We start from the raw sequence: 72,089 nt of genomic DNA, 5'->3' as shown, positions 1-72,089 counted from the left end.
GATTTGTGCACCAATTCTTGAAACAATTAAGGAGACCAATCAGCCGTTCAAGTGGACAAAAGCAACAGATAGAAATTTTAAATTGTTGAAGGGGAAAATCACAGAGGAACCAATCTTATCTTTTCCTTATTTTGAAAAGGTATTTCAAGTTGAAACAAATGCTAACAGAGTTGCAGTTGGCACAGTTCTGAGTTAGGAAAAAAGATTGATAGCATACTTCAGTGAAAAATTGAATCAAGCAAAGAAGAAGTATTCTTCTTACGATAAAGAGTTTTACGCTATTGTACAAGCCTTGAAAAAATGGAGACATTATTTTCTGCCAAAAGAATTTCTAATTGTATTCGGACAATCATGCATTGTAGTTCATAAATAACCAACCGAAATTGAACTAGAAACATGCCAAGTGGGTAGAATTTTTGCAGAGGTTTACTTTTGCGATAAAGCACACAAGTGGTAAGTTGAATAAAGTTGTTGATGCATTGAGCAGGGTAAGTTTTATTGTGCAAGAATTCAAAGTTGGTGTTGTAGGATTTGGAGAAATGATTGAAATGTAAAAGATGATGCAGATTTCAAAGATATCTATACAACAATTCAAAATCCAATAATGCATAACAAAAGTCAATGGTTAGATTATCTCATCCAAGGAGGCTTATTGTTTAAAGGAAACAAGTTGTGTATTCCCAAATTTTCTATGAGGGAAAACATAATAAAGGAGAAACATAGTGGAGGATTATCTGGTCACCTTGGACAAGATAAAACTTTTGCTCAAGTGAATGCTTTTTATTATTGACCAAAAATGCAAACTGATGTTAAGAGGTTTGTTGAGAAGTGCAGGATATGTCAACATGCTAACGGGAGAAGTCAGAATACAGGATTGTATCAACCATTGCCAATACCAGACCGACCGTGGGATGCAGTTAGCATGGATTTTATTTTGGGATTACCAAAAAATCAAACAGGGAATGATTCCATTTATGTTGTAGTAGATAGATTTTCTAAGATGGCACATTTCATTGCTTGTAAGAAGACTAGTGATGCAACACATATAGCTAATCTATTTTTTTCAAAAATTGTAAGATTACATGGATTGCCTATAAGTATTGTGTCTGATAGAGATACAAAGTTTGTAGGACATTTTTGGAGAACTCTTTGGAAGAAACTAGGAGCTAACCTCCGTTTCAGTTCAGCATACCACCCTCAAACAGATGGACAAACCGAAGTAGTAAACAGGAGCTTGGGGAACATGTTGATAAGTTTAGTGTATCAAAATCCTAAGCAATGGGATTTAGCACTAGCTTAGGCTGAATTTGCTTATAATGACACTCCAAACCAAAGTACTGGAATGAGTCCATTTCAGATTATTTTTGGAATGAATCTAAGAGGTGTGTATGAGCTCAAAAATTTAGGTAAATAGGAGACAAGAAGTGCAAAAGCTGAAGAGTTTGCAGAGTAGATGCAGAGACTTCAAGAAGATGTTAAGGGAAAATTGCAGGAAAGTAGTAGTAAATACAAGTAGAGAATGGATACGAAAAGAAGAGAGAAAGAATTCCAAGTGGGAGATTTAGTGATGGTATATTTAAGAAAAGAAAGATTTCCTGCTAAGATTTACAATAAACTGAAAATGAAAAAGATAGGACCATGTAGAATTGTAAGAAAGTTTTTAGCTAATGCATATGAAATTGAATTTCCAAAAGGGATTGGAATATCACCTATTTTCAATATTGCAGATTTGTATCCATACAAAGGGACAGAGACAGAGCTACAGGAGGAAACTATAGAAGATGAAGTTCAAACCTTGAACTGGGAAGAACAAATGCCAAGGACCGTTAAGAAAGAAGTTGAAGTTGTTTTAGAGAAAAGAGTATCCAAAAGAACCAAAGGACAGACTTATTTTCAATATCTAGTCAAATGGAAAGGACAACTAGTGGAGGATGCTAGCTGGTTAACAACAACCGAGTTGCAGAAGTATGGAGTAAGCCCTGAAAATTTGAATAATGATTCTTTTCTTCCTCGGGAGTCTGATGCAAGAGCATCTAGACTTAGCCAGCAATGTGAAAGTCTGTTAACATGTTGTGGCTAAACAAGTTGAATTTCATTGACCTAGGTGGTCAAAAGTCAGTTTTTACTGAGAGGGTTGGATCTCTCAACAAATGAGTTGTATTTCATTATTGTAATAAGTAGGAGTTATATTATTTTAGATCCAAATATAAGTTGTTAGCATAGGTGTGTGATAGAGCTAGAAAATAGTGATTTGACTGTTAGATTGTTTAAGAATAGGGATTGAGTCGTTAGACAGGATGGGATTGATAAAATGAAGAAAAAGTGTAATGTAAAGGGATTAGCAAGGAGGAGAGAGGATTGAGGAAGCGAGAGTCGAGTGTGTTATCACCCAAAAATTCTCAAAACTTCATTGTGTCAACTCTGCTTTTGGTCATGATTTCAAGGAGGTCTAAAAGTCATTTTAGTCTTGATAAAAGGGTAAGTGACAGGGTTTGAAGCCTTAAAATGTCATCTTTCATTTCCAAATAAAGTCCTTTAGGTTCACTTCATGGTCAAATAGGTCACATTTTCCATTTAGAAGTCATTCCCTTAAGTTTACGGTTAAATTTTTGCAATCATATAGGAATCTGTAGTTTCGTAGCGCAGCTAGTTCAAAAAAGATGATTTGTGCTACAAAACTACTATGTATGCTCTTTTTTTTTTGTTTTTAGTAGTCAACTTCCAAGGGGGTTACTGAGAAATCGAAAACTCATTTTTGAAAACTGAAAGAGGTTTTTCTTCCTAACATACTTAGCTACAAAAACCTCTCTAAGTTTCTTTAAATTCATTATGAGGTGGAAGAAATTGATAACCCAACTTGCGCTACAAAACTGCTGAAAGTCATTGAGAGAAAAACTTTGTTTTCGCGTTTTAGTAGTTCACTTCATGATCCGTTTCTGGCCAAATTCAAAAGTATTTTAGAATTATGAAAGAGGTTTCTCTTCATAAAATATCTAGATACAATAACCTCTCTCATTTTCCTCAAACGTGTTACCATTTGAGAGAAACAAGGATTTCTTTGAAGCCATATTTTCAAAAATCAGAATTTTCTAGTTTTACACATGTTGTTCAAAGACAGTTTCTTGACAGTTAGGTCACAAATCAGCAGGGTTGGTAACAATGTTGGAGGCATCATAAAGGTCGAAGACATGCATTAGCAATTGTCAAAGAATGTATTTAAGTCTTAGATAAGGTTGTTGAAACATGTTTTAGGAGTTTCACTCCTATTTGTATTAGGACTCCTAAAAGACAATTAGTTGTTGGCTTGTAATTAAGAGTTTGTTTTATGAGTAGATAGGTGTCAATTTTAGAAATTTGAATTCTCCTAAGGATGGATCATAGAATCCAAGGTTGTAAAGACTCTATATGAAGCATGAGGTCGAATTCCTCAAGGTTGGCATTTGTATTAGCAAAAGAAGCTGTGTTATGGGAGCAGACTATGTGTTTTTCAACTTAATACAGAGATCAATTTTACTACTCAAGATTCAGAGGGGGTTTATGTGTTATATGTTTCTATGGCCTTTTCCAATTAATTATTTGCAGCGGTATGAGCATGTGTTACTTAGAATTCATTGGAAAACGCTCTAACTTCCTTCACATGCTTGTAGACCGTGTTTATTCACTATGTTACTATTTCACTTATAAACCTAAACTCCAAGTGCCTTGACTTCCATGTCTAGCTAATTATGATGTTTTGTTGAAGACTACTTTGACTCCATGGCCCAACAGATGTTTGCTAATCTGTAATTCAACCAGTTATAGATTTTGTCCATTTTTATGTAAATGCTAGGAAGGGACTGATATATATAGAGGCAGTTTATCTTTTCTGAAGCTGAGATTTTTTAGTGTACTTCAGTGAGCTTTATCTTTTATCTTTTATATGTTTTACTTCCATAGTCTTAACACTTATTACTCAAAATTCATGGAGGAACATGCTTTGACTTCATTTAAGTGTTAAACTATGGTGAATCGAGTTCTTGGGTCCTATCTTTGGATGTTTTTCTTCAATGTTTTAATAATTATTACTAAAAATTCATGGTTATTCATTCTCTGACTTTCTTTAAGTATTAAACTTTGATGAATCACTTTTAATACTTTCCTTTTGAATACCTTGATGTATCATTACTCAGAATTCATGTCCACATGCTCTGATTTCTATGAACTTCAAGTTATTGAGACTTTCCTAAATGTGTTACTCTTTCATTGAAGTATATACAAGCCACAGTTTTATAATAAGAGCTGTTTGTTATCTTTATCTTTGTCACTGACTCCATAGCCCAATGGTAGCAAGTCTCCATCTTTCAACCTATAAACATATAAAATCACAAACCATAGAGTTAGCCATCTATCTATATCTTTAATCAATATCATTAACCCTTGAGAGAGCCCTCTCAGGCTGAGGAGGCTAAGCCTCAGCCAAAAGATTGGTTTGAAATAGTTACACTAAGATTGACTTGATGAGCATCCTATCAGGGTCTTATTTTGGTGATAACATTTTGGTGCGTCTGTCGGGAGTCTGAAGATTACTCATTCCCGAAATCAAGAAGCTGAACTTCTGAAGGTAGCAGGAGCTCAGGAATCTTTTTGAGGCTGCAAAACTACCTTGGCGACTCCATTGTTGAAGTATTCAAATTTCATAGATTTATGGTGATTCTACTGAACTTATGAAGAACTCAGATGCTGCCATTCTTGTTTCAAGGTATGCATGTATAAATTTTTCAGAAATTCATGGTTTCCCAAATCATTTTCCCAAGGATACATATTTTTTAAGGAATGGTACAAAATTCAATGGAGAAGATTTGAGTTTAACTTTGAAGCATATATCAGATTTCTGAGATTTTACCAAGCTTCTTAGAGTCAAACATGTGGATGTTTTCATTATGTTGTTCTATGATTCATTTTAAGGGAAATGTAAATAGTGGATTGAAAGTTTTCCTGTCAAATCTATTAAGTCATTTGCAGAATTTTGGCTTATGTTTTTGGAGAAATGGATAGACAGAACAGAGTTGGTGGCAAACTCTCCTTCAATTCAAGGTTTCAAACAATGGAATGATGATCATATTAATGAAGAAATAGATGAAAAATTTTCTTTGTCCTTATCTTCTTATCTAAAAACATTTGAGTGCAAGACAGAAGATAAGATGAAATTTTTGGATGAAGTTGCTAAGAACATTGAGAAAGACATTGAAGGTTTACAAGGTCAAATTCAATCATATAGTCTTCATGATCATGATCATTCTTTTCAAAAGCTTTCTATGGCAAAACACAGAGAGGGTGTTGCTTCCTTTCTCTTTTGCGATTGAGGAAGAATACATTGTTTTTGAAGATCAGTTTGAACAGCCAAAATGTTATGAGAATCATCAAACTAATCATGTCTTTTTTGACCCTATAGTTGATTACATGGAAAAGATTTACTGTTCAGATTTCCAGTTATATTTTCATCTTGAAGATCAGTTACATCTCATGCTGCCTCGGTTATTTCAGTATCATGTTTATTTTTGCTTCAAGCATAGTCAAGAGATTCAAGTGTCAGATCAGATCAATGACTGGCTTCATTGGAAGTTTCATGTTCCTTGAGCTACAAATGGAGATTGCAACTGATAGGGTAGGTAGGAGTATGTGAATAAGCTCAAAGTTGATTGAGCATCTTTTCAGTAGATACAGATTTGTTTCTTCTGCAGTGATCATCAAGCTTGAGCCCGAGGTGAAGGCCATTAAAGCTTGAGGAGAAGCTTGGCAAAATTTCAGAGTTTTATTCTAAAGGATGGATAGCAGCACTAGAGCTACCGGTTCTTAGTGTACCACTGGGGCACACTATCCCTAGTGGAGCCACTGTTATCACCCAAAAATTTTCAAAAATTCATTGTGTCAACTCTGCCTTTTGGTCGTGATTTCAAAGAGGTCTAAAGGTCATTTTAGTCTTGATAAAAGGGTAAGTGATAGGGTTTGAAGTCTTAAAATGTCATCTTTCATTTCCAAATAAAGTCCTTTAGGTTCACTTCATGGTCAAATAGGTCACATTTTCCATTTAGAAGTCATTCCATTAATTTTAGGGTTAAATTTTTGCAATCATATAGGAATCTGCAGTTTTGTAGCGCAGCTAGTTCAAAAAAGGTGATTTGCGCTACGAAACTACTGTGTATGCTCTTTTTTCTATTTTTAGTAGTCAACTTCCAAGGGGGTTCCTGAGCAATAGAAAACTCATTTTTGAAAATTGAAAGAGGTTTTTATTCCTAACATACTTAAATACAAAAACCTCTCTCAGTTTATTTAAATTCATTATGAGATAGGAGAAATTGATAACTCAACTTGCGCTACAAAACTGTTGAAAGTCATTGAGAGAAAAACTATTTTTATTTTTATTTTTATTTTTATACTTTTTTCTGGTTTTAGTAGTTCACTTCATGATCAGTTCCTGGCCAAATGCAAAAGTATTTTAGAATTATGAAAGAGGTCTCTCTTCATAAAATCTCCAGCTAGAATAACCTCTCTTAGTTTCCTCAAAAGTGTTACCAGTTGAGAGAAACAATGCTTTCTTTGAAGCCATATTTTCAGAAATTAGAATTTTCCAGTTTTACACATGTTGCTCAAAAACAGTTTCTGGACAATTAGGTCACGGATTAGCAGGGTTGGTAACAATGTTGGAGGCATCATAAAGGTCGAAGACATGGATTAACAGTTGTCAAAGAATGTATTTAAGTCTTAGATAAGGTTTTTGAAACATGTTTTAGGAGTTTCACTCCTATTTGTATTAGGACTCCTAAAAGACAGTTAGTTGTCAGCTTGTAATTAAGAGTTTGTTTTATGAGTAGATAGGTGTCAATTTTAGAAATTCGAATTCTCCTAAGGATGGATCATAGAATCCAAGGTTGTAAATACTCTATATGAAGCATGAGGTCGAATTCCTCAAGGTTGGCATTTGTATTAGCAAAAGAAGTCGTGTTATGGGAGCAAACTGTGTGTTTTTCAACTTAATACAGAGATCAATTTTACTACTCAAGATTCACAAGGGGTTTATGTGTTAGATGTTTCTATGGCCTTTTCCAATTAATTATTTACAGTGGTATGAGCATGTGTTACTTAGAATTCATTGGAAAATGCTCTAACTTCCTTCACATGCTTGTAGACTGTGTTTATTCACTGTGTTACTGTTTCACTTATAAACCTAAACTCCAAGTGCCTTGACTTCCATGTTTAGCTGATTATGATGTTTTGTTGAAGACGACTTTGACTCCATGGCCCAATAGATGTTTTCTAATCTATAATTCAACCAGTTATGGATTTTTGTCCATTTTTATGTAAATGATAGGAAGGGACTGATATATACAGAGGCAGTTTATCTTTTTTGAAGCTGAGATTTCTTAGTGTACTTCAGTGAGCTTTATCTTTTATCTTTGATATGTTTTACTTCCATAGTCTTAACGCTTATTACTTAGAATTCATGGAGGAACATGCTCTGACTTCCTTTAAGTGTTAAATTATGGTGAATCGAGTTCTTGGGTCCTATCTTTGGATGTTTTTCTTCAATGTTTTAATACTTATTACTCAGAATTCATGGTTATTCATGCTCTGACTTCCTTTAAGTATTAAACTTTGATGAATCAATTTTAGTACTTCCTTTTGAATACCTTGATGTATCATTACTTAGAATTCATGCCCACATGCTCTGACTTCTATGAACTTCAAGTTATTGAGACTTTCCTGAATGTGTTACTCTTTCATTGAAGTATATACAAGCCTCAGTTTTATAAGAAGAGCTATTTGTTATCTTTATCTCTGTCACTGACTCCATAGCCCAATGGTAGCAAGTCTCCATCTTTCAACCTATAAACATATAAAATCACAAACCATAGAGTTAGCCATTTATCTATATCTTTAATCAATATCATTAACCCTTTAGAGAGCCCTCTCAAGTTGAGGAGGCTAAGCCTCAGCCAAAAGATTGGTTTGAAATAGTTACACTGAGATTGACTTGATGAGCAGCCTATCAGGGTCTTATTTTCATGATAACAGAGTGATAGAGCGAGGACTTCCATATTGAACAAAGGTCTTTTTAAAATCGTTGTAATCAAGCCAGAGGATCGAGACTCTGTAAGTGTTACTGTATTGATAAATTGATGTGTGTGGGATTATATATATATATATATATATATATATATATATATATATATATATATATATATATATATATATATATATATATATATATATATATATATATATATATATATATATATATATATATATATATATATATATATATATATATATATATATATATATATATATATCGATCCTGTGTGGATTTCTATTTTACTTCTGTTTATTTGTATTTGAGACAGAATCAAGAGTTCTCAGCTTTTTATGCTTTACAATATAAAAACTCAGAGTTAATGGAAATCACAGTCTTTAATGTTATTACCATTGTTGATGCCTGCTTAAGTCCTAGCCATTGATCCAAGTTCCGAATCAACGAGCGAAACCCCGCCAACTGTTGGATCACCATATCGCATCACAAGATTTGTTTATAAGAAGGGCAGACCTCAAGCCTTAAAGAGTTGTGATGTGCGATCATCACAATATCGCATCGCAAACAAGAAGTGGAGTGTGATCGGTCCATGGTCTTAAGAAATTGCGAAGAGCGATTGCGAAATATCACATCGCAACAATATAAAGGGGAAAGCACCAGGGCTGAAATTATAGCAATTTGCAATTTGAAAATATACAATATAACTTGGACCGTTAAATCTAAGGTGAGAGGATCCACAGAGAATCACTAGCGGCTCTGTTAAATAAAGAAAAGAGTTGTTTTCGAGCTTTTAAAAAGGAAATTATAGTAGCGCAATGAAGAGTTGGACTATAAAGTAAAAGTGAATGGAGGGCCAATTATTGAGATTTTTCAAAGCAATTGATTCTTGCGTCATCTCCTATAGAAAAATGGGGCACAATTAGAACTTTGTTTTCTCTTGCAGCTCTGAATATCTGGACGATACACCATATGGACGTTAAAACAACTTTTTTGAATGAAAATTTGAAGGAGTATGTTTATATGTTTCAGCCTGAAGGTTTTGCTATTAAAGTTAAAGAGAAAAAGGTATGTAAGTTGGTAAAGGCATTGTATGGACTGAAACATGCATCCCGTGTATGGTATAAAAAACTAACACCTTACGAAGTTGAATTATAAGTTATTTGATTTGGATGATGCAACTCTTTTTGTTAAGAAAGTTGGAAAGTTGGTTGTATATTTGGTTATTTATGTAGATGATTTGATGATTACAAGAAATAATGATGACTATATAGCATCCATTAAAATAGAGTTAAATTTTTGACATGAAAAATTTGTGTTTATTGCATTATTATTTAGGGATTGAAGTTTATCGAAAGCCCAAATATATTTTTATTTCTCAGAACAACTATATTGGATAGTTATTGGACAGATTTGGGATAAAGGATTGTAACCCTTTTTCTACCCCTATCGAACAAAATTTGAAGCTTACTTCCATTAAAGGAAGTACATTTTAGGATCCAACAACGTACATGCAACTTGTTGGAAGTTTGAATTTTATAACTACTACTCGACTTGACATATATTTTGTTGTAGGGATACTTTCTAGGTTCACGCATCAGCCATGTGAAGGTCATTGGAATGTAACAAAGTGAGCATTCAAGTATTTGAAAGGCACTCAAACATATGGAATCAAATATTTTGAAGTTACATATTTCCATCTCATTGGCTACTCAGATTCTGATTTTAATGGAAATAAGGAGAATGGGGGATCTACTTCTGGTTATTTAATGAATCTTGGATCAGTAACCATTAGTTGGATATCACGCAAGCAGTTTGTTCCTGCTAATTCTACCACCAAAGTCGAATATGTTGCAGTAGCTCAAGCTACAAAATAAATCATCTGGATTCAAAAAATACTTGAAGACTTGCAAGATTAACAAAAAACTTCAACTCCATTATTTTCTCACAATTCTTCTGCAATTCATTTGGCCAAGAATCCCAAGTTTCACGATCGAAGAAAGCATATTAACACCAAATATCACTTGATTCAACATTACATTGAGGCCAAATTCATTCATCTGACACATTGTCTTACTTCAGAGAAGATCACAGATATCTTTACCAAATAACTTGGACGTGAAAAGTTTGAAAAATTCATAATGTTACTTGGCATGTCAGATGTACCTTCGGATTAAGGGGGAATGTTAACTAATCCTTCAGGATTATGTTTGTAAAATAGTAATTGGTTGTTAGTTTTTACTTTCCATTAATAATTTATCGAGACAATTTTATCTCAAACATTTGTATAAATGAAGTTACTCTGTTTTCCATTTTGGAGGTTATTCACAACCATGTCTACAGTTATATTTTGTAAAATCTTAGATAGTAAAAATTTATTCATCCAATTCGAAAATATGAAATTCAAACTGTCCATGCCCTGCGAATTATGTAGATGGTTGGATTTAGATGACGTTGATATAGCCTTTTTTTGTCTTGTAGCTTTTGCGATGAATTTTGCATTTGGCATAAACTCCTATTTGGATTTATTGTTATATGTGAGAGGAAATTAAATTAAACTAAAATACATAACATTTTGATTTATTCATATTTTTAGAATGTTATAAAAGAAGTTAAATGAGTTATAATTGTTTTAGTATATGATATTAATAACACATTCTATTGTAGTAAGTTTGAACACATGGTATTGATAATTTATGTTATTGGTCCATGGTATTATAACAAAGTCTATTTACAGGCTCTAAATCAAAATATTAAAATAGGTGCATGTGTAAGTGAGAAGAGAGTGAATGTATGGTATATCTATTGTTGATTTTTCTACGTAAATTTGGTAAATTATGATAAATTTGAATTTTACTCCTTATTTATTTTTGCACTAATAGACGTGTATCAAATGCCATATGAACATGAGTTATGATTTTTGGAGAATGTGGTATTAGTAAGCCATGATGTTGACCCATGGTATTGCAACGAAGCCTATTTATAGGTTAAGAATGCCCATGAGAAAGACTTGGGGTGAATCTCAATTATTAAGATTTTGTTACATATTTTTAATGCATATATGTTTAACTCATATATTAATTATTTTATAACTAATAATAATTTAAAAATAAAGTTATAATTTAGTTACTTTTATTTTATTTTATTTAATCTTGACAATGTGAGATTTATCATGAGGTAAGTGTTTTGATGTATATAGGTATTTAATTTATATGATTGTGTTAGTTATGTTTATTTTTGTCCTATGTTGTTTTATTATTAACATCTATTATCAGAGTCGCGGGTTTAAGTTGCTATTGGTGTAGGTTTGTTAAGGAGTATGGAGACATATGTAGTAAGTAATGTTTTATTTATTGTTTTAGTAGGAGGGGTATGTTTATATACTTCCAATAATAGCATTTATTTGGTACTTGACTATGGGGCATCTCACTATGTAACTCCATGCAAAAACTTTTTTTTTACATATGAATCTAGTTATTATGGTACAATACATTTGGGAAACAGTGAATTTTGCAATATTATTGGAGTGGGAGATGTACAAATCAAGATGAAGTATGGATATAATATCTTGTTAAAAGAGTTTATGGATATTCTAGATATGTGTATGAGCTTGATCTATGTGGGACAATTAGATGAATGTTTTTACACAAGCTTTGGTAAAAGTGGCTAGAGAATTAGTAAAGGGTCAATGGTTATGGCTAAAGGATTCAAGATAGTAATATCATACACATTGAGAATAAAAATAGAAATATTAGATGTGGTTACTATTGAAAAGGAATGAAATTAAGTGGATTTAATGAATAAGCGCTTAGTCACATGAGGAAAAAGGGCCTAAAAATCCTTGTTTGAAAAAATATGGTGCCAGATTTGAATCCTATAAACTTGAACTTCATGAAAATTATTTATATGGTAGGAAAAAAAGAGTTTCATTTATGAGAGGTGGTCATGAAAAGAAGAAAAAAATCTATTAGAATTGATACACTTTGATGTGTTTGGGCCATCAAATGTTAAGTCTTTAGAAGGAACCTCATATTTTGTCACATTCAAAGATGATGTGTCCAGGAAGGTTTAGGCCTAGCCCATGAAAAGTAAAGGTGACGTGTTTGAGATATTTCAAAATTTTCATTTTTTTATTGAAAGAGAGACTAACAAAATTCTGAAGTGTTTAAGGACATATAATGTGGACAATATTGTTCCAATGCATTCAAGTATTATTGTAATAGGTTCGACATAAAACATATGAACACTTTCCCTAGTAATCCTCATCAAAAAGGTACTGTAAAAAATATGAATTGCACTATTGTGGAGAAGGGGAGGAGTATGTTGTTGAATTCTAGATTGGAAAAGAACTTTTGAGAAGAAGTAATGATGATATCTTGTTACATCATCAACCGATCACATACTACAACCCTATATGGCGATATTCCTTATAGAAATTGTAGGAAACTTGCTATTTCTAATGAATTCAAATTGAAATCAAGAGAAACAAATTTCTTCCTAATATGTGGAAAGGAAAACACACGATAGAAACGCATGCAACCATCAAAACACAAGGAACAAAATGATTTTACAAGGGAACCCAACTGGGAAAAACCCCTCCGATGCTTTGCATTAATTGAGATGGGAATATGGATCAATTACAATGTCTTGCTTCAACCCTGAAGCACACCCTACACTGTAATTATGATCTCCTTCTCATTAACCTGCTTTGACCAACACTTTGTCAATTTAGGCCTCAAATTTCCTCTTATTTCCTTGTGCAATTGACAATTACAATGTTCCTTTTCCTCCACTCCAACTAGGAAATTCAAATTCCATGCATGACTAGGTCTATTTTTAGTAAAATGATCAGTTAACTAAGAGATCAAAGAGTTAAGAATTGTTATAAATACTCAACTAAACTCCTACTAACTCCACTAAGTACTAGAGATCAGTTAACTGAGTTTAAATAACAATAAGTATATTAGATTGCTAGATCTTAGAAATCAACTCATGCATGACTCTACTTCTAGCCTATAACTAGAATTTACTGACTTAACTATGAAAAAAATCCATGTCACTCCAGCTAAATGCAATTCACGTTATCCCACTGATGTGTAAAATCGAATTTCTCTATTTGACTAAGGCACAAGTAAAATGAAGCATTTTCCTTGCTACATTTTAACATTCCCTCTTAGCAAGAAAATGGTTCTGCATCACCCCTATCCTACTCCTCTAGAACTTGAATTTTCCTCTTCATAATGGCTTTGTCAAAATATTTGCATCATGCTCCTCTATGGGAATGTAATGCAAGATCATGATTCTCCTGTACACATAATCTCTCAAGTCATGGTACCTGATATCAATGTGCTTGGACCTCTTGTGGCATTTTCTTGATCAGAGGAAAGCTACAAAAAATATTAAAATTTGTCAATTGGTTTCCTAACTAAATTCTCTAGTGTAAGTAAATTATTATGAAATGGTATTTATATAAGTCGTTGGTTTATCTTTAATGGTAAGTTTCAACTTTAAATAAATCTAATTTTATGAAAATATTATTATATATTTTTATAAAATTATTTTTGTATTTAAAATATTAAAAAAGTGCTCAAAAAAATTAGACCTATGGCCCAATCTTGCTACGAAGGACCAAATTTCACCAATTACAAAGTCACAAACCAACGCTTCATGTAAGTGGCATGTAAAGCTAAAGGAGGTGCCAATCAGGGAAATTATATGTGCTCTACGCATTGAGATGTTTCAACAACGATTGTGACTATAAACATCGTTGAACTCTTCCACCTAACACATCTGGGATTATTCCCATTCACAAAAAATGGTAGAAGCACACGAATAAAGTTTGAGCAGTTGTTAATGGAAGGTATTGGCACTCATAGATTAGTGGTCTTAGTTTAATTACGTGACACCCAGGCTATCTAAAGTTTAATAGTGTGAGGGGGTGTGCAATCAATTGTTTTAACAAAACCATCTATCCAACATGGCGACCTGTGAAGAATTAAAGACCCCCAAGAAAAAAGCCTCTTATAACCTAGGACGCCCCCCGTAAAGCACTTTTAGTTTTCTTCCTGCCATGACCTTGTGGTAAAGTTTTAAAAGGTTTGAATTGTTTGAGAAACAAATGTGTTAGTGTTTATCATTATAGACCATGCCTCCATGCCTCTATGACATCAAGTTCTCCAAAGTGATGACACGTAGAAAATAGAGGGTCACTTAGGTATTTATGATTCTCAAAACCCTACAGCGCTAAGTGGTGGTCCAACACAGTGAATTTTTGTCTCAAATCGATAAGGTATTTTGAAGATGTAGTGTGTTTTACTCACAACGGAGAACCAGGAGTGAAGGTTATAGAAGGGTACTCTATCCCAAATAAGTAGAGACATGTAGGGGGGATAATGCATAATGGTAATCATGCATTTCATAAGGGTAGAGAGACCATGAGTTAGACTAGTAAAGAAAAATGCCCAGGTCAAAGAAGAAAAAGTTGTGGTAACTTGGATACCACTATTTGAACATGCACAAAATGGAACATGGAGGCTATACTTAGGTTTTCTTTCTTTCCACCAATGAAAAAGATTGATATACAAAGTTGATGATTGTCAGCGCTATTCCAAAAAATCACATATGCTTTATGATTAGTCCAAGCAACATTTTATGCATGCAACAATTTTAGAAATTGGCCCTGTAAGGAAAAAATGTATACTTTGAAAAGGCATCTAAGGCCTGCAAGTTTTTCCAGCAAGCAAACTATTGTTGACCACCCTTTCAAAACCCATCTAATTACATCTTTAAGTGCATCAACCTTGATTTTAATTAACAAATTGAAAGTGACTCTAAAGGAATTCATGAAATTTGTTACAGTCGTAGAGAGTCCTATGATATTTGTAGCTAATGTTGTGTTGAAATTCCTCATTAGTATAATCACAAGTTACAACCTAGTGCGAAATACAAACATGGAGCCAAACATCCAACTGAATATGCTAATACATTATCTTGGAGGTGGATTTCAGAAGCAAATTCAGGTGAATTCATTTCTACATGATATTTTTAATTTTACTCCAAGGCAAGACAAGGAACAAGCATTGTCAACAATTCAGAAGAGAATGTACATGTCACCTAATTCTGTTGAGAACAAAGAAAGGACTTAATTCTTGAACAAGCAGTAATTAACTGCTCAAGTTGTGCAATACAAGCACTATAGTGTTGGCGTGTATGAATGAGTTAAATATCTGGAATCGTGGACTTTTGAGCAGGTCCATATTATATCTTGATTTCATATTGTTTATTAATATTGTATCTAATGACATTGTCTACCACAAAATTGTAGAACTAGGAAAAATGAATCATTTGAAAGGAGTTGTTTGTGGTGTGGTTCCATCATTGTAGCTTTTGCAATTTTTTATCTCATCTGATGGGCATCATTATAGCTGTAGTCATTCCAAGAATGCTCCTCATCATGTCATTTTTTCATAGATAAATTAGGGTCCATGTGTAATACAAATATCAAGCTAACAATGTTTAGGTATGAAGGAGACGACCATCAAGGTTTGCAGAGTATAAATGATGGAATGACATCATATAATTTGTTGTTTGTGATGGCTTTACCAATATCAAATTTTTAAACGATAATGTATTAGAGTCCAAACTATAGAGGAAGATTAGAATTTTCAATGATATTGTGACATTGGCAGATTGCAATATTATTCCTAGTATCTTACATTAAGGGTTTAAATCCTTTGCATTTGGAGGTGTCTTTAAGGAGTCAAAATTAATAAAGTGCATCATCAAGCTTGCCTCTACTCATATTGCTCAACCAAATAAAGCTACTCCTTTCATTAATGTCTCAGTCAAGCAAGGTCTTGGCAGTGTTAAACAAATTTCAGAGAGTTGTTTTGTTCTTTTATCATTTTTACTTGGTAAGGTGCTATGGTGTCAAGTATAAACTGCAAAATTTTGCACTATAGTGTTAAAAGAAGTTTTCAATGTTATGAAACCAACTCACAAAAAGATAGAAAATAAAGATCAACACCTTAGAAATCATCCTCTTCGAGGGGGAAACCTCCTTTACATTACACAAATGAACAATTCTTGGATGATACAAATGAGAAAACCTCCTTTCTATATATAGGAGTCTAAGGGGTCACAATATAATCAAAGCCGACATAACAATAATAATATAAGGGAAAAACAATAACAATAGTGGGCTTCTATGGGGCACAATAATAACAATATGGGGATAATAGGGACGCAACAATAACAATAAGAGCTACAATGACAATAGTGATGGGGGAATCACTAGTATTATAGGGAGATAACATTCCCCTCTCCTTCAAAAAATTATTGTCCTCAACGCTTGAGTAGTTTTGGATGCTTCTATATAAATTCTCATCTTCCCATGGGGAATCTTCAGTGGATAAGTTCTTCCACTTGACAAGATACTCTGAAATTGAACGATTTCACAGCTGTCAATTTCTTGTTTCTGTGACTAGTTCAGGTTCCAATATGATTTTTCCTTCCTCGTCAAGTTATGTCAATATTGTTTGAACTGGGAGCTTGTCACCAATAACCTTCTTTAAGCATGAAACATTGAAAACTGGGTGCACTTGGGAAGCTACAGGAAGCTCCATTTTGTATGCCATAGTACCAATCTTTTGCAACACTTTGTACGGACCATAATACTTTGGTGATAATTTATTATCCCTCATAGCTTGCTTGAGGTACATTTGTTTATATGGTTGTAGCCATAGAAATAGCCAGTCACCTATATCAAAATTTGTTTCATTGTGATGTTGATCTGCCTGTTGTTTCATTCTATTATGTGCCAAAGTTAGGTTATCCTTTAAGAGTTGGAGAACTTTTTGTTGATGCTCGATGTGATATTCCACTGCTTTAACCTTATAATTTTTTCTTAAATATGACGTGATGGAAGGTGGGTGATATCCATAAAGTGTCATAAATGGGGTCATTTTTGCTGCAATGTGGAAGGAAGTGTTATACCACCATTCAGCCAAAGGAGACCATTTGACACATTGTGTCTGTTTATCAGATACAAAGCAACGAATATATCCTTCCAAAATAAATTTTACTATCTCAGTTTGCCCATCAGATTGAGGATGATAAAATGATCTATGAGCTGACTGAGTACCAAGACAAGAAAATAATTGTGTCCAAAAATTTCCAGTGAAAATGGGATCTCTGTCACTTACAATAATCTTTGGGTTTCCATGCAGCTTTTGAATTGTTTCCATAAATGCAGTAGAAACTCTCATGGATTTAAATGGATGATATAATGCACAAAAGTGTGCATACTTGGTAAGTCTGTCAACTACCACCATGATGACACTCTTTCCTTCAAACTTGGGTAAACCTGTGATAAAATCCATTAAAACCTCCTCCCAATGTTGACTTGAAATGGATAAATGTTGTAATAGACCTGGGGTATTAATTGTTTCAAATTTATTTTGTTGGAAAACCAAACATTCCGCCACAAACTTTTGAATATCAGATTTAATGCCATCCCAAAAAAATTACTTGTTAACCATGTGGTAAGTTTTTAAAAATCCTGAGTGCCCTGCTAAGGGAGAGGCGTGAAATTCCATAAGAATCTTTTGTTTGAGTTGGGAATTCTGACATAGGTATAAGAGATCTTTGTACCATAATGAATCATTTTTCTAGCTAAATGTATCAGATGTGTTGGGATCTTGTTGTAACTTTTGAATGAGTTCCCACACTTCTTCGTCATTATTCCATTCATCCCTTGCTTCATTTATCCAATCTGGTTGGATAATAGAAATGGCACAAAGCAATGCTTCCACATCCTCATCCTTTCTTGAGAGTGCATCTACCACAACATTTTCCCCCCATTTTTCTTATATGATTTCAAAGTCATAACCCAACATCTTTGTGACCCATTTTTGCTGCTCTTCTAAAGATAATCTTTGTTCTAAAAAGTATTTAAGACTATCATGATCCATTTTACCTTAAAGTGTCTTCCCATTAGGTAGGGTCGCTATTTCTTAAGTGCATGTAGTATTGCCAACATTTCCTTCTCATAAATAGCTTTGTGTAAATACTTTCCTTTGATTGGACGACTTTCGAAAGAAATGGGTCTTTCTTCTTTCATTAAAATCGCACCAATTCCATTGCATGAGGCATCACATTCCACAATAAAGGTTTTTGTGAAGTCTAGAGTAGCTAAGACCTGTGCTTGGCACATTAACTCTTTAAGATGTTCAAAGGCCTTCGTTGCTTCTGGATTCCATAAAAATGCATCCTTCTTCAATAATTTTGTTAGAGGTGTTGCTATTCTCCCATAATTCTTTACAAACTTGCGATAATACCCTGTAAACCTGAGAGAGGATTTTCCATTCCTTAATGGCTTTAATTTTGCTAGGGCCTACCTTAACACCTTCATGAGATACAATATGACCCAAATATTCCACCTCTTGTACTCCAAAGAAACATTTGGAGCTTTTTACATATAATTGTTTCTCCTCCAATAGTTTGAGCACCTTGTCAACATGTTGAACATGATCCTTCCAAGACTTGCTATAGATTAGTATATCATCAAAAAACACTAACATAAATTTTCTAAGGAAGGGTTTGAAAATGGAATTCATCACTTTGAAATGTAGAAGGTGCATTGGTAAGGCCAAAAGTCATGACCAAAAACTCATAATGACCCTCATGAGTTCTAAATGTTGTTTTCGGAATGTCTTCAGTCTTCATTCTGATTTGATGATATCTTGAATGAAGATCCAACTTGCTGAAGTAAATTTATACATGCAATTCATCCAATAGTTCATCAATGACAGGAATGGGAAATTTATCTTTAATAGTGAGCTTGTTGAGCTCCCTATAATTTGGACACATGCACCATGATCCATTCTTCTTGTGCACCAATACTACTAGAGCAGAGAAAGAATTTTGACTAGATTGAATTATAACAGCCTCTAGCATTTCTATAGCCATGTGTTCAATTTCACTCTTTTGGGCATAGGGATATATGTAAGGCCTAATGTTTGGAGGAACATTTCCTGGAATCAAATTAATAGCATGATCATGATCACGAATAGGTGGGATAATTTTGGGAGTCTCAAATACCTTGGAATGCTTGTCCAAGACTTTTTTGAGATATGGAGAAATACATGATTTCAATGTGGGAACCTCTAGTGAACATAATTGTGCAATTACGCCTTGTCATTATTTCTTTAGAAGCTTTATCATTCCATTAGAGTTGATTATCTTTCCTAGTTTCCCTATGATACCTCTTAATTCAACTTCCTTTCCTTCTAAAGAAAATTCATGAAAAGTTCTTGGAAATTAAAAAGCTATTGTACCCAAAGATTGTAGTCATTAGACTCCTAGTACAACATCAACACCACCCATTGGAATGGAAAGAATTGGGCTATTCAATGCATATTCTCTCATGGATAGCTTGATATTATGGCACTTTCCAGAGCAATTTATGGTTCCTCCACTTGCAACCATCACTTGACACTCTCGTGCTAGATATAGGAACAAATTCAATTCCTTGGCTATCTTACAATGAATAAAATTATGGGTATTTCCCGAATCAATCAACATTATTACCTTTTTCTTCTTGATATGTCCTTCTATCTTGATAGTTTAAGGAGTGGTAATTTCGACCAATGCATTACAAGATATGGTCGAATTCATTTCGTCTTTCTCTAGGGTTTGTTCTTGGTGTATATCCTCTTCTTTTGATGTTCCTTGTTCCTTTTCTTCCTCCTCTTCACAATCTATATAAAATAATTTCTTCTCAGCACACTTATGACCTTTAGTGTATTTTCTATCACAACTATAAAAATGGCCTTTTTCTCTTTTTTCTTCCAGTTTTTGGGGTGTCAACCTTTTAGCTTATGGAAGGCTAGGGGAAACAACACTTCCATCCTTATAGTTGTAGTGGCAGGCTTCCTTTTTGCCATAATTTTGCTTTCCATTTTTTTTGCCAACCTAAATTCCTTCTCCAATGAGTCAGGTTCCTAAAGGTGAACCTCATGTTGGATGTTATCCTTTAAAGACCCTATGAACACATCAATCCTATGCTCCTCTAGAATATCTTTTACCCTTATATTAAATTTTTGGAAGTCCTCAATGTGCTCCATCATTGAACCCTTTTGTTTGAGGTTTATCAATTGGATAAACAAAGTGTTTCTTTTTGTATCTTCATAATGTGCTATCATTTATTCCATAAAAATTTTCCAAGTGACAATTTGTTTATGAGAGCAAAGCCATCGATACCATAAAAAATAATTTGGTTCCAAATATAAAGTTGCAATGCGTACCTTTTTTGTGTTTTTCACATTATGGAGATCAAAATATTGTTCCATCTATAGTATCCATGTTACAGGATCCTTGCCATCAAACTTCCTCATATCGATCTTTGGAAAATGGCGAGTCTTCAATCCAACGTTAGAGTCTATGAAATCATGATTAACATTTCTTTTGTTCTCATCACGAGTTTCCTTTACTACCCTTTCACCATTAGTAATAATTTCTTATAGCAACTTAGTCAAATCTATCTTCAAGTCTTCCATGTCACATTTCAGTTTTTCTTCTATACCATCCATCTTAGCGTCCATGCCATTCATCTTAGCTTCAATGCCATCCATCTTAGCTTGCATGCCATTCATATTAGCTTCCATGCCCTTCATCTTAGCTTCCACACCTTTCTTTAAACCATCAATCTTAACTTATGTTACCTTTTGTGAGAGTGAAATTTGTTGCACTTGGTCTCGTAATTTTGATATATCATGTTTCATTTCTTCCTCTTCTTCGTGAGTCATGCTAGAGCTTTCAGGTTTCTTACTAGGTGTTTCCATTTTCGTTCTTTATGGCATCAATTAATGATAATTATGCTTCACTATGCCCTTTGAACTTCAAACTAATTTTTCAACCCAAACTTATGCAAAATTTTAAAAAGACTACACACTTTTTTTCGCTTTGTAGAAGCTCAATATTGAATCTATTGTATCTCTGTAATTGCCGATCTCTCAGGTTTGAAATTGCTTTTTGCGGTAGCCCTCTGAGTCCTCTTTCTAATGCCACTAGTGTCACACGGAATCTGTCAAGGGTGCGGACACGACTGACCTTCCTAGAAGTCTAAGACATTCTAATGACAAACAAGACAAAATGGAGTGATCTTTCTCTAAATACACCTTTTACAACATGAAAACTACAAGTGTTTAGGCTTACCTTATTCCAAAACGCTGTTGTTGAAGTCCGTTCTTGACGATCCGGATGAGCTCCTCCTTCAAGTCAATTCCTGCAACCACAAACAATCAAACAATTACCAAGCACTTGCATTTCATATAATAAAACATATATTCAACATGCAGACCAAGGAACACATGAAATAACTCATTAACACAAGCTATTGAGAAAAATAAACCAGTTTGTATTAATAACGAAACAAAGAAACTCTTACAACCTGGCCTTGGTGTTGTGCAAGTTCCTCCCAGGGTCCATCAAGGGTTTTCCTCTACTTTGACAAAGCTCACCCTCTTCCAAGTAGAATCAAGTAAAGACAATCTCTCCTCACAAAGGCTCTAATGGAAGACCTAAATCCTGCAGCATTTACCCAAAGAAAATGTATAGCTCCAACCTCCTCTCCTTCTGGCTCAATGCCTTTATTTATAGTGCTGTAAAGAGGTTATTCAGGTCCACTATCAATGGGATCATCCCCCCCTATGGGTGGGATAGCTCCCTTATTGATGGGATAAGTTCCCCCTTAATAGAGATACATGAACCAACTGGAGGCGCATCCATTTCATCAAACCGACCTCTAGAATGTTCTAGAAGTAACCACAAGTAACTTTTTCAAGATAAAACTCGCGCATTTTGCCTTTTACAGAGGGACGCACCTGTCCCTTAACATACAGAGCGTCCATGGACGCAGATTTTGTGAACATGGTCAGCGTCCCCGCAGGTAAGGCTAGAGAGAACCTGCGACCCCAGAGATAAACATAGTTTTTACAAGACTTTCTCTCTTCTTTGAGTTTGAGATGGATAACAGAGGCATGAGACTTGCCTAAGAGGGTAGCATGACTGTTGATTTGAGCCATACTAACTGTAAGTAGTCAAGGTGACATTTTTTAGTGTAACAGATTGCCCCCTAAAGTGCGAAGCCTGGAATAGAATAGGGTTTTGTAATTCTAGGAAGGGTGAAGCGCTTTATCATTTCAAGGATTGCCTTGTGGATGGCCTGGTTGGAACCTGCAATTTTCAACACAAAATACATGGATAAGATTATATCATCACTGAGGTAGGCATTCCCATACTCAGATTCAAAACTTTAACTAATGGACTAACTATTCTGATACAGGAATGATCTTGCAGTACATCATTTTTATAGACTTTTGTAGACACAGTATGGACGCAGCCATCTGTTTATGATTAGTCTACATAGATAATGAATACAAAACTCCTCGCAGCCTGGATGGTAGAAACTAGATCCAGGGTCTTCACTTCTACTTCCCGAATTGGTACGATTCTAGCCATGTGATTAAATGATTCGATGTCGAACATGGTAGAAACCACTTGATTACCAGTCAATGATGTAAACTGTTAACAAGCGTGAGAGAAACCACCAGTAATGTCAATGGTTCTCAAAGTACCAAGCACAACCCGTGAAATGTGAATAGATGTTTTGATGTCGAACACTTCACGGAATCCTCTGATCGAAAGTCAATGATGTAAACTGACGTCAAAGGCGAGAAACCTGCATGCAGACTTCAAGGTACTGTCGATTCCTAAGTCATCTTTCTAGATAATGCGTCGATGTCGATAGAAAGCGACCCGTTGCAGGCAAGCCCGCAACACGAAATCATTGTTCAAGTTGAAGAAATGTTGCTGTAAGGACTGACTCAGGGATGGTCAAATGGATGACAAGTATTTTGCAGATGAAAGTTTTTGCTTGCAGACCTCTTGAACACATAACGACACAACAGATGGCTTGGTGACGTATAACTCAAAGTTAACCCCTGGAACCCGGTTAAAGACTTTCAAAGTGATTTGGTCAACTGTGAGGTAAAAGATTTCCCAACCCAGGTGAATGAAAAGTGTCGTGTTCAAGAGCGGTAATAAAGTTTCTTCTGAGACAAAAGGTGACAAATAGGTTCATTCTTCTCTTTTTTCCCCCACCATTTCTGGCAAGTACCTCTTTATTTTTAACAAGCTTGAGGAGGATAACATATGCTTGATTATAAGCTCATCCTTCGGACGAGTCCAACCTAGTTTAAATTCGAACCCTAGGAAGGAGTGGTTCGTTCCTGTTTGTAATTGAACAGGTCCTCTACTGTAAAAGTTTAACGAGCCCAGTATAGGAGAAACTCGGCGTTTTTCAATTTTAGAGAGTCTGAAAAAACTAAAGGAGACTCCACGTTGAACTTTTTCGTATATTTGTGTCCCTCAAGCCCGAAAAAGTATAAAATAATACCTGGGGGAACCGCTTGATCTTGCGACCAAGGAGTACTTTCATAATAGTGTCGTTAACCTGAAAAGTAAAAAGCGATCAAGGACACGTCGTTTTATTTCCTTATCGAGTTCGAAACGACAAAAACCCGGCAATCTTTTCCTGATTTTGCGGTCAGAAAAGAGCTAAAAGGGGACCGTCTTTTAATTCCGTTTTAACGAGTGAAAAAGAAACACTCGGCGATCTTTTCATGTTTTAGGAGTCAGAAAAGGGCTTAAAAGATGACTCTGAAATTTTGTTTGTGAAAAATTACAATTTCCCTCGAAATCCCTTTGTCCTGCACAAAAGCGACACATTACTCATACCTGTTTAAAATAGGCAAAAATACATTCAAAAACATCTTTTCATGGTAAAAAATGAACTAATTCATCCAAAAAACCTATAAAAAGACCTTTTACCATGTCATTTTTACCGTTTCACTGTTGAGGTTGAAAAAGGAGCTTTTGACAAGAAACTTCCCGTGGTCGCTGCGGAAAATCTGACCGTCGGAATCGAACGCCGTCTCATCCAGGTATTTTACACATCCTACTCTGCATTTCTATCCGTTTAGAATCAATTTTTAGGTTTTAGTTTCATTTTTTGGGGGGGTTTTGGTTTTGGAATGCGCCTCTCGGCGGACGCAGGTGCCCTTCGGGTGACCTGCGTCCCCCGACTTTTTCTCATACGGGAAAACGGTCGGAAGACGCAGCCCGCCTTCAGGCCAGCTGCGTCCGGGCGCCCTGTGCTACAAAGCCGGGGTGCGTCCTCCGAGAAACGCGCATTTCAAAACCCCAACTCTCTCAAAAAACCACCAAAAATTCCCAAATTAATTTCTAATTGCTATTTTTGATATGCAGGGCATTAATCATGTTAGACTGGAGAGAAAGAGAGCATGTAGAGGAAGATGAAGCTGCAATAAATCATCAACCTTCCCTGGATGCCCTAAGAGCATGCGGATTATACAAATATTGGACCATACCGGGCATGAGGGGCCAGGTAAGATTCTTGGAATGGCTGGTTGAGCGATGGAACGTACAAGAACAATGCTTTTACATAGGAGGGCACCAGCTCGAGATAGAGCCCTCGGATGTATACTTTCTCACTGGCTTGCCAAACAGAGGTGAGCAACTCAGTCTTGCGGGGACTAGGCCGGGTGGCCAATCCCTTGATAGTCTCCGCGAGAATTGGTGCACACCTGGGGCTCACCATTCAAAAGGCATAGAGATAAAACACATCACTCTACCGGAACTCAAAGTCATAGCGTTCACGGTTACCAGAATTTGCGGCGCGGCCGCTTTACACATTGCTTCCGGATCCCAAATGCGGATGGCAATTGACTGTTACCAAGGCACCATTTTCAACTGGTGTGAAGCTGTGTCGGCTCATATGAAGAGCCAACTGACCAAGGCAAAGAACGGACGACTAAAGACTTTTGGATATGGGCCTATAGTCGTGAGCTTTGCCTTGGAGAGAATTCCAATGCTGATCCCTCAGCAACTCACTGTTGATATCTTGGGTCCTCAGCAGCCAAAGCTGATACGATGGGTTGCGGTGATGGCCCGGCATCCTGACGAGGGCGCGACAGTAGTTCGATTCTCAGATAGTTATTTTGACTGGTTAGAGGGCCAGCTTTTTGTGATACAGGACTTTCCGTATGCCGGAATGGATTTCAGAGGTGATCCGGACATGGTTCTTCCACAGGGAGAACAATGGGACGACAGAGGTACTTTTATTTTCACAAGTTTTCTAGTTATGTATTTTTTGTATTTTTTATATATATCGTCTCAAAACTAATAGTAAACTTTTTCAAAATGCAGATGTTGGTCCACAGCGTCCAGCCAACCTCCGGCCTTATGATAGACTACATCCAGCTGCACCGGTACCGGCCCCACAGGACGCGACAGCAGAAGTACTAGCTGAGTTGGAGCATGATCTAGAGCGTCTCACGGCAGATATACCTGAGACTACTATGGACGACATTCCTATCAGGCTTCAGCGCTTCGTAGTCGCGGTCCCTGGACCGTTTAGGAGATTTTTGCGTAAGGTAGCCCGCGCAGTGGTGTCGTACAGAGAGCACCACCAGTGATTGACTAGTCACTTTTGTAGTCACATGTGACATTTTTGACTTTTTGTACTATCATTTTGCCGATCATAAGGTGTTTTAAACCTATGATCGAAGACGATGTATATATTTTTTGACACACTTCTATCTATATATATCACTATTACCGGCTTATCTTGTTTAACATATGTGATGAAATGTTTTTAAATTTACTTGCATGATTATCGTAAATGTCTGTCCAACATTCGAGAAGCAATTGCATCTGCTAATGTATTCAAAGACCTTGGAATATGTTGATATTCAATGTAATCAAATTCACGTTCCAAGAGACGCACTCTCAAAAACAACCTTAATAACACAGGATTTCTAATGGCATAAACTCTATTAAGCTGTAATACAACAAGTTCAGAATCTAACCTCACTATCAAACGTCGAATTCCAAATGAAATAGATTCGGATAATAATTCAACCACTGCACTGTATTCTGCAATGTTATTCGTTGTTTGACCGAGGCTTACCCCATGCATAGAAACTAACTCGTCAGAGGGCGAATAGATAACCCAAGCTGCGGAAGAGATATTCCGTGTATTACGACAAGCACCATCAGCAAATCCAATGTATGTTTGGAGAGGCGTCGACATCTACAATATCAAGAGTAAAACCAAGATAAGCCAGAATAATGACGAAAAACCACACTTGCTAAGCTAAGCACACTGACTAAACTAACACACTTGCTAGCTAGAAAGAAAATCTAACCTATCTAAAAATTTCTCCATACCCATCATTTTAAGCATAATACCTCTTTAGGTAAAGTCCATTTCTGGGTTTACCCAAAGAGTCCCCATCAAAATCAACTAACTCATAAGCCCCTTTTGCTAGCTTTCGCTTTACAATGTAGGGCCCATGCCACATGGGAACGAATTTTCCGGCACCTAGCTTATCGTTAGCTTGATCATATAATAGTACTAGGTCTCCTTCCGAAAAACTTCGAGGGGTTACATTTTTATCGTACTGAGCTTTCATTCGTTTCGCGTGAGTCTCGATAGCTAAAGTAGCGTCACGTCGAGTCTCATCTAATTTAGCCAAGTATAATAACCGTTTCTCCTCTTCGGAAGTAGCTGGAAGTAATTCGACAGCCATTTGAAGTGATGGGATTTCGCATTCAATAGGTAACACAGCTTCTAAGCCATAAACTAGCTGGAAAGGGGTGAAACCTGTTGAATTTTTCACTGAAGTTCGATATGCCCATAGCGCCGAAAATAACATGTTATGCCAATTCGTTCGATGGATACCAATGATCCGTCGAATCATGATGACTAGAACTTTGTTGATTGACTCAACCAAACCGTTGGCTTGCGGATAATAAGGAGTAGAGCTATCGTGGCGCAAACCAAGCTGGCTTGTAAGCTCAGTCATCATGACGTTTCGAAAATGGCTCCCATGGTCAGTAATGATTGCTTGTGGGACACCAAACCTAGTTATGATATGATTGAATACGAAAACTGCAGCTGTCTTGCCGCTTGCGTCGAATGTAGGCATCGCCTCGGCCCATTTTGTAAAATAATCAACCGCGAGGATGATATACGCATGCCCCCCGGCCGAGTGAGGGTTACAAGTAATAAAGTCAATGCCCCATTTGGCGAATGGACCAGCGGCAATTATAGGGTGGAGAGGAGCAGGTGGAGCGCGCATCTTTCGATCAAACACTTGACAGTTGTGGCATGTTCTGACAGCAAGGATACAATCTTTAAACATAGACGGCCAGAAATAGCCAGCGCGCAACACCTTCTGAGCTGTGGCATACCCAGACATATGACCGCCACATGCTCCAGAGTGACAATCATTCAAAACTCTCTCAGCCTCTTCGTGAGTTAAACAACGTCGAAAAACTAAGTCTGCCCCCCGGCGATAAAGTGTATCTCCAATAATTCTGTATTGCTGGGATCGAAACCGAATTTTTCGACGGTCTTCCTTGGAAGCTTCAGGCCGAAAGGTTTGGGTTTGGAGATAGATGATTATATCCCCATACCACGGATCTAAAGTGCTAATAAGAAACAAAGATTCGTCCGCAATGGACTCCTCTGCCACAGTCTCTGTGTCAGCACTCGGGAAATCACACATCAATTCCGCAAAAACTAAAGATTTCTTAGACTTGGACTTCTCGAACTCCAAGTCGAACTCTTGCAGGATAACAATCCATTTAGAGTACTTGCCCCCTAGCAGTTGTTTTGTCAAAATATAAATCATAGGGTTGCAATCCGAAATAACTGTAGTCTTGCGGAGAAGAATGTAGTGACGAAAACGCTGGACAGCTTGAACGGCTGCCAGGGCCAATTTCTCCACATGCGAATATTTTAACTCAGTGGGATTTAAGGTTCTACTAAGATAATATATCACATGCTCTGCTTTGAATTCATCTTCTTGAACTAACACCATTCCAATGGTGGAATGCGAAGCTGCGAGGTATAAGAAGTAGTCCTGGTTGTAGTTGGGAGGATGCAATAACGGTGCATGGGTCAACGCGTGTTTCAGTGCATCAAAAGATTGTTGGGCAATCTCGTCCCAAAAGAATTGTGCGTTCTGTTTCAACAACCGTGTAAAACCTTTAGTGACCTCGGCGTAGTTTGGGATGAATCGGCGTAAAAAGTTCGCTTTCCCTTGCAAACTTTGGAGTTGGCGCAAACTCGAAGGAGGAGGCAATTTGATGATAGCCTCGACTTTCGAGGGATCGACGCGAATGCCGGCTTTTGAAACAACAAATCCCAGCAATCGACCTGTTTCTATACAGAAAACACACTTGTGGGGATTCAACCGAATTCGATAATGCCTACACCTCATAAAGATTGCTCGTAGGTGGACAAGGTGATCAGCTCGTTGTAAAGAATGAGCAGGCAAATCATCGAGATAGGGTTGCACAATGTGCTTGATGTCATGAAATGCATAAGACATCGCCCGTTGAAAAGTGGCCCCGGCATTCTTAAGTCCAAAAGGTAATTTGCAATAAGCAAATGTCCCCCATGGACAAATGAATGCCGTTTTTGGTTGATCGGCAGGTAGAATATTGATTTGATTATAGCCTGAGAAACCATCCATGAAGGAAAACATCTCACTTCCGGCACAATCATCAATAATTTGATCGATATAAGGCGTAGGATAGTTGTCTTTTGGACAAGCTCGATTGATATCCCTATAGTCGATACAGATTCTTATTGTTCCTTGTTTTTTATTGACGGGAACAATATTCGATACCCAATCCGTTAACGGGATCGGATAAATGAAACCTGCTTTCAACAGCTTTTCGACTTCTGCTTTAATCGCAGCCGCTTTTCGAGGGTGAATCTGACGCAACCGTTGCCGAATGGGTTTAGCATCCGGGTAGGTTTTGATTTCATGAACAACAATGGCAGGATCAATTCCCGGCATTTCCTCGTAAGACCAGGCAAACACGTCGCGGAATTCTTGGAATAGGGCCTTGTAAGTTTGGATTTCTTCTTCAGTACATGCGGCACCTATATGAATGTTCTCCTCGATTCCGGGCTTCACTGAAATATCAATGGGAATAGTACGAGAAATATTCCCTAAATTCAGCTCTGAATCAGAATGTTTCGTTGGATCCTGAGCGTCTTTGACATATTCAGCGGTAAAGATAGATGAAAAATCATTTTCAAATGCATCATCCTTAGGTAAAAACGAAGATCTGTGATGGAGATCTTCCCATGGTAGATCATCTACACTTAGGATTTCGCGAAGTTGTTCGTCAGATGACACTTCTTCGGGAAACGTTATCCGTTCTAAGGGTGAGGTGAAAAGTGACTCTTCACTGACCACATTCATTTGGTCGGTTGAATGAAAGTCGGTAAAAGACATAAGAGCTTCATAAGCAATCTCATACGGACTCAACGGCATAACATCACCGAGTGAGTCTAGCTCAGAGTCAGAGGGAACATACCAAGGATCATCATAAATAATGTTTTCTGACGTGATCATATGAATTGTTGCAAACGAAGGGTCTGCATTGAGTGGAGGGAGAGGAAAAGTTCCCAGTAAACCGGAATCCTTAACTAAACCTACACCAATGTCCCTATAAGGGATTGTCGTTTTACCAACATGCTGGATAGTTTCTAAAGAGGTTGGGTCGGATGAAAAGTATGTCAGCTGATCAATAGTCACGATCTTACCGTTATGTGGAAACTTAATGACTCTGAAGACCGATGAAACGACCGCTGTCATAGCATATGACCAACTTCGACCCAAAAGAAGGTTGTAGTCTAGAGGGGCATCAACCACTTCCACATCCAGACTAACGGTTTTACCTTCGACCCCTATAGGCAATTCTTGTAGAATACCAAACGGACGGAACCCACGGCCATCAAAGGCCTTAAGGATGGTGGGGGATTGGTTCAACGAAGGAGAACCAAGCGATCTCCAACATTGAATCGACATAATACACGTAGAAGCTCCCTCATCAATCACAGTCCGATGAATAGGCCTGTTTTTGACTATCACTGGAATTTGGAAAGCCATTTGATGGGGGAGACGCGGTGTACTACTTTCTAGATCAAAGATCATTAGGTTCGGGTCCTGAACATCGACAGCTCCAATAGCCGACAAAAGCAATTTTCGTTGCGCTGGACATGATTGCAGCACTTCGAGTGCCGACATTGCTGAAGGTGAAACAGCTAAGTCTTCAACAATGTTGTAATTCTGGGCTGCTCTCGCATGTGGATTGAAAGCAGACCTTCGAAGTACACCCTTGGCGGGCGGCTTAATCACTAAGTCTGGGTTAGGTTTTTCGATCTGTAGTGGATCGGAACCAGGAGCTGAGGTTGATGGGTTAGAGTGAGAAGATTCTGCTTCTTTACCATCAACAGGAGCCTTACTACCATAATCTTGCGATCGAGTCGCAATCCTGACATGAGACATCATCAAAATGGGTTCTTCACTGGCATTCGAAGAAGAACCTATCATCTTATTCTCCTGCTCTGGAAATGGATTTTTTAACACAGCAGGAGTGGGAGAACCTTTGACTATTTTCACTACCTCGGCCCGATGAGGGCAGTCTCTCGTAAAATGATCTTCTTCACAAATAAGACAAGGATATCGAGGTTTGCGCTTTTCGTCATTGGTTTCCGACTTTTCCGTTTTCTCCTTTGGAGCCTTGTCTGCTTTAGCCTTCTTCTTTCCTTTCTTCTTTCCACCGTTTTTGGATTTGGCCGTAGATGACTCTACAGCGTGAATGTCGGCGGTAAGTTCAGGAGGAGAAGACTCTCCTGTCGGAGAATCAGGCAAAGTGATAATTGGAGTATTGGAGGTCTTGGAAGACTTCTTCTTACTCTTCGTAGTCACGATACCGATCATACCATCAGCGGCATGAGATCCCGAAGGAGCAGCAGCGATTTGGTTTGACTTTGGAAGATCCGGAATTTTCTCGTGTAACGTACCCGACTGAGTGTAAACTAAGTCAAGGTATTGTGCCTGAGCAATGACTTGCTCCTCAGTAACTACTCCGGCCTTAGCTACATCTTCAGTAATTCTTGGTAATAATGATTTGACAAACCATTCAGCTAAGATTTGGTCCGGGATAAAAACTTTCACTAATCTCCTTCGACGTCTCCACTCATGGATGTGATCAGAAATGTACGTGGATGTCGATTGTTTTAGCGAAGTTAATAATTCTGTACCATTATCGTATCTGACTGGTAACTGAAAATGAGTTAAGAACGAGGTAGCTAACTGGCTAAAGTTGTAAAAAGAGGCCCGTGGTAACTCAATGTACCACTTGGCTGCGAGACCAATGAGTGTACGCTGGAAAAGACGTAAGCGGATGGAATCATCTGAGATGGAATTTGATGCACACCAGAGGTGGTAAGTCATCACGTGATTAGACGGATCCTCTCCAGACTTACCTTCGAACTTGGGTATATCGCTGGGCAACTTATTTGGCATTGGCGGCCAGAACGGAAGATATTGAATTGGATCGTTCGTTAGGCGCGTCAAGTCGGGTAAATCTAAAGTCGCAATAAACGGTAACTGCCGGTTAGGATCTCTAAAACTCTGAGTCACAATACCAGCCCCAGGAGGAGGATATCCAGGATAACTAGGAACAGGAGTCGCATTTGGGATATTATATCCTCCTGGAAAACCAGGATTAACCGGACCGTACTGGGGTTGCTGAGGTGGTTGATAAGTGTACCCAGGATACGGTTGATACTGGTAAACCGGTTGTTGGGCAGCTTGCCCAGGTTGATACTGTCCCTGGTACGGAGGTTGAACAAATTGAGGTTGAGTAGTAACAACCGTACTTGTACCAGGTTGGCCTGCAGGCATCTGGACTGTGGTTTGAACCGTGGGTCCAGACAACGGTACAGATGTCTGAGGAGTGGTTACAGGGACAGTAGAAACCGGAGCTGCCGATACTCCAGAAGTAAGCATGGTAGATGAAGCGGTAGTTGCTGCAGCCGTGTGAGGTGGAGTACCAGGTGCAATTGGCGGCTGAGTAACTACAGAAGTTACAGGGGTCTGAACACTTGACTGGACAGGTTGCGGTTGCTGGGGTGGACCAGGAACTGCAGGTTGTCCTGCTTGAGGTACCGACTGTATACTTGGTTGCGACATCTGTTGACCCTGTGACGGATCCCATGTTAACATTCCAGGGTATTGACTCGTAACAGGTTGAGGATACTGAGATCCATAGCCGTATTGAGGATAGGGTTGATAACTGTAAGGTGCAGTCCCATATGATTGCCCTTGAGGTGGTTGATAACCTTGACCAGGGTATTGACCCGTAGGTTGATAACCTTGAGGTAAATACGAATACTGGGGTTGACCTTGACCTTGAGGTTGGTATCCTTGAGGTTGATACCCTTGGGGTTGATACCCTTGGGGTTGCCATCCTTGAGGTTGCCATCCTTGAGGTTGATACTGATACTGAGGTTGACTTTGGGGTACATATTGAGGCTGGGGTTGATACCCTTGAGGTTGCCCCCAGTCACGAATGAAGTACCTTGAGGTTGCCCCCCAGGCATTAACGAAGGTTGCCCCCCAGGCGGTAATTGGCCACCTTGAGGTTGGTTAATGGGAGTTGAACCTGACATCATATAAACTTCACCTATACTCAATGGTACATTACCACTGTTTCCAACTAATAACCCATGATCAATGGGTTGAGGAGATGCTCCCGCAAAGGTACCAGAAAGTGATTGATACCCAGTAGGAACAGAAGGACCGCCATGTAAAAATGATTCAGGACTTTGTGAAAACACAGATGACTGACCAGACATATTTACAGGAGAATGAATTCCTCTAGGTGGAACCGGAGTACGAGGTGTAGAAAAACCTACTGAGTTGTCTAAAAAATTGGTTAATGCAAGGTACCAAGATTCACTTCTAGGAGGACTGTAAAAGATGGATTCACGCTCCCTTAGATCAAGGGTAATTAGATCTTCAGAATCAGAAACGCCTATTTCTTCCTCTGGAACAAGTTCTTCTATAGCAATTAATCCAACAGGAAGATTTTCGGTGATAATTCTTTCTATTCTTGGTGAATCAGGAACACTAGGAGTTGGAGTAACAGGTTCTGAAATTTCAGGTTCTTCGCCTGTTTCACTGGCAGATGAAAAACTACCAGCAAGCTCGGAAACTGTAACAGCTTCGGGATTGTAACCTGTTTCTAAACTTTGGTAATCTGGATGGACTACCAAGGAAGATTCTCCTTCTTCAGGTGATCCTACTCTACTGCCACTAGGAGGAGTTACAAGGACCTTTAACCCTTCTAAATGACCCGGAATGTCTTCAGGAGATTCACCCCGCGATTTACGGAGTTTTCTTAACAAATCTATTCCGGTAACAATCTCAGGAGACTTGCCCCGAAGTCTACGGGACTGTCTCGGTAATTCCGCCACAATTAAAGATTTTAACTACAACACACGAAAACAAAGTAAAAAATTTCAAATCAAACCACCTAAAGTCTTCTAAAGAACCAATCAAATTTGAAGCACACGCCTAAATAATCTAGAGCGTCAAACCACACACAAACAGTAGTCTTCCGGACCAAAAGCGCTAGTTGGTGATTAGGCCCAACCTCGCAGGATTCAGTACAGAAATAGTGGGTGGAACAGTTACCCCGGCAACCTGCTTAATGAATAGACTGGACCAAGTTCCTCCACTTTAACCGTCTCGAAGTGAAGCGAACCCCCCAGAAAATCCAAGTGAGTATAACCGACGTCTGCTCCAGGTACAGTGGGACCTTCCCTCCACCGTCACCTTGGGTAGAATCCTAGATATTATGGCCACTAAGGTTACCAATCACAACAATTACACCTGGGGGAACAGTCTAAACTCCGACAGCACGCAAGGGCAGAGTAGCAAGCTCCAATCCCCTTACCGGCTCCTTGACAACAATCCAAGGTTTACCGATAAGTGACCCCTGGCTCCTCGACAATGGTTAATCCGAGGTTTACCGTTTGTAATACGTACTGCCTGGCGTCGTTCCCAACGAGGGAGGAATGATCCCCTCACTGGTTCGGACACGAGCTCGTGCTTCTCCTTTAAGAGGAGCTTTCCCAGAATGTAACTGAAACAATTGGATTTGTTCTACTCAAGATAGACTATCTGTTTGGTTTTGTAGTCTTGGAGAGTTAAGTACTCACCTACTCCAAGACCCTAGCCTAAGCTATGTTGGTGCTTCAGAGCCCTAGAAAAATAAAGATTACTAGATTGATTTTAATTTAAGCGTTACTTTTAAGGTTGTTTCTTAAGTCAAAAGGTGATGGAAGTGAAACTAGTGGTGTGTTGACTCGACTCGAAACCACTACAAAATGCACCTAGAATGATTTATCCACTACTTTACTTTTTCGATGAATTGCTTAACTAAAAAGTTGAGAGAATGCAATCTTTATAAAAGCAACTTCTTAATTGAAGACAATCAAAGAAACAATTCGTTTTTCTTTTCCAAGCATAAAAACATAACTTCTCTTTACATGCACGAAAAAACTCTTTTCTTCTTTTGAAAACAAAAAGCTACTTGAAACAAGACTTTTTAAGAAGATGTTTTTGTATTTTTCTTTTAATAAAGCAAATAAATCTAATATAACCAAAAATCAATCTTAACAACTCTTAAAATCTATGAAAATGCACTCATAAGCAAACTAAAGGCAAATTTACTCTAAGCAATCTTAACGAGGCCAAAACTAACAATGATTATTTCTAAGGTGTTTTACTTGATCACAATCAAATCAAGGACTAGCTTATTGCAGAATCAAAAACTAGCCAAAACAAAACTCTAATCTTTTTGTTCTTTTTGTAAAATGGAAATCAATACTTTATAAACAAGTAATTCGAAATTTGACCCAAAACAACTCAAATGGCAAGTTGCTCACAAAAGGAGACTTTACGACAGGCCCGACTTCTAAGAAGGTTGACTAACCAGAGAGATCTAAGGCTGGACAACTTTCTACTATCAAAGTCACTACAAAGCCTTTCCAAAAATCAAACCCTAGGTCTAAACTTCGTTGAAAACCACTAAAACACTCAAAGCTCACAAAACTAGTTCAGGTGAAAATTCTTGACAGGGTACTAAAGGATCTGGGCAGAAAACACTAAGGAAAAACAAAATCTAAAAGCAATTTAAAGCAAAAATGGAATTTTCTTAAGTTTTACAGGAAGACGCAGGCAACCCGTTGTCACAGGTGCGGCCCCGCTCTGTGCAGACGGCAACAGCGCGTCCAAAGACGCACTGTGCAGTACTAAGAGGGTGCGTCCTTCTGGAAAAATGAAGAAAAACCAAATCTAACTAAATCTAAAGCTAAGCCACCCAAATACTAATTCTCACAGTCAAAAACCAGAAAATAAAAATGATTTTCTCAAAGCAAAGTTCATATAAAGGAAAAGACTCTCTCATTAATGGATTCCCCAGCGGAGTCGCCAATTTGTCACACGGAATCTGTCAAGGGTGCGGACACGACTGACCTTCCTAGAAGTCTAAGACATTCTAATGACAAACAAGACAAAATGGAGTGATCTTTCTCTAAATACACCTTTTACAACATGAAAACTACAAGTGTTTAGGCTTACCTTATTCCAAAACGCTGTTGTTGAAGTCCGTTCTTGACGATCCGGATGAGCTCCTCCTTCAAGTCAATTCCTGCAACCACAAACAATCAAACAATTACCAAGCACTTGCATTTCATATAATAAAACATATATTCAACATGCAGACCAAGGAACACATGAAATAACTCATTAACACAAGCTATTGAGAAAAATAAACCAGTTTGTATTAATAACGAAACAAAGAAACTCTTACAACCTGGCCTTGGTGTTGTGCAAGTTCCTCCCAGGGTCCATCAAGGGTTTTCCTCTACTTTGACAAAGCTCACCCTCTCCCAAGTAGAATCAAGTGAAGACAATCTCTCCTCACAAAGGCTCTAATGGAAGACCTAAATCCTGCAGCATTTACCCAAAGAAAATGTATAGCTCCAACCTCCTCTCCTTCTGGCTCAATGCCTTTATTTATAGTGCTGTAAAGAGGTTATTCAGGTCCACTATCAATGGGATCATCCCCCTATGGGTGGGATAGCTCCCTTATTGATGGGATAAGTTCCCCCTTAATAGAGATACATGAACCAACTGGAGGCGCATCCATTTCATCAAACCGACCTCTAGAATGTTCTAGAAGTAACCACAAGTAACTTTTTCAAGATAAAACTCGCGCCTTTTACAGAGGGACGCACCTGTCCCTTAACATACAGAGCGTCCATGGACGCGGATTTTGTGAACATGGTCAGCGTCCCCGCAGGTAAGGCTAGAGAGAACCTGCGACCCCAGAGATAAACATAGTTTTTACAAGACTTTCTCTCTTCTTTGAGTTTGAGATGGATAACAGAGGCATGAGACTTGCCTAAGAGGGTAGCATGACTGTTGATTTGAGCCATACTAACTGTAAGTAGTCAAGGTGACATTTTTTAGTGTAACAACTAGTCTTATCAAAATTAGATTCTCCAAGAAAGAGTTATGCCCAATCTCCTAAGATGACCTGATTATATAATTTTCAGTAGAGCAAACTTATACAACATACCACTTGTCACTATTTCGAACTTCGGATCTGAAAAAGATACACAGAAAACTACATTCTGTCCTCTTTCTGTAACTTACGAATTTCAATCTACTACTCAAAGAGAAAGTTATGAAAATTTTCCCAAGGTCACCTATTTGGAATGTAATTCGGGAGTTTGCAAAAATGCTAACTTCCTCATATCATATCTCCGAAAATATAGTGAGACAAGATCTGAAATTCGGATCCAAGGTTCAGAACAATTTCGACTTAAATTGGTTTTTTTCAGCTAATGAAACATCGCAAAAAACAAGTTATAGCGAAAATGCCACGATGACTTGTTTGTAGCAGCAAAACCCTATAATCCAAAGCTATGATACCAAATGTTATGAAACCAACTCACAAAAAGATAGAAAAGAAAGAACAGCGCCTTATAAATCAACCTCTTCAAGAGGGAAACCTCTTTTACATTACACAAATGAACAATTCTTGGATGATACAAATGACAAAACCTCCTTTCTATATATAGGAGTCTAAGGGCTCACAATATAATCAAAGCCAACATAACGATATTAATATAAGGGCAAAACAATAACAATAGTGGGCTTCTGTGGGGAACAAAAATAACAATATGGGGACAATAGGGGCACAACAATAACAATAAGGGCTACAATGACAATAATAATGGGGGATTCACTAGTATTATAGGGACCTAACATTCAATATCAACCTTCAAGTTCCATACATCGAGTATAAGTACCAAATATTATGAAGGGGCATCCATAGAATAAATTTATCACATGTTAGGAGGAACTTACATTGAGGTATCTATACTCACTAGTCCTCCTCATAGCTGATCTGCAGAGGTTTGAAGGAATTTGATGAAAGGGGTTTATAACTTTGATTCTATGAGTAAGGTTTTGAACAGGATAGTGTCAAATAAATGATTGTTTGATCCTCCACACTTAGAAATTAACATGGAAAAATATAGTGAAGATATGGTGATTTATGAAAAATATACAACAAACTCTCACAAATATTTTATTTATAAAAAAATATCTCGGCAAATACAATTATAGACGGAACTACAAATGGCAATCTCGAATTGGCATTTTCCATGCGAGAAAGTATATTCCAAATGAAGGTTTTGTTTTCCTAGCAATAAAAGTGAGGCATCTCTACTTGAAATCTTAATTTCTAGTTAGAAGCAAGAAAAAGCATTGCATGGAGATTTTGTTGCTATGCATGTTTTTATGACAAGAAATGGTGAAAAAATAAATAAATTGTGGAGTTGAACCATGGGTCTACTGTTAGTGAGATGCTAAATCATAGAGCACAATTGTTCTCCATTGAGCCCATCACCTTAAAATTCATTCAACAGAAAAAGCAATACAGAAGAAGTTAATTTTACACCCAAAATGGAAATTTAAATAATAAAAATTTGTGAGATATCAAATGAATTATTACTATGTATATGGTTTGCAACATTAGAACCCTAGTTTTGGTCACTTTGTTTAAAAACAAAATAATTCTACAAAAATGGTGTATATGCTAAACTTGAATAGAAAAAGGAACCCAAGAGACTCCAACATCTCTATATATGTGTTGATTTGATCTCAAAGAGAAGCTTCAAAAGGCCTCTTTCTTTAATTGGTGAAATGGAGTACAGGGTTCAAAATATATTCACCATAAATTTGTTGAGCAAGATGGAATTATCTAAAATGATTCTTAGGTTGATACAGGGTGAGATTCACGGAATTCTTTAGCAGTGGACAATGAAGAGCAGGTGTTGCATATATTAAAGAGACTACTAGAATGACGAGGATTTTCAAAGAAGCGGTGTATTTCTTTGAAGAGACTACTAGGCACATGATTAATGGGAAGTTAAAAAATTCTGAGGAAAAAACTTCACACTTAGGAATAAGACGTGGATTTTACAAAAAATACGAAGGTTGCATGGTATTTCAAAGCACATGATTAATGGGAAGTTAAAAAATTCTTAGGAAACAACTTCAACGATTTACTGAGTTGGACCACCATTCATCGTTGTAGGGTTTTAAGAATCATCAATACCTGAGTTACCCTCTGTTGTTTGTGTGTCATTACTTTGGCGAATCTGATGTCACAGATGCATGGAGGCATGGTTGGTAATGATAAAAACTAATACATTTGTTTCTCAAACAATTCAAACCCTGTAAAAGTTGACAACAAAGTTGTGATAGGAAGAAAACCATAAGTGGTCTGTGGGAGACGTCCCAGGTTGTAAGAGGTTTTTTTCAGTCCGCAATTCTTCATAGGTCATCTGTTGGATATATTTCTTTGTTAAAATAATTAATTGCACACCCCCTCCCACCATTAAAATTCAGATAGCCTGGGGTTCGCGCTGTTATCACTTAGAACTAAAATTGATATATGTAACTTTTCATCCTAGCCCGATGACAAAGGTCAGTGCTAGTTTATTTTTGTTTTAATTTTCTTCCCTTAGAATCTGAAGTTTTGAAGAGTTTTTGAGTCAAGTTATTCTCAGCTCCCATTGGTTCCCCTCCATCTACCATTGTTTTATAGCCACCTGTTATCTTATGTCAGTCACCGTGCCTTTTTGTAATTTCGCAGCGCAATCCTGATTAGGCAGTTTCGCAGCGCATCATTCAAATTTAAAACTGACAGCGCTGCGAAATCATGGATTCGTACATTTCGCAGCGAATCTTTCCCGAAATGTCAAATCCGTTAGGTGAGTCATAGGCCGTGTCTTCTCATGTCAGCTCATGTACCCCTCTTATCACATTTCACCACTCATTGCCACTATCACCACCACTAGATCTGTTGATACGCATGAATCATCATTTCCAAGAAAGACCACCGTGCATAAAACTTAATGATGGTCGTAAGTCTTGCATGAAATGACAAATCTGCAAGATTACAACTTGAAAGATTTTAAACGGCAAAATTTAAAATTCAACTGCAAAGATAATCAAGCGAGGTTGAATTCAAATAGAAGCTGAATCACAATTCCAACCGGAGCTGGTAGTCACTGTTTGCGAAGATTTGGAAGAATCAATGGAGAAAAAGGAGCACAAATCTGGAAAATGTCTAAGGATTGAGCCTGAAGGCTTAGATATAACGCTGAGAAATAAAGAGGTGGAGAAAGCATTTAAAAAGGCCGGGTGCTGGAATTTTTGCAAAAAGTTACAAGGAGGGCACGCACAGGTAACTAAAGAATTTGCACTTAACTTCACAGGCTTAAATTCAAAAGTAGCCATGATAGAATTGCAGGTTTCGCCAGAAGTGATATCTACTGTGACAAAGATCCCACGAGGACAAGAGCAATGGTTTAAAAATTTCAAGTTTGACATGAATCCTTGCAAGGAGTTTTTGAAGGATGAATTTGTAAATGAAGATTTAAGTAAGGCAGTGCCCAGGAGTTATGTCAAAGAATATTATGCTCATTTACTCACCTGCATACAGAAATATCTGACTTGTGAAGGAAGGTATAACAAGGTTTACTCTTACCATTTTAAACTCCTTTTGCATTTCACCGGGAAGGTCTCCATAGACTTACCTTTTTATCTTTTCCGTAGTTTGAGTAAGATGTGTGATAAGGTACAGCTGAGGAAAGAGGATTGTGAAACCTCTTTGTTTCATCATGGTTTGATCAAACTACTGGTTTTAGATGGGCTCCAAAAGATAGACAGAGATTGGAATTCATTCATTTTTATGGCTGGTTTCAAAAGCCAGACTGGCTTCACTCCTCCACCTGCTAGAGATTTTACAATAGCTGAGCTCCAAACAGAAGCGAGAGCTAAAAGAGTTCCACATTCACAAGTAAGAAAACAAGTGAAGCCACTCATCATCCAAGATCAACCTCAGCAATCAACCAAGGAAAAAGCTCATGGTAAAAAGACTGTACCTGAAACAAGCACATCTAAAGTAGTCTCAAGGATAAGAACAAGAAGCCAGATGAATAAGGAAAAAGGTAAAGCTGTAGCAGTCGAAGAAAGTCCAGTGTCCAAGGGAAGTTTAAATGCCTTACTACAGGCTATTGACTTGGAGCAGTCTCTACCAGTTCAAATTGAGTTGATACAGTCAGAACAAGAAAGCACCAAGAAAGCCAAGGCCTCAAAAAGGCTTAAATTTGATGAGCCAGCTGAAGAGTTTGTTTTTAAACCTAGAAGACCTATGTCAAGGAGATTCCAGCAAGTACAGGAAGCACTGTCAAGAACAGAGGAAACAGGGGAAGGGACACAACGTTGGCAAAAGAAAAACACAGGCAAAACAGTCATCACATCTAAAGAGGATAATATAGCAGACCTGAAGAGCCAATTAGAATCAGCTAAGCATGAGATTGCCAAATTGAAGAAAGCTGCTAGAAGACATGCAGTCATGCAAGCAAACTATTATAAAACTCTATGGGAAGGGAATGCAACTGTAGAAGCCCAGATGAATTCAGTGGTTGATGGCCATTCACAATTTCACACCTGGACAGTACCAGCAATCAAAGAAGCCAAGTACATCAGAAGGATCAATATGCAACTGAGAGCTGGGAATAAGGTTATGAAGAAACAAATTGAAGATCTGAAGGCACAGCTAAGCCAGCTTAAAGGACCTGCTAAATGAGTTTTCATTTCAAGTAAGATTCTATTTCAAAATTTTGATAAGTTTGCTTGATCTTATCTTTCTGAAGAAATCTAAATCCCTATTCGGCCTTTGAAAAGTCTAAAGAAGTTTTTGGCAATCAAGCACTCGGTTAATAAAGGTCTCAGGTTAAAAACAAGTTGTTTTAAATAACTCAGCAGTATCGTAGCGCGCTACGAAACTGCTGAAAGTGGTGATTTCAACATAAATCAAGCAGTTTTGAAGTTGAAGCGGGAAAATTTTGAAGGACAGTTGTATACAATGAGAACACCTGAAGTTACAACAGCCAATCAGACTAGCACAAGTGGAAATAAATAGTTTGAATCAAAAAGTGGCATTTTGTCATATCATAAGGAAATTGAAGCATGTATCAGACAGCTTGAATACGTTTTCCTTTTTGTTTTCGAAACAATGGATGACACATCATCAAATCAGGTTTCATAATAGCGGACAGCACATCAAAACGTGGCCACCGTCATATTTTGAGGGACAACAATTAAAAAACCGACTTATGAAGATTCGAAGATCATAAAGCCGAGAAGCAAGGATAGTCTCCTAATTTTTCTAGACAGTGAAGAAGATACAACATCCAAGGTTAACATGGAGCATTAAACACCCATCTCAGCCAAACTGAAAGAGAACCAGATGTCATAGAAAGGAATCATCTTAATTAAAGCCATCATGCATGTAAAATGGAGTTAGAGTCATAGTTGATTTAGATCTCTAAAAAACTCCAGTCAACACTTTGTTGTATTTATTAAGTAGTTAGAGTTTAAGAGTTGTCAGTAATAGAAGTAGTTTTCGAATTCCCCTCATGCTTGAGGAGGAATCTCGATCAGTTAGAATAAGAGCTCTATATATAGCTGAAACAGCAATGTAATCAGGGTTGGAAATTTTATGGAAAAGCTTGTATTTGGCCTATGTAAGACTCATTTTCAGTAATACATGCTTGACTTTACTTCTCAGGATTCATGAAGGATTTTTTATGTTCAGAATATGTGATGTTGTCCTTTTCTTAATTCTTACAGTGGTATGGATGTATAATCACTCAGAATTCACTGAATGTGCTCTGACTTCCTGTATACATTTATGAACTGTGTGGTCCCATATGAGTTTATGTTCTGAATGTTTAAATGTTGAATGCCCTAACTTCCATGTAAGGTTGAGTTCATTGTTATATTGAGGTGTTGTTGACTCCATAAGCCCAATGGATGTTTACTGATCATGTTCAACCATTCATATTTTTCACTTGTTTCATAGAGTTAGCCATCTAATCTTTATCAAAATCATTAACCTTTGAGAGAGCCCTCTCAGGTTGAGGAGGCTAAGCCTCAACCTAAAGTAGGTTGAAATAGTTACTTAGAGTCAACCTGACCAGCAGCCTATCAGGATCTGATTTTGAGATAACACGCGCAATTAAACTGAGACTGTTGATATATGAGTGTCAATACCTGCCACTAACAACTGCTTGAACTTACTCTTATGCTATTCACAACTGTTTTCAACACATCTCGATGCGTAGTGCACATATAATGGCCCTCGTTGGCTCATGTAATTGGTGAAATTTGGTCCTTCATAGCAAGATTTGGCCATTTTTTACCATTAAAAATAAACCAACGACTTATATAAATACCATTTCGCTATAATCATTTGCTTGCACCTCATAATTTAGTCAAGAAACCAATTGACGAATTTTGAAAATTATTGTAGCTTTTTTCTAATGAAGAAAATGCTACAACATCATCTCTAACTGGGGGCTACTTCCCCCTATGGGATGCAGAGAATCTATAGACTCTAAGCCTTGCTTTTAGGTTAATGGAGTCATTTCTATCCACTTTCTTCAATTTACATTTTTCACAATATGAAACTATAAGTTGTCCATGAGACCTACTCTACTCAAACTGAAACAATTTATGCTGAAAATGCAAACTCAAACTGTTGAAAACCAATATCTGCTACTTGATTCAGTTTTACTTTGACCTTATTTAAGTAGAAAGAGTCTTCAAGAATATGAAAAATTAACCCTCCCTTCATTAACAAAAAGAAAATGGTAGTCTTCATGTTTCAAAGGATTCAATATCACAATTTCCTTTTCACTTTTTCCATTCAAGCTCTATAGTGTAATTGTCATAAATTGCATCACTGATTTACTGAGATCATAACGAACATTTTCTTGTAAAGAAGACATGATTTTCATATCTCGTAACCTGTCATGATTCTTGTCATTCTCATTTTGTGACTTTCTTTGATTGGCTTTCTTCTTTGCTGAAACTCTATATGATATGTTGGTTGAATGGCTTCAGAAATCTGATTTTTACAAACCTATTTTTGAATTAAAGACCCTGGAAATGAATAAATTGAAGAAACATTTGATTTACTATCCTTTTTGTTATATAGACCTTGAAATTTTAGCCCAATTGAGCCTTTAGTAAATGCTGACAAAAGAGGAACATAATTGTTCTTGGATCCACATTCAAATTTAATTTGGGAAATATAAAGTTGTGAAGCTCTGTCAAGACCAACCACAAGCTTTGGGAGTAGATATGACTGTTTGAAATAATGGAAATTCAAACAAAGCATCCAGTGTTTCTTTCACCATCCTTAAAAATTCGACTTCTAAGGGTGCATATAATTGTCATCTAATAGGTCATGATCATTTCATTGATTATCTCTTGTGGCTAACATCAGGAGGGAATACTCTTTGTTTTTTTATTTATTTTTAACATAACATCATCTGGAAAAATCCTTAACTTCCAAGAGGCATACTCTAATCTAGATTAGAATCCATGGGGAGTGATGTTTCAATATTCTATTAGGTGTTGAGGTTTGTAAATTCTGTTCTGTGCTACATCTTCTCAATTCCAAGATATTTCTTAGCTAGACTTCCACTTACAGGTGGTAGCATAACCTCTTTTCTGCAACCTATCCTTTAATTATTCCAATGATTACTTAAGAATCAAACAAGAAACCTTCCATGAAATATTCATCAGTGACAAAGTTGATATAGTTAAATATATGTGCATTGTCAATTTTTCCCACTGTATTCTATCTGGCTATGTAATCATACCATAAAAAATTATGACCTGAACTTGCAACCTACACTAATATGAAACTTCACTCTAACAACCACATATTACAACTGCAAAACAAACATAGTAGTGCCTAACTCATTGGGCTATGGAGTCAAGATTCCAGAACAATAAATTCTCCTGATTCTTCAAAATGTTGCAACTTATTTATTCAATCTATACAATCCACATGGTACAAACTAAAACTACTGAGGAATACTGAAGCAAATCAAACCAATTGATATACTTCATACTAACTATGAATATAGACTTATTCAATCATACACACCCCTACCTTAGTGAAGTGAAAGTATAAACTGTCAAGTGTAGTCATACTTCCAGTGCAACCATGTGAGCATTGGCTTAACTGATAAATGACCTTGCATGTAGCTTAAAACTTGAAAATTATTTACAATATGAAATTCAAATTCCATAAGAAATCGATACTTACAAGTGAGCTTTGAAGAGTGAATTGTCTTTAAACATTTGAAACTTTTGATCATTTCTATGTAGAAGAAAGACATATTGCTCAATGCTACCATCTAACCCTTGAATGAACATAACAATAAAGGCAATTGAAATTTCAAACCAGTGGAATCGGTAACCCAGTGGAATTTCCAAAAACAAAAGTGGACCTGCAAGTGAAGGAAATGCAACCAATACTTAATTTCTACTCCTTGTTCACCAACAAGGAATAGATCTAATCAATCATCGTTCTACCAGGGATATTTTCTTCATTAATTCGATCCCCAACAATGGTGTCAAATGTTGTATCTGTTTCTCGAAGGCAATTCTTGCTTGCAAAACTACGCTAAGAAACCAACTCGACCAAACTTTAGGTTCAAGCTAGCCCTCGAACCAGAGGGGGCTCCCTCAAATGTTATGAGGCGTTGTAATGTTTTTCATAGTCACTCAACAATGACTTATGAAGCACAATGGTTAGATCTAGGATTTGTTGTATAGGTGGTTGCTTCAGATCTCCAATACCTGGTTAATAGATATATCCCTCTCTTGCATAGGCCTCATCAAAGTGCCAAAGTTCAGCTATAACATAATAACATAGCATTGAAAGAGTTTGGTAGAGGAATAGAGGAGAAATTAGATAATCAAGTATCCTCCCCGAATGCCTAATCATCTAACATGGAATATGTATGTAGAATAAACTCTATAGCCCACATAAATACATTTAAGAGATGAAATAAGGAAATAATTTAATGATGCAAAGATACTAATCCAAACAAATTTTCCAATTAGCTAGTCTCAGTGTAGATGATAATTTTGCAGTGGGTTGTCAGGGGGGTTGATACTCAACACAACCTTTCCCAGTGCTTCTATATTATCTTAAAGATATGAAGAAATAGATTATGAAATCACTGAAAAAGACATACATAATAAACAAATTTTCCCATGAACTAGAGCCAGAATCCCTCCATGCCTCTATGACATCAGATTCTTCAAAGTAATGACACATAAACAACAGAGGGTAACTCGGGTATTGATGATTCTTAAAACCCTACGGTGATGAATGGGGGTTCAACATAGTAAATTTTTGTCTCAAATTTAAAAACGGGAGATCTAAAGTTCCATTTAGTGAATCGTCTACAACAGGTAAGAGGCCCATCCTTGCTCTTGCATTTTATCACCTTTTTATGCATTTTTAACGGTAATTTATGTTCTATAAGGGAGGATTTTCAATTTTTGGGGCATTGGTGATCATCACGAGTATGGTCATCGGAGCCACGATGATCGCATTCAAGTCAAAAAGCCCACGTGATGATATCTCTCTATTTATAAAAACAAGCGTGATGGCGGCAAGGTGAAATTTTTGGGAAAAAAAAAAAAAAAAACTTATTTTCAAGAAAAAAAATCTTTGATTTTAATCCATGAAAAAAGCATTAATTGGTGCTAAATGATGTTTCGCAGGAGATCATGGTTCTGGAATGGAAAGAAAGAGTCCATGAGGATGAATACCACCAAGCATCTCAGGATCTTAAATGCATCAATGCTATAAGGAACGGTGGGTTTCTAAAATTCTTCAGGACCACAAGGTTAAGGGCCCAGATGGAATTGCTGCCCTATTTGATCAGTATTTAGGATGTAGATCGAGAGATATTCATCATAAAAGGCCAGGAATTAGAACTTGATGAGGTGGATATCTAATTCATCATGAGATTGTCCCAAAGAGGAGAAGCGATCCAACTCTTTGGATCTCACTCAAGAGGTGAGAGTACGAGAACTCTAGTCTAGAGGCATTGTCCAGATGCCGAAATGTCCCAAGGAGGGAAGGTGAAGACAACGCCAATCACCAACGACCTTCCCTTGAGAATGATCTTGTTCATTATTCCAGGTGTATCTGGCATGCAAGCCTTTCATGAGGCCTCGAAATCCCAGTTCTAGTAGGCTATTGCATGTTTGATCCCCACCATATTTAATTGGTGTGGAGGCCTTCTAGAAAATATGAAAAGACAGTTGACAAAGGGGAAGCATGGACATTTGAAAAAATTTAGGTTCGGTTCGATACTGGAGACCTTATTTTTAGAGCGAGTTCCCTTATTCTGGTATCCGTGGGCAGAGGTACCAAATCCTGGCCCCCAAGATCTGAGACTAGTGAGATGGAGTCAACTCATGCCTCGAGCAGGAACGGGCAACATATGCATTACCCACCACAATTTTTCGCTTAGCTAGAACGCCAACTACTCATGGTAGACGATTATTCTTATGCTGGCATGTATTTCAGGTGGGTTCGAGATCTACCTCTGTCACTAGGAGAACAGTGGACTGATGCATGTAAAAATTTGTTTCTGGTTTTTTCAAGTTTTATGATTTATTGTAAAAGTGTAAACTGAGACTCAACTTGTGATAAGTGTGTAGATGTGGGACGAGAGAGATCACTTGGCATGTCTCCAGTAGCACAGTGAGTTCCTCATCAGATAGTGGGTGCAGACTATGAAGAAGGGGCAAACCCCTTAGATGAGATGGAGCGCAACCTGGAGGAAATTACTCAAGGAGTCCCAGAGTATGCCACTATTTGCTGAGGTTCCACTGTGTTGGCAGAGACACACATTGGGAGTATTCGCAAGACTACGTTTACTATTAGGATGAGTGATTAGAGCAGTCTCATGCTATCATGAACACCGTGCAGGCTGATAACCTTTCTAGTTATTTTACACATTTGTAGGCTTTTAAAAGCCAAGTGTCCCAGAACACTCTATTTTTTGATATCTTGATGTAAACACTCTAACAAACACTTTTATAAATATGATCAGTTTTATAAATGACGCAAATGCCTATCAAGAACAAAATTTGCTAATGCATCTGTTAATGTATTTAAATTACGTGGAATATGTTGATATTTGATGAAATCAAAAATTCTTTCCAGTAATCCAACACTTAGATACATACACAATAATTTCGGATTTCTCACTCAGTAATGATTGTTTAACTATAACACAACGAGCTGTGAATCTAACTTGACAACTAAATCCTTAATGCCAAGAGAAACTGCTTCTAACAGGAGTTCAATGAATGTACTGTATTTAGAAATATTGTTAGTTGTTCGACCAAGTCATATACCTTGTAAATTAATCAGCTCGCCATTAGGGGCATAGAGTACCCATGCTGTGAAAGACAGGCTCTGTGTGCTATGACAAGCACTATCAGCAAAAGCAATGTAATGGCTTAACGACATCTCCAAACCCAGTGGAACACAGGGTAAGCAGAAAAATGTTTGTTTGCAAAGCAAACAAACACACCAAAACTCAAAATTCACGCTAATGAATTGACACACTAATGTACAAAAGTCATTACATGAATTTCACACATAATACTTCTTCACATACAACCCATTGCGAGGCTATGACAATGCATTTCCCTCGTAATCACATAGATCGTAGGCACCTTTTTGTAAGACACGCTTAATGATGTAGGGTCCATGCCACATGGGTTTGAACTTTCCTTCTCCCAATTTATCATTGGATTGATCATAAAAAAGGACCAAGTCATCTTCATCAAAAGTGTGTGGAGAAACAGTTTGGTCAAAGTGAGCTTTGACACGTTTCTTTTGAGCTTCAATGACCATTGCAACAATGTGATGAGTCTCGTTAAGCATCTCAAGATACAATATTTGTTCCCACTGTGAATGAACCAGAGCCCCACGAGATACCTTCGCGGAATTCTGCCATAGGTTGTCACGATGCTCGACTCCAAACTTGTTCCAAACCCAGTCACAGACAAAGGACTTACCAAATTGAACACCTAAAAGGTCAGGAGCATGTCGCATTAAAGAGTTATTCCCACCTTCGTCAATTACATTGATTGGATCCATATGTTCTACCACCGCTCCATGTGATACGAGCATGTGGAGGGTGGCAAGGGATTGCCTTGGGATCTAGAGAGCATCCATCATACAACGATATGACCGATATTTTTCTGCTCGCACCACGATCGAGGATAAATTTTTTAATATTTAAATTATTTATAATTATTAGTTTTAATTTAGATAAATTAATTTTTTATGTTTCTTATATTTTTTTCAATATTTTAAATTTTTTACTTTACAATTATTTTCAAGGTCCAAATAAGCTTTTTTCTTTCCATTTATCCCTTCCTTAATGCTATAGTTCCAATTAATATTTTGATGTAGATAGACTCTAATATATTTGTATTAAGTCACTTTCTACAACTTATTGTTGTTATACACAAAATTATTGTAAGTGAATCCTTTTGGATTTGATTATCATAACCGTTTTCTTGTCAACATTAATAGTAATAATTGTACTATAGAAGAAGGCATTGACATATTTTAGTTGCCTGTGGAGATCATAAGGACACCTCACCATAAGAACAAAATATCATCATCATAAAGAATAAGGATGATGAGTCTTGTAGCTAAAGCCATACTCTATTTTCTAAATAGTCCTCTAACTTATCAATGTATACGTGAAAAAAGGGTAGGGTGCAAAGGATAACCTTTTTTAACTCCAACATTACAACTAATATCCATTACAATTATCTTCCCACTAACCCTTAGTTCTTCTAAACTTGTTAATAATGTTCTTGGACAACCTTATGGCCACAACACTCAACTTGAAAGGAACTTTTAGCTTTTCTTGTCTATTACAAAGCTTAGTTCTAGGAACTATGTCAAATGCTTTTCTAAAATGAATCATAAGAGTCTGGTTTTATTATTACAATATTGGTCTACAATGATCTTGAGAGTAGCAATGTGGTAAAGAAAAATTTAAGGATAAAAATTTATTTCAAGTGTAAAAGCCTTAGTAAATCTTGCTAAATTTTAATATGGAAATTGTAAAACAATTCTAGATTAAATGTTCTGGATATGGTTGAATAGTAATGAACATTCTTTGCCTTCACTTACATGATACACCAAAGTCTATATATATATATATATATATATATATATAAACAAAACTCCATCATTACTCCTCCAAAACCCAAAAAGGCAAATTTTTATTTTAATTCATTAATATTTGTTCAAAATATATTGTATAATATATGCTATTTTTATCTTTATAAAATAATATTCAATTTTGTAATCAGAATTGATATTGTTTATCGATCAAATATATTGTATTAATATAAACATAATTTTTGTTTTTATATAGAGCTTCACGATGTGGGCAATGAATGAGTTTCAACAAACCATTTTTTTAATCAATTAATTTATCCACTTCACATCTCAATTTTTCAATTATTTCCAAAGTAAGACTATAGGATTATATTTTTCTGTCAATCGCATTAACGTTCTCCAAAACAATTTATAAGTTTAGTGGCAGGGAAGTATAGTCCCTGCGAGTTAAGTGGATGTTATGTTTTGAGAAATATTGCAAATTTATATAAGAAGTGTAAAAAAAAAGTAGTAGCTTTTTCAAAATGTTAGTAGTCCTAGTTTTACTATTTTTTATTTTTTTTTTCAAAAATATTTTTGGATATCATACTTTTTAAGTGCATGGATATCATTATTTTTAATTGCTTTCATGTTATAATGTTATTGACCTTGGTAGTTCTATATTTTAAAAAAAAACAATAATTTTAATTTGAACTTTCAATTTAGACGAGTGGTAATGAAAAATACTAATAATTAAATTTAAAATAATAATTAATTTAATTTTAATAAATAAAATAAAATATTCTTAAAAAAATTATAATTATAATTATAAAAATTATATATCTATTCTTAATGCCACCATAACATGCATGTATAGAACACCTACCAAAACAAATCTCGCAATCAAACGCTCTACTCCACACCCTCTCATCTATTATCTTAGTAGCATCCATGCCCAATCCATAATAATGAGATAATTGAACGCTAACTCCGCAGAGGTGTCATAAGCCTTTTCTGGCAAAAGAACTCCAAAGTTACACATATCGACGAATTAAGTTTCCAGGCACAACAAGTTAATAGCGTTGCTAAAGTTAATAGCGTTGCTAATATGAAATAAGACCTACAAATTTTTAAATCAATAAAATGTTAATAAATTATTATTTTTAATTAAAATAAAATATAATTTAATTATGTCCACATGGGGTAGCTCAAGCGGCAAGGGCCGTGGAAATGAAGTCTCACCGAACCGGAAGTCTTGGGTTCAAATCTTGGGCTACCCTTCCCCCGTATAGGGGTACATAATGGACATGTAAATCAGAGAGTCCTGCCCCAGCTTACAAAAAAAAAAAAAAAAAATTTAATTATTTATAAAGGTAAACATTATAATTTGTTATAGTCAATGCAAAATTAATAGTAATCAATAAACAATTAAATTACTAAAATCTTACCTTGACGATAACTAATAAAATTGGTTGCAAATTAAAAGATTTAAATTTACTAAATTAATTAAACTATTATATTATTTAAATTTTAAAGTGCATACCATGTTTAATAGCTAACTTAAAACTTTTAATTTTAATTTTAATTGTTATATTAGCAATTAACGTAATTTTCTTTAAAACAGAAGATTTTATTATAACGATGTTGAAAATGAACTCATCATTAATTATGATAATGGAGAAAGAACTCCATATTTGTTTCATGTCATGGAATATAGTTTATTAACATTCTAGGGGAGGAACGCCATTATTTATGTGCCCTCCCCTCCACCTCGCTTATCGTCACATAAACTGCATGGTTATCGTACGATAGGTGTTCGTCGTGCACTGCTATGTGTTGGGCATCGTGTTAAGCTAATAAAACACATTTTTGCATCGTGAATAGGGTTGTTTCCACCTCATTTCTGCAATGTGTTGTTTCCCTCTTGTTTTTATGTTCGGGTCTGGTTGTTGGGAGAAGCCCTCCACCAACGATGGCGCGGGACGGCTCTAGTACCTACGCGCTTTGTCCGCCATGGTTGAGTTGATGTCCGCCATTGTTTGTTGATACACATCCATGGTTGGAACAGGGTTTCTGTCTTTCTTGTGGTTTTCCGCCTGCAATTGTTGGTCATTCTGGACCGCCAGTGGTTTAGGGTTTCCTTGGTGGTGGTTTAATTCGCGCTCATCCGTTGTTTGGGGAGGAGCCAGTAGCAGTTTCAGCCAGTTCGAGGTCGAAGGTTGCATTTACAGGTAATTGCAGGTTTTTGTGTTTTTTGTTTGGTTTTTTGGTTTTTTTGTTGTCCAATTGCTAATTTCCAACTTGTTGCAGGTGTGGCGAGCTCCGGAGAAGGTCTGGCGAAGGTGTGGCGAGCTCTGGACTTGGACATGGCTTCTATCCGGTAGGATTTTAATCCTACCAACTATTTCTGATGTGTTTTTCAACACAAAACACCTTATTGGAATTTTTGTTAACTTTGCATGGCAGGTTTTGAGGGTTTAGGGTTTTGCATGTTAGGGGTTTAGGGTTTTGCAGGTTTCCCATCACGTTTCCCATCAGGGTTTTTGCAGGGTTTAGGGTTTTGGGAAAAATTCTAAATTTTTTAGGGTTTTGGGCAAAATTCTAATTTTTTTTGGAATTACTGGTGAAATCAGCGTAACATTTTCTCTGTGAAGTGATGGTATTATTGGTGCTATTGGCTTTAAAGGCGAACAGATCGAGCGACAGAGCAGTAAATTTAGTGTATTTAACTTATTTTGTTCTTTCTTTGGTCTCTGAATTTAGATTTAAATGCATACTTAGCTATTTAGCTACTAGCTACTGAGAGGTTCATTTTGAGTGAAGATTTGTAAATTTATTGCAGTTGCCAAGCATAATATTTATTTTAAGCTAAAACTGTGAAATCTTAAGCCTGGAATCTCCATATTTAGGAAGGCTCTAGTAAGAATACTTGCGTTCTTAAGCTGGAACGAGGTTCATTTTGAGTGAAAGATCGTAAATTTACTGAATCCGCCTAATTATATCTATATATATTAAGCTAACAAGGTGAAATTTTTAAGTTGGACATCTCTAAATTCAGGCTGTAGTAGGACTGTTTGCATGTTTACCTACATAAAGGTTCATTTTGACTGAGGATTTGTAAAATTATTTAAGTTGCCTTGATATATTCTCTATGAATTTGAAAATCTCTAAATTCAAGTTCTAATAGGGATATTTGCGTATTTAGAGGTTGATTTTGAGTGAAAGATTGTAAATTTATTGGATCACCTTATCATTTTCTTTCCTCTAAGCCAAACAGGTGAAGTTCAGATGCCAGACATCACTAAACTCAGGCTCTAGTAGGAAAGTTTGCATGCTTTAGCTACAGAGAGGTCCATTGAGTGAAAAATTGTAAATTTAATCGCCTTGATTTTTTTCCTTTTTGAAGCCAGAAACCTCTATTTCAGGTTATCATAGGAATAAATGTAACGGAGGATCATTTTGATTGAAAAATTTGAACTTTATTGAAGTCGCCCTGGTATATTTTTTTCTTTGCGGAAATTTGAAGCCGGAAATGTTTAAATTCAGTTTCTACTGGGAATATTCTCGTATTTAGCTACGAAGAGGTCTTTTTGAGTTAATATTGAAAATTTACTCAAGTACTATGTTCTGTCGTTTAAACTTAACATTTGCAATTGGCACAGAGCATAACGATATCTGATTAGCTCTGATATTCTGACAACAATGTCTGTGTCTTAGGCCTCAAAGGGGTTTGTATGAGTTAAAAACCTGCAGATATTCAGTTTGCCTTGTTTTGTTGTTTTTTTTAGACTGAAATCTTGTTACATTAGGTTCGGACAAGTAATATTAGTATTGTGATCTATGGAGAAGCTAGCATTGAGTGAAACCTTTTTGAGTTCACCTTGTTTTGCTGTTTGGACTTTTACATGGCTCTGTTGGCCTTTACAATGTCCTGGAGTGTGGAATGCCCAGTGTACCACTTATTTGCAACTTCTCTGGCTCTTATGTGTCCACTGCTTCGATCACACTTGTATTGGCTCAAAAATATTACAGAGAAATCAACCTAGTATACCCTTTGGCTCTATTGAGTTAATCTTTGTGCTCTAACAGTTAACTGCTTACTGTTGGATATGTTTTGGTCTCGATCTAGTTTGATAATCTGGGAGGAGGGTAGATTAGCTACATAGAAGACATGTTAGTTACCTAGCATGACCATACTTTGGTCCCATATGAAGCACTGTTGATATTTCGATTGTTTAATAATAAAATATATCATGCCTTGGCCAAAAATTAATTTTTTGAGATAAGATGCAGTTCATTCTAATAGTTTATGCTCTAAGCAGACTCTGGAACTATACCTCCACATCTTATATACTGTGGAGACATAACATGAATTTTCATTTTCATTTTATCAGCATGTATCTATATTTCGCTCAAATTGAAAGAAAGTTGATTCACAATTTCTTATTTTCACGCACATTCCTCAAACCATATGGTAGTTCTTAGATTTGAGATATTTATAGGGATTATGGGAGGTGCTTTATTTAGCGCTGACTTATTTTTCTCCAACAAATGAGTTTGTTGAATCGAAAGTCAACATGTGTTGGTGTGCAGTAAAAGCATTCCTTTGAACATTTTCAGTCACAACTCACAACTTGTCTAAAAAGGACATTTTGTTTATTAATACAATTTTCTTCCCCAAACCCAAAGGAAACTAGAAACATCACGACACTGGTTTTCCATTTTGATTAAATTCCACCACACTACTGTTATGTTTACTTCACAGTGAGGAAATCTATGGCACTCTAATGAAATGTGTGTACTTGGAATTACTAGTGACTATGGACTTTTACATGGCTCTATTGGCCTTTACAATGTCTTGGAGTGTGGAATGCCCAGTGTACCGCTTATTTGCAACTTCTCTGGCTCTTATGTGTCCACTGCTTCGATCACACTTGTATTGGCTCAAATGAAATGCTAATTTCTCAAAAGAATCATAATGCAACTCAAGGCAAAACATGGAAATTTAATTTTATTAACATTTCAAAAATATTATAGAGAAATCAACCTAGTATACCCTTTGGCTCTATTGAGTTAATCTTTGTGCTCTAACAGTTAACTGCTTACTGTTGGATATGTTTTGGTCTCAATCTAGTTTGATAATCTGGGAGGAGGGTAGATTAGCTACATAGCCTTGAACAATAGGTGATCAAGTTGACTCAGGGCTTCAAATAGGAGGGATTCTCAAAAGACAAGTGATGCAAACCATGATAAGTATTTTTCAGGATTTATGAACACCAACATATCAGCAGGATTGGTGTATGATTCAAGTTTACAGAAAAGCACTGTGAGCCACTTCCAATTCCCTGCAGAGGATGTAACATGTATATTTTTCTTTCTAAAATATAAAGATTTTTTCTTTCCAGATTATACATACATATACATACATATATATATATATATATATATATATATATAGAGAGAGAGAGAGAGAGAGAGAGAGAGAGAGAGAGAGATCCAAGGAGAGAAGTTTGCAAGTTTCAAATTTATTGCACGTCTCAAATTGTGCAAGAATATTAAATGAAGATTGAGAGCAATGGTTGCAATTTGATTTCTATGCACTTTAGATGACGCGTGGATAGAACCATAATGTTGTTAGCATTTCAAAGCAATAAAACAACCTAGGTTGTAAGCCAAAATGTTTCTGTCACAAGAAAAATACACAATCCATCCAAAATCTACATCATAATGTGGTTACAACCAAAAACATATGACACCCCTATTCTTTATGACCCTGAGAATCTTGTAAGATTTCTACATTATAGTAGACTATAGATGTTCCTTCTAAAATGGATTTTGGTTACAATGTCACACATATTATGAAATAAAACAACCTAGTTTGTAAGCCAAAATGTTTCTGTGACAAGAAAAAGATACAATCCATCCAAAATCCACATCATAATGTGGTTACAACCAAAAACATATGACACCCCTATTCTTTATGGCCCTGAGAATCTTGAGTGCCAAAACTCCCCGAGTTACCTTCTTGAGCTAGGTAGGTTGGCCTACCAGTCAAGGGTTGATTAGGAAATGGTTGATTGTTGCCATATGATTGACTCCAATTTGCAGCTTCCAACCATGGAGTTATTGAGTACCGATACCTCCCATTTGCACTACTGAACCCTACATTAAGTGGAGGTGTGTAATGAGCATACATAGAATTGACACCAACTCTGGTAGGAATAAGGCAAGTGGGTAAACCCTCAGTTTGATATTGAGGCACTTGAATGTTTATGAGATCTTGGAATAATGGTGTATTATCTACAATGGAGTCCAATGAGTTTGAAATAATCCTAGTTTCATCAGTTATTCTTGTATCATTGATCATCCCTTATTCCTTTTCAAGCATTTGTTGTGCCTTTCGTTTTTCATTTTCCTGTCTTACCATTTGTTTTTGTTGGTCCTCAACTTGCCTTGCTTTATCTCTTTCAATCCTTTCATCCACTCGACGTTGCATTGCAACAATCCTTGCTGCCTTCTTCTCCTTAACTAGATCCTTCTTTTTATGTTTTAATTCTTGCATTTCAATTTTTTTTTTTTTTCAGACTCAACTAACAGGTTTATCTAGTCCTCTGAGGTGAGTAACTGTGAGCTTCGGCCCAGACGAAGACTACCCGGTGCACCTTGCTTTTTTTTCATTGATACTCTCTCTACTAGTAGCTTTAGGAACCGACCAAGTGTCTTCTCCACCCCTCCCACCTGCATGTCGTTGCTTGTTACTTCCCTTTCAGTATCTAATGGAATTGATTGAACTATATCATTATCTTCATTTGATGCCTCATTATGTGCTTCATCTTCTTCCATTGATCTATTGTCCACAAAAAAATGAACAATTTCACTGTTCAATTCTATTGGTTGTGAGGGCATGTTCATGCTTTCTTAATTGGTTGCAGAGACACTATGTGCATTCATATTAATCATTGCTTCTGCTAGCCATGAAGGTGGGGTTACTTGGCTTGGAAATGTCGATTGGTCATTGTCAACTGCATGTTCAACAATGTTATTAACAATATCAACAACAAGAGTTTCATGTTCTTGAGTTGGTGGAATGATCTCCATGTTACTGTGAATTTGTTCATGGTTATATTGTGTTTCACATACAGTTTCATCATCTTCAGCATATAAGTGTCCTTGAGATAGGGAAATCATATTACCAGCTGCAACAACATCATCTTGGTCATCTACTTCTTGCACTTCAACACCTGTTTGGGCATTCCCTTCTTCCTGACCATCCACATGAAACGCTTGGCTACAACCAGTATCATGCATAAGAGCATCATAGTTCAGTGGCCAGATTCCTGTCCTCCTAAAGCCAGCCTTGATATTTGATGGTGTCAAAGCCCTTTTAAAAGCTTTACTTGCAAGCTTTGCTAGCTCGAACCTTTTCACCTCAACCCCTGGATTCTTTGCCATCCATGCAACACGCTCCAACCTGAAATAGTTCTTGAAAGGGCCAAACACACTAACATCAAGGGGTTGCAGTCTGTGAGTGGTATGAGCGGGCAATGTCAACAGGTCGATGCCTAAATTGTTTTCTTCCTCAATTGTTTTTATAGCCATGTGGCTCCCATGGCCATCTAATATCAATAGGTGTCTGTTATTAGGCGAGACGCCACCTGGTATCGATGCAACAAAGTGAAAAAGCCAACTTAGAAACAGTTCTTTAGTCATCCATGCATGGGGATGTGCAGCCATGCATGCACTTGGTTCACAATTATGTATATAGTTTTTAAGTTGATTTTCACCTTTGAATAGATAAAATCCTGGGATTGAAGTACCAATTGCATTGACACAACATAAAATAGTTATCCACTCCCTGCTCTTAAGCAAAATCTTTGGCACATTTCGGATCCCTCTCTTGGCAATTACCTGCATGCCACAATTCCTCCATGCCTGTAAACTTGTTTCATCACAATTCCATATATGGTCTGCTCCATAAGAATGTTTATCATTATTAAGCACTAGAAAGTGTGCCATAGAACTTTTGCACAACTGTAGGGCGCAAATTTAATGCTCTTTCTCTGTTAAGGCCCTTAGCAGTATGCAATACAAGTTCTGGATGCCTTTTTTTAAACCCAAACCACCATGATTTACCAGGAAACCCAACTTTGAATGGGTTTGGCCTCCCTTGACAGATTTGAGCAACTGTGGATTTGAGTTGTATCAACTCTAGCCCATGTCCCAATTGGGCCATCTCTTTACACTCAACCACCTCGGCCTCCTCCTCCTCAGTCATAACTGTAAGAGGCCCTCTACGTTTTGTATGAGTTAGTCCATTTATCCAATAATGTATTGATGAGGGAGGAATACCATGTTTTTTTGCAAATGCCCGAACTGAGTATCCATTAAACTTTATGTCGTCAATTGCAACTAACATTTGTTCTTTTGTCCATCCTCTTATAGCATTGATATTTTTAGTTGAACTTGCCCCTTGGACTGTTGTTGATGGTGGTTTTATGGCTAATGGTGTGTTAACATCAGCTGTCGTCACATGGTCATCCTCAACAAAGTTCCCTGGTGCATTGTTAACATTGACATCAGTTGTCGTGTGTTAGGATATTCCGACACATAGGATATAGTTAAGTTCAACTTGGTCTAGTATAGAGTTAGGTATAGAGTTAGGTAAAGTGTCTTTCTTTACCGTTGTACATTTTGTAACTTACAATCCGACGGTCACGATATGTAGTGATCCGACGGTTCACTCTCACCTCGGTATTACCGACACTTGATCCGTGGCTTGACACCCGATTGGTCCATGAGTTCTATTTAAAGCGCATGGAGGGTCATTGTTCGGGTAATCCGTGCATGAGAGAAGCTTATGTAAATTTTCATTCTTTGATTAATAAATTGCCTGTAGTACCCACGTTGGGACAGGCTGTGGACTGTTTCCCTCTTTGAGGGTTTTAACCACGTCAAAAATACTGGTGTATTGATCTGTGATCTGGTTGTGAGCGGTGTCCTTTTGGTATTCTTTCTGAGGAACTTACCCTGTAAATTCCTACATGGTATCAGAGCTATTTGAGGGCCGCGTCCGTTGGTGATCCAAATCTGAAGCCGGTAGAACTGCATGCGGCTGTCGTTTCCTAGATCTGCTGTTTCTAACTGCTTTCGGGCCGAGAGGACTGCTCTGTTGCGTTCGGAGCATCTGTTCCAGTGAGGAACCCCTTTCATTTCACACGAAAAGGTTTCCGGTAGCCCTAGCTGCGTCATTTTTCAGATCGGGAGGTATACAGTGTTTTTTTTGCAGTTTATTTTCTCTCTGCTTATTTCGGTTTCGGTTTATTTAGCCTTTTTTTTAAACCGGATCTATACCTTTCATTTCTACGTATGCTCTTTGCCCTGCGACTCTGTGCGATCTGGGCAAATCAGAAACAGAAAGGAAGGATTTTTCTCATGCGTATGCTCTTTTCCCTGCACCTTAGTGTGATCTTGGAAAATCAGAAACATTGAGAAAAATATTTAGTTTTTCGGCTAAAGCTAACTTTGAGATTTTTTTTTTTAAATTTCTAGTTTTTTGGCTAAAGCTAACTTCGAGCCGCAAGGTTCTTTTTTCTTTGCATATTCGTGTTGGGTTTTGTGTTTTGTGTTTTGTAGGGAAAAAGAGCTTTCTCAAGGCAAGCACGCAAACCAAGGCCCCCCCCTCTCTCTCTCTCTCTCTCTCTCTCTCTCTCTCTCTCAAATTTTTTGTATAGATCAATTGGTTCAAAGCTATTTTAAGAGAGTAGAGGTCTTGGGTTCAAGTCTCCATTTTGTGGGGGCGGATTTTTTCATTCCCGCACATTCGCGCACTTTGCCGGCAACGTCAACAATTTTTTTCAAAAAGCCATAACTTCTTCATCCGGAAGCCTTTTTCAGAGCCGTTTTTTTTAAAACTGCCTATTTTTTCGAGATCTATCCATTGGAACACTTACTTTCAGCATCTTCAGCTTCAGTTTTTTAAAAAATGGAAAGTCCATGCCAAGTCATTCTTGACAGCACTAACTACTTCCAATGGGTAGCCTACATGGAAGATTTACTTAGAAGTAAAGGTCTCTTCAGAATAGCCACAAACCAAGAGAAGAAACCAAAAGATGAAGACAAGGCTGCAAAATGGGAAAATAGACAAGATCAAGCACGTGGTTTGATAGGGATGTCTATTTCTCCTGATCTTAGATTCCACATTGCAGAACTTGAGACTCCTCATGAAGCATTAGAAAAACTCGCTAAAGTTTTTGGGATTAAAAATGAAATTAGAGCCCATCAACTTGAAAATGAGTTGCTTACTTTGGATCCTAATAATTTTTCTTGCATTGAAGATTTCTTGTCCAAATTCAAGACCCTTAGATATCTCTTGGAAGGTGTTAAAGTTAAGAAAGAAGATGGTAACCTTATTTATTCCATCCTTACTAAGTTGGGACCAGCCTACTCTGTATTTGTTTCCACTTTCCATTCTACAAGGGAAGCTTTCATTTGTCAAGGAAAAGACTACAAGGCCCCTTCCTTTGACTCCTTTTGTGATTCCTTAATAAGAGAACAAGAAAAACTCTTACACCTTGGTCTTCTTAATCTTGGAAACTCTTCCACGAAAGCGTTAGCCGCCCAGCAGCAACCAAATTCAAAGAATCCTAAGAAGTCATATCCTCAAAAGAATGGTCCTAAACCAACTCAGCCTCAAAATGAAAGATCATTTCAGCAAAATGATAAGACCAATAAAAACAAATGGAAGAAGACTGATAGACATTGTAACTTTTGTAATCGAGATGGCCACTTAGAATCTAAATGCTTTAAGAAGATGGAAGCCTTGGAAGCCGCAATGAAGAAACATAACATCCATGTGGAGCCTACTTCAACTTCAACTTCCGGAATGGCACTTTCTGCATGTCGTTGTCAATCATCTCAGTCTGGTTATGCATTAAATGTATCTTCTTCTTCTTCTCATTCTCATGAGTGGCTCATTGATTCTGGAGCCTCTTATCACATGGCCAAAAACCAAGCCATGTTTTCTTCTTTAAATGATTGTAACACCAAAAATATATATGTTGGTGATGATAGATCTCTTAATGTTGTAGGGACTGGAACTGTTCATCTAGACAATGGTCAGTTTAATGATGTATTATGTGTTCCAACCTTATCCTGCAACCTTCTATCTGTCTATCAGATAACTCATTCAGGTGAAGGTAAAATTGTTGAATTTTCACCTCATGATGTTGTAATCAAGGATCTAAAAGATCCTAAACAGATTCTAGCTACTGGTCTTGCTGATGATTCCACAAGGTTGTATAAGTTTCACAACTTTGGGTCATCAAATCTTCCCTCAGTATTTGTTGCTCATAATGATGAAGTGAGCAAACTTTGGCATGAGCGATTTGGTCACTTAAACTATCGCTCCCTTCAGCATCTATGTAAAGAAAATATGGTGACAGGTCTTCCTATGGTATCTTGCAGAGATGGTGTTTGTTCCGGATGTGTACTCGGAAAACATCATCGGGACAGTTTTGACAAACGTGCCTCTTGGCACGCCTCAGCCCCTTTACAGCTTGTGCACAGTGATTTATGTGGTCCTCTTCCTGTTGCTTCATTCTCTGGCTGCAAGTACTTCTTAACTTTCATTGATGATTTCTCCAGACGCACTTGGGTATACTTCTTAAAACTCAAGAGCGAAGTATTTAACACTTTTTTGGCCTTCAAAGCCTTTGTTGAAAAACAATCTGGACATCAAATTCTTAAGCTAAGAACTGATAATGGTGGAGAATATGTTAAAAACACATTCATCAACTTTTGCACCGAAAATGGAATTCAAATGCAACATACTGTTCCATACACTCCACAACAAAATGGTGTAGCTGAAAGGAAAAATCGCACCTTAAAGGAAATGGCTAATTGTATGCTGCAATCTAAAGGACTCAGTCTTAGTTTTTGGGCCGAAGCAATTAATTGTGCAAATTATATAATCAATCGCACTCCTACTAAGGTTCTAGAGAATATCACTCCAGAAGAAGCTTGGAGTTCCATTAAACCAGATGTAAGTCACTTTCGTGTGTTTGGAAGTGAAGCATGGGCCCATATTCCAGATGAAAAGCATAAAGCTTTAGAACCTAAGAGTGAGAAATGTACTTTTGTTGGATATTCTGAAGATGTAAAAGGTTATAGACTTATTCCATTTAAGTCCAAAAATGTTATCATTAGAAGAGATGTAAAATTTGATGAAAATAAATCGGCCTGCGAGCCTAGTCCGGCGGATGTGCCACCTCTTCCTATCTCTTCTACTTTTGAAAACATTTCTTCTTCAGATGATGAAAGCGAGGATGATAATCCTCCCCCACCTTCTCAGGATCCTCAACTTCCAAGATGGGTCCGTGCTACTCGGGATGCAGCAGGTGATCTTGCCGGTGATCCTACAGATCAGCGACGTACACGTTCTCAGTTTGAAAGAGCCTCTTCTTTACTGGCTCAAGCTCCAGTAAATCATGATCCTGACACTTTTGCAGAAGCTTCAGGCCATCCACATTGGGAAGCAGCTATGAATGAAGAATATCATTCATTGATGACAAATGATACATGGGATCTTGTTCCTCTACCAAAGGGACGCAAACTTGTTAGATGTAAATGGGTTTACAGAACCAAGTATGGACCAGATGGGAAAGTTGATAAACATAAAGCTCGTCTCGTTGCTAAGGGCTTTTCACAGGTTGAAGGCATTGACTACACTGAAACCTTCTCCCCTGTTGCCAAAATGAACTCTATCCGCCTTGTTCTTTCCCTTGCTGCCTCTTTAAAATGGGAAGTCCATCAGATGGATGTTAAATCTGCCTTCTTGCATGGGGACTTGCAGGAAGAAATCTATATGGAACAACCCATTGGCTTCATACAAACAGACTCCAGCCTTGTTTGTCGACTTAAGAAATCCCTTTATGGCCTCAAGCAAGCTCCTCGGGCTTGGTATGCCAAAATGGATAGCTTTCTTTTAGAATCTGGCTTTTCTAGGTGTCATTCTGACAATACTGTCTACACCAAGAAAGTGGGCAACTCTCTTATCATCCTTGTTCTTTATGTTGATGATCTTATTCTTACTGGTAGTGATCCCAACCTTATAAACCATGTGAAGTCCAGCCTTAAAAAGAAATTTGAAATGACAGACTTAGGACACTTACACTATTTTCTCGGTCTTCAAGTCTTGCAATCCAAGGAGGGTATTTTCCTTTCCCAGTCCAAGTATGCTTGTGATATTCTTCGTCATTTTCACATGGAAGACTGTAAGCCAGCCCCTTCTCCCTTTCAGTCTGGAGTCAAACTTTCAGTCTCTTGTACTTCTCCTGAAGTTGATGCTACCTTATACCGTCAACTTGTAGGAAAACTCTTGTATTTAACCCATACTCGTCCTGATCTTTCCTTTGTTGTTGGCCTTGTTGCTCGTTTTATGCAAAACCCCCGTGAAAGTCATTGGAAAGCAGCTAAAAGAATACTTCGTTATGTTCGAGGTACAGTACAGTTTGGGATTCATTACAGTGCCAAAGCAGCTCCTCTATTAGTTGGTTTCACTGATTCTGATTGGGCTGGTGACCCTGATGATCGGAAGTCTACTGCCGGTTATGTCTTCACTCTTGGTTCAGGACCTATTACATGGGCTTGTAAGAAACAGGCTGCCATTTCTCTTTCGTCAGCAGAAGCAGAGTATCGTGGTGCCGTGGAAGCTAGTAAGGAAGCCTTGTGGCTTCGTCAGATCCTATCAGAGTTTGGCTTTGAGCAGCAGCATCCAACCACACTTTGGTGTGATAATCAAAGTGCCATTCAGCTATGCAAAGATCCAGTCCAGCATCAGCGCAGCAAACACATTGAACTACACATGCACTTCATCAGAAAGCTCATTCATGACCATGTTCTTGAAGTGCAATATTGTTCAACAGATGATCAGGTTGCAGACATCTTCACAAAGGCTCTCACAGAGGCGAAGTTCACTAAACTTCGATATATGCTTGGAGTTCAGGAAGTTGTCACTAAGGGGGGATAGGCTCTAGTGCCTCCTTCCTTCTCCTATTGTGTCATATTTGTAAATCCTTCAATCCTATCCCAAGTTGTTCTTAAGGGGGGATGTTAGGATATTCCGACACATAGGATATAGTTAAGTTCAACTTGGTCTAGTATAGAGTTAGGTATAGAGTTAGGTAAAGTGTCTTTCTTTACCGTTGTACATTTTGTAACTTACAATCCGACGGTCACGATATGTAGTGATCCGACGGTTCACTCTCACCTCGGTATTATCGACACTTGATCTGTGGCTTGACACCTGATTGGTCCATGAGTTCTTTTTAAAGCGCATGGAGGGTCATTGTTCGGGTAATCCGTGCATGAGAGAAGCTTATGTAAATTTTCATTCTTTGATTAATAAATTGCCTGTAGTACCCACGTTGGGACAGGCCGTGGACTGTTTCCCTCTTTGAGGGTTTTAACCACGTCAAAAATACTGGTGTATTGATCTGTGATCTGGTTGTGAGCGGTGTCCTTTTGGTATTCTTTCTGAGGAACTTACCCTGTAAATTCCTACATCTTGTCCTCATCAGACGATGTGCATCACAGCTGTGCACCCCTTGTCACTCTCCTGCCACTTCTCCTTGTACGAGCAACATAACTTCCTTTTTCCATAGATGCAACAACCTGTAAAATTATTGCATGCATTTAGACATTAGAATATTTGTAAATTATGCTTTCATACAAGGCAAAAATACTTCTGCATTATTACAGGAAATTATCAACATGTATGTTATTATCCTTGAAAAATCAAATATACAAAATCATTTTGTTGTATGTCTTCAAAATTATCAGTGATTGTTGTTTTGATAACTTGTCTTTACACTTAAAATACCATGACTGTATTGATTGGTTTTGTTATGCATTTCCCAACAGAGCTCTTGTTCGGTTTGACTACTTAAAATATTATTTTGTTGTTTGTTGTTTTTTTGTTGTTTTGTTGTTTTCTGTAAGTGATTGGCTGACATTGGAATATGTATTATTACAGAAGTTGAAGATTACAAATAGAGTTCATGCCTCAGCATCCCTTTCTCCAAACATGTCCTTTGACCACATCCCTACATTTCCATTGCAGTGATGTAACTGGATGGAAATGGAAGGAAACTTAGATTTTTAGTAACAACCAAATAGGCAACCAAAAGCCAAATTATCTTGAGTTTCTAGTTTAGTCGATTTTGATTATTACATTCTGAGTCTCTCCATTGACCTTTGTTCAAAAATTTACACAGTGTTTTAGCTAAGGCATAAGCAAGAGAAATGTGCACCTATATTTTGTTTCACTCTGTCTCGTATCATTTCCTAGTGCTATTGCACATGCTAGCATCATTAGAACCATGGCTATGGCCAAGGAAGAAGTTCCTTCACATTCAGTTACTCTATTGATCACAACTTGTGATGTTTTGGTTATCGGTAGTTACGTGCATAAAAAGTCTTGAATCCATGCTTTCATCATGTAGAGAAAGAAATGCTCGATAATGGGGTAACTGAAATAAAGGAAAAGTTGGATCATGTTTCCAAGAAATCTTCTCAATTATAATATTTCATAGATTTGACTTCCAAAAAATTGAATTACATTACTTCGTAGTCTCTCATTGCAAATTACAACTTTCTTTTGCCTCAGAAGATGGGCAGAAAGCTAGGAATAAGCAGGACAAAAAGCCAAGGAAAAGAGGAAGGCCTGTGACCAAAAAGCGAAAATATCCAAAGCTAGACAAACTTGATCCATGTAGCACAAAAACAAAATGATAGTCAACACCCATAATTTGCATGACACACATAACATTGGTTTCCAGGTGATAGATCAAGATTAAAGTAAAATCTTGTCTTGTAAGAATGTTTTTGACATCCTTGGATTAAGCAAATAACGCCTTCAATTATATAAATCACAAAAAAAAATCCATATCTGAGAAAATGAATATATAGAACTTGTTCAAGAAATATACATTGGATGGGTTGGGGAACTTTTAAGATAACCTACAACAGTAACTATTTTCAAGAGCTTTATGATCTAGTGGTGGAGTTAATAAAATGTGGTCATGCATATGTTGATCATCAAACCAAGAGAAGTAAAGGAGTATAGAGAGGAAAAGATAAATTCTCCATGGAGAAGTTAACCTATTACAAAGTCTTTAATGTTGTTTTATGAAATCTAAGTACTCTATTTTCCTTATTGTATGTTTTCATCTAAATGGACAACAATATTTTCCTTACTGTATGTTTTCATCTTATAACTCGGTTCCCCTTAACAGTCTTTTCATTATTGTTTATTTTTGTCATATCCTTGTGGTTATATCTCGGTGCTCCTTAACAGTATTTCCCTTACAGTTTGTTTTCGTCTGATCCTCCTGGTTATATGTTAGCTCTTCTTAAGTAGTAGTCATTTGATTATGCTTTTCAATAAAATATTGCCAGGCACATCAATACGTCTATAAGTCTGAACATAGAAATAGAAATAGGTGAATTGTGAAATAGAACTGTAGGCTGTGTGTTTATTTTCATGAAAGCGAAACTAAATCTGTAAGAAGGTGAATTGTGAAATAGAACTGTAGGGTGTGTGTTGATTTTCATGAGAGTGAAACTGAATCTGTAAGAACTGAAACTGTAAGAACTCTGATAAATGAAAACAAAATTGTAAGAAGAATGTGTTGTAATTGATATAACTAACCTGGATATACTGGCAACTGTTTTATAATGTTGTCTTCAAGTTTGCTGAATAGTTTGAAAGCATAAGATGCAACTTCAACAGTGGTTGAACTTCTTTTATAGTTTTTGGCACTTGAATTTAATTGGTGGACATGGATTGCAATGGCTTCATTTTGAATGTGTGGTCTGGATTTAATTTGATGTGATCTAATGGTTGGGAATTTGTTATTTGTTGATCCATGTGCTTTGATCTGTTTTAATGAGAAATAGAGTGAGTTGGGTGTCATTTATTGCAGTTATTGGGTTTGGGTGTCATTTATTGAACAAAGTGGGTTTAAATGTTATTGGGTTGGGTGTCATTTATTGAACATAGGGGGTTTAGTTGTTGAACAACACAGCAGTTATGGCTGACATACATTCCCTTTTATTATGTGCAGGTATGGATATTTATTTGGGATACAAAGCTTCAGTTCTGATGAGTGGAGGTTGAAGTGACTGCTACTTTGTACTTCTGGAATAGACCATTTTGGAAGCATTTATGGTTTTAGATGTTTTTTGGTTGGGTCAATATGGTTTGCACTCTTAAGTGTTAAGATACTATTTATGGACAGTTGTGGGCCCAGTTAATGTATGGGGAAATTTTGGACATAAATTAATACTTATTTATACTTAATGTTATTTATCTTTGTTTAAATATTGGTTGCAAAAGTCTCAATTTCTGGTGGTTTGGTGGGACTAGTACTATATCAATTACTGGTCCCTGCACAACATTAGGAATCTCTGCCCTACATTTATAATGGTGGGACTTCATTGGCGCAGCCAATATCATGCGAAAAGTGCATCAAACCTATTGTACCTTAACAATTAAGGAAAAAGATATAATTATTACAAGCTTTATTTGTGATAGTTTCTATGATGTCAATGCAATTCATTATTTTGAATAGACATTGACATGGTTTGAGATTGAGACATGTAAGGACAAGGTAGTACAATTTTTTTTTTTTTCAAGGTTGTGAGGTTGTACAAGTTACATTATATTTGAGATGATCTACATATAACTTTGAAGGTTTTTGTTTACATTAAGTTTAGAAATTACTAGTATTTATCATATAACTGAAATAGGTTTTTTTATATTCATCAAATGACTATTATTACTATTGTTAATAGTGAGTGGTGATTAATTTATTTTACATTTTTTTTTCCATATCACCTCGCAAGAAAGTAAACATCTTTTATTTCGTTGTTTCGAGAATAGAGTCTTTAATTTTGGTGTAGGTTAACCAAAACAAATAAGCTAAAATAATATTTTATTAATTAAATATTTAAAAAAATAATAATATTCATATACTATAAAGTTTCCTAAGTGATATTTCAAATTAATAGCGGTCAACAGGAAAATTGATTGCTAGAGTCTTGTCTTGGCAAGGACTCATTTATTTTTGCACTGTTAAGCGTGTCTATTTTGGAATATAGCTTCTAGAATTTTATTTTAATTATGAATAATTATTAAGTAGATAGTAGAGATTTAAGCTTCGAATCTTCTAGGTAGTACCACAAATAAAATGTCATATTTAAACATGAGTTATGGTTTTGGAGCATATGGTATTAGTAACCCATGGTGTTGGCCCATGGTATTGTAATGAAGCCTATTTACAAATTAATAATGGTAAAGTGAGGGTGAATATCCATTGTTGATATTTTGTTACATGTTTTTTTAATGTATATATGTTTAACTCGTATATTAATCATTTTATAATTATTAATATTATTATTAACAATTTAAAAATAAAGATATAATTTAGTTAATTTTTATAATATTTTAGATCTTGGAAATATGAGATGTATCATGAGGTAAGTGTTTTGATGTATATATGTGTTTAATTTATATGGATGTGCTATTTAAGTTTATTTTTGTCCTTTGTTGTTTTATTATAACAACTGGTATCAAAGCTGCAAATTCTTGTTGCTACTGGTGTATGTTTGTTAAGCAATATGGAGACAACTACAATAAATAATGTTTTATTCACTGTTTCAGTAGAAAGGGCATGTTTATATACTTCTAGTAGTAGAATTGATTGGGAAATTTACTATGGGGCATCTCATCATATAACCCCATGCAAAAACAATTTTGTGGCTTATGAATCTGGCGATTATGTCACAATACATTTGGGAAACAATTAATATTATTGAAGTGGGAGATATACAAATCAAGACAAACGATGGATAATATATCTTGCAGAAATAGGTTAGGCATATTCCAAAGATGTATATTTATGGCTAAAGGATTCAAGACAAGAATATTATATACATTGAAGGTGACAACAAAAATATAACTAATATTAAGAAATAGTATAGAACTATGTTAATTCCTGATTTATCAAAGTGGTTAGATGAATCAAATCTCAAAGTGGAAACTTTTCCTAAATTTTATGTTTAAAAATAAATTTACATTTTGAAAGATTTGATCTCTTAATACTTGATAGATTTAAAATTAAGATAAATCTATGATTATCTATAATATCTAAATAAAAAACAAATATATATATATATATATATATATATATAATTATAATTATAATTATAATTATAATCATTTTTTTTTTTTTAATTTTTTTCATTTTCTACATTGTGATAATTTTATAATTACAGTTCGGCCTGGAGTATGCCGTAAAACTACTTCTGCTTGGCTAAGAGCTCGTCTTCCTCGGACGTAAGGAAACAGGTTAACGGCCCAAGACCCAGAGGCATCTAGCAGGAGTGAGAGCCTGCTCCCGATTACGGACCACTAGCAGGGTTATGCCAGGTGGCATGGTTTTCCTATTTAACAGTGATGAGTCAAGCCCAGCATTCGCGGATAGCAGCCAGAGATGGCTGTCCTCACTGTTGGTTTGACATCTGAGTTGATAGGTTTTACCACCTTCGGAAAAAAAAAAAAAAAAAAAAAAAAAAAAAAAAAAAAAAAAAAAAAAATTATAATTACAGTTTCTTTTTATCCTTTGCCATTTTATTATTTATTATTAACACCCATGATATTTATTATTAACACCCATGAGTACAAATACTTTACTGTCATAAAAATTTTCTCTCATAGGGTTTAGATTTCTTGCTCGAGTTAAGATTTCCGGTTTAGTAGTGTAGAATCTGTGAGTCTACAAGTTATTTAGGAATTTGAGTTTTGGCTGGTAACTGGCCACTCCACAGACACAGGGTATTTATGATTTATTAGTCACATCGAAAATTATATAGTATTACTTGCTGTTAATAGGATCCAGACAGTTTAGTTTCGTTCTGTTACGATTTCTTTATTTATGAACGGATTTTACGCAGACTTTATGTTTTCCGGAAGCATTACCATTGATATAAATTTTGGTTTATTATTTGATAATAAATAATAATAATTTATTTTTTAAATTATAATAAAGTCACACATCAAATTGGTTGGTGTATCACATTTTTATAAGGTTATACATAATTTAATAATTATATTGTAAGGATTTAACTTCGATGGAATATTCTAGATGATATTCATGGATCAGAAGTTGAGATTTATTTCTAAAGGTATTATGTTTTTTTGACCTTTTAATTAGATTGATTAATTAAAAAAATATCATATGAGTAAGTATTATATGAAATGAATTATGGTTTTTCAATTGTGTCATATTGATAAATCATAGTAGACTATTGTATTGTAACAAATCTATGATATTGGCTCAAATATTGATCCATAGTATTGTAACAAAACCTATTTATAGATTAAGAATCTTTGTTTTATAATTAATAATAACAATAATATTTTTAAATAAAGTTATAATTTAATTGATTTTCATTATGGATTGATGTCATATAATTTATATTGGTGTATGAGACCCCTTTAATGTTACAACAAATTTGATGTTTGAAGCAAATTGATGAATGACCATTGCTAAATAACACATACTCTTAACCATTGGGCCCATTCAAACTAAACAAATAAATTGTAGTATTTATAAAATACTTTTAACTTTAATCCATATAAATAATGATATTATTATTAATTTTAATAATAATATATGTATATAGTAAAAATGAAGCTATCATTAAAATTTATGAAAGTGGAATATAGTAGTTATTTTTACTCTATTTTATAAAAGTGATATCATTAGTGGTAGTCTCTTTTTCATAGTCACAATTACAACTAGTTGCAACCACTACTACGGAAAAACCTTTAAATCAAATCTTTAATAAGTTGAAAATTATTATTAATTTAAAACCAAAATTTTCATGATAATTATTATCAAAGTAAATGTAAATTAAATGGATGGTTAATATTTATTTCATAATATGATTTCTATTTTTTTTATTGTAGATGTTAGAGGTCTTTTGAGATTGTTTAATTTCTCCGAAGTAGTTGCTATTCTTAATCTCTCCCCATGAAGTTCGAATAAGAAACTTACATAATCACTTTATATATTAATATGTAATTTATAAATATGAATATTAATCAATTTAATTAAAAAGAGAAAATAAGCATAATTATTTTTCAAATAAATCTCTACATATTTTAAGGAAATTACATCTTTACCATTTATCTAAAAATTATTAATAATTAAATAAAAATATTAAAAAGTTATTTCAAACTATGATTACAAATAAAATTACATAAAATTCTACCTATATAAAATTACACCCACCTCTATATACATTATTATATCACATCAAATTTAATTATTTTAAAAATTATAAATATTAATGTATATTACAAAATTCAATATTATTTTTAAAGTTTTGAAAAAATAAGACTAAGTTTATATAAATAAATAAATAAAATAAAAGAAAGAAGAGCGTGTGGTTAAGTGTATATTTTATATAATTTTTTCTTTTAATTTTTTTAAGCGAGAGAAGGAAAGGGAGAAGGTGAGTACGTTGATTTTGTTCGCAGCATTATTAAGTTTGCAGATGAGAGTGCAAAAAATTTAGTGGAATCTTAAATTATATATATATATATATATATATATTTATATATTTATTTATTTATTTGGAATTTTAAATTTTATAAAATACAAAAATATATCTGCTATCTTCTTTTCTAATAGTATTTGTGGTTAGTATCATAGTCTCATCCATTTCAAATGATTTCTTTCAATACATCTTTATGGTCAGAGTTCGATTCATGTACCGTTGAGACTTCGACACCTCATCAAACCCAGCACATTCAAACTGTTGAGAATGGCACTTACCTATTTGGCCGGAGCAAGATCGAACCCACGATTAACAGACTCATGGTATATCATTTCATGTTTCCAATTTAAATTTGAGTTACACCTATTTGCCCGGCTAAGAATGGAACTCATTAATAAGATTCCCTTTTAAAGAAATGGCTGGACCTTTCATGTCATTCAAAATCATGCAGGTGATATTTCGACTTGAAATGGAAATACAACAGGGAAATAGTAATGCAATGTGCATACAGCTGGCAATCTTTGTAACGGTGCGCAGAAAGCTGTAACAATGTCGACAGCTTCATGTCTTCCTCTACAGTCCACAGCCCTGGGCCCTTTAATGGTGAAAAACGCAGAAACGGCTGTGATTCCTTTTTCAGTAATTAAATGCAATATCCGAATAAAGGAATGCAAAATTCAAATACAGAACTTCTGGGAATAGGGCGCTCGTTTTCTCCGCATTATTACGCGAAATTCCCATGGTTGCCCTGTATTTTGATGTCAATGAA

The sequence above is a fragment of the Pinus tabuliformis genome, chromosome X (assembly GCF_031772625.1).
Source record: "Pinus tabuliformis cultivar Carrire ecotype Pingquan chromosome X, CPIR1, whole genome shotgun sequence".
In the NCBI taxonomy this organism is placed as follows: Eukaryota; Viridiplantae; Streptophyta; class Pinopsida; order Pinales; family Pinaceae; genus Pinus; species Pinus tabuliformis.
Note: the sequence above shows the minus strand (reverse complement) of the source record.